General features: G+C 38.5%; 3 protein-coding genes across 11 annotated transcripts in view; all 3 read left to right on the top strand.

Moving 5' to 3' along the window:
• LOC113423011 (serine/threonine-protein kinase SBK2-like) overlaps positions 1-3,099 on the top strand; it is an 8,660-nt gene extending 5,561 nt beyond the window's left edge. Inside the window, exon 4 of the mRNA XM_026684219.2 lies at positions 568-3,099. Within this exon, the coding sequence (XP_026540004.1) occupies positions 568-1,161 (594 nt within the window). The 3' untranslated portion in view covers positions 1,162-3,099. The remainder of the gene's footprint in view (positions 1-567) is intronic.
• Positions 3,100-21,636: 18,537 nt separating this feature from the next.
• ZNF628 (zinc finger protein 628) lies at positions 21,637-35,260 on the top strand. Of its 5 annotated transcripts, none has more exons than XM_026684220.2 (4): positions 21,663-21,822; positions 32,472-32,855; positions 33,930-34,028; positions 34,622-35,260. In XM_026684220.2, exons 3-4 carry the CDS (start codon positions 33,930-33,932, stop codon positions 35,162-35,164), a joined length of 642 nt encoding a protein of 213 aa, XP_026540005.1. In that variant the 5' UTR covers positions 21,663-21,822; positions 32,472-32,855; the 3' UTR covers positions 35,165-35,260. The 5 variants fall into 5 exon arrangements, with proteins under 5 accessions (XP_026540001.1, XP_026540005.1, XP_087801433.1 ...); XM_087945307.1 differs by lacking the exon at positions 32,472-32,855 and adding an exon at positions 24,010-27,426; XM_087945306.1 differs by lacking the exon at positions 32,472-32,855.
• A 3,156-nt stretch (positions 35,261-38,416) lies between these two features.
• On the top strand, positions 38,417-70,291 carry LOC113423009 (uncharacterized). 5 transcript variants are annotated; one of them, XM_087945311.1, is made up of 10 exons: positions 38,417-39,938; positions 45,949-45,975; positions 47,786-48,100; positions 50,492-50,602; positions 51,067-51,375; positions 51,799-51,987; positions 57,778-58,092; positions 58,231-59,259; positions 61,303-61,690; positions 70,207-70,291. In XM_087945311.1, the coding sequence occupies exons 1-9, from the start codon at positions 39,881-39,883 to the stop codon at positions 61,683-61,685; spliced, it is 2,736 nt and encodes a 911-aa protein (XP_087801437.1). In that variant the 5' UTR covers positions 38,417-39,880; the 3' UTR covers positions 61,686-61,690; positions 70,207-70,291. The 5 variants fall into 5 exon arrangements, with proteins under 5 accessions (XP_087801437.1, XP_087801435.1, XP_087801436.1 ...); XM_087945309.1 differs by lacking the exon at positions 70,207-70,291 and having other exon boundaries at positions 38,417-39,031; positions 39,823-39,938; positions 61,303-63,071; XM_087945310.1 differs by lacking the exon at positions 70,207-70,291 and adding an exon at positions 62,312-63,071.
• The last annotated feature ends 1,798 nt before the right edge of the window (positions 70,292-72,089 follow it).

Below are 72,089 nucleotides of genomic sequence, written 5' to 3'. Positions count from 1 at the left end.
AAATATTTTGAGTCAAAAAGCATGTCTTTAACTGTTGCACACATTCCTGTTGTAGAGGACAGTTGCTCAGAAAAAGGTACTTCCTACTGTGAGAGAAGGGAAAGTACTTCTTTGAAGATGGCATCAACTGTTTATTAAAAAAAAGTTCTAATTATTATATTTTGAAAATATATAACTAGAAAGAGACACGAACTATCTTCTATACTAGCTTTTGGATGCCAGACACTGTTTGTATTATGTGATAAACACTGAACACAACCCAAGCTTATGCCGGTTTCCTCTTCTTGTTTATGTCTCAAGTTACTTCTTGGAAAGCTGCCTGAAATGTGAGTGCTTTTAAAAGACTTTGTGTTCCCTTTGCTGGCCTTACAGATCAAATTGGTAAATCAGCTGTAAGCTGTTAAAAAGAACCACCACATATTTAAAAAGTACCTTAAGATCATGAAGAATCCTATTTTAATTATCCTCTAAGAGTTCAAAAGGACCAAGTAATGGATCCAGATATTTCTCCTCATTTCTAGGACAACTGTGAGGCTGTGGCTTACAAATGTCATCTTATATTTCCAGGTTGGCATACCTGAGCAACGGATAAAACGCTGTGCCCTGCAGCTTGCAAGTGCCCTGGAGTACATGGAATCCAAAGGGCTAATCCATCGAGATGTCAAACCAGAAAATGTACTGCTTTGTGACCCTGAATGCCGGCGCATCAAGCTGACTGATTTTGGGCTGAGCTGCCTGAGGGGCCAAGCCATTAAGGCTTTGCCTGAAAGTTTGCCTTATACTGCACCTGAAATGTGTGTCCTGGGCCCCAAAGCTCATCTGGAAGCCCAGCCCAGCCTTGACACCTGGGCTCTTGGAGTGCTGTTATTCTGTGTGCTAACTGGCTACTTCCCCTGGCTTACAGCTGTGCCTTCTGATCAGCATTATCGCAGCTTTGTCTCCTGGCATCGTAGCCCCCGTTTTGTTTCACTTCCAGCCCATTGGGAACATTTCACTCCCCAAGCATTAGAAATGTTGCAAGGGCTCCTGACACCCAACCCAGCACTCCGTAGCCCTGCCAAGGTGATTATGAATTACATCAAAACACCTTGGTTGCTACCGGAAATAAAGAGTCGTGTCCGACCCAGCAGAGAACTTCTTGGCACTACTCGGCGATGCTAAAGACCAAGAGTATTGCAAGGAGAAACAAGAGGTTTGAAATGTCACCTTAGCTTTGAAAGGACCAAAGATACCATCACCTAATGAAGACATTTTGTTTGGTAAAAATCAGTCAATCCAGAGAAACAGACAAAAGATGACTAGGAAACAAAACAAGCTGCTTACTGAGCAAGGAAAGAGAAGCCGATTCAGGGAAAACTTATGTGAATTAATCTTGGAAGTATTGCTTTCCAATTTCCTGTCTCTGTTCTAGATCAGAGTTTCAAAAGATTTGAGTTGTCTTTCTGTAAGGACCTGCCTCAGGTAGTCCTTCAGGAAAGGAAATCTCTTGAATGCACTAAATTGAATCAAAATAACTTTTACTGAGAGAAAGTTATTGCAGGGAAGCAAGGTGAAATCTGAAAAAGTCCATGCGATGCAAACAGCATTTTTTTGTTTCCCCAAATCTAACCCCCCTGATCAATCTACCGGCAGCCAATGTGATGCCACAAGGTTGTTATGGAAACTCTGAAGTGATAGGAAGATAACAGGTCACCCTCAGAGCAGGACAGCCTTAAAGTCAGGCTGGGAGATAATCTGCTCCATCTCTGAAGACAGTCTCCCTCCCTAATTCTCAGTTACAATCAAAGCATGTGAAAATGCCAGCGAACCTCCTCCCCCCTCCTTCCAACAGAATGGCAGGACAGGATGGTGGACCTGACACTTTCCTTAATCAAGAATTATCCCTCAAATTCTTAAAGCTTCTTGAAAGGAACCAAGTGAAAAAGTCTCAAACACTCATAGCTTCCTTCATTCATTTTGGATGAGATAAAATGGAGACAGTTTATAATTATGATGATGACCTGGGACATGGCACAGAGGCGAGAGCTGACAGTTCAAACTGCCCCTTTATTGTTCAAAATGTTCCCCAAATGCTCCCACAATTGTGACAAGTCCCAGAGCAAAGTGATAACACACACACACCTCTCCAGCAGCCTTTGGCTGCAAGTCCAGCACAATGCTTTGAGCACAATGGCTGCAAAACAAGAAACCCAGCAAAGCAAGGGAATAAGTCAGTTAGTCCAGGAAGCAAAGGAACAAAGCAATTAATCCAGGAAGCAAGAAATAAAACAAGAAGTCCAGGAAACATCCAACATTGGCAATGGCACACAATACTCAGTGTTTGTTTCTGACAAATGCCCCTCCCCACAGCGTCTCCTTAAATCTCAATCCCCACATGGAGTGGGGTAGGCACTCTCCTCCAGAGTAGTTGGGTAAGCCTGCACTGTTCCCACTTTCTCTCCACTCTCCATGCTTGAGGATCAGGAGGGGGTGGTCCTTGCTCATTGCCTGAACTCTGTCTCTCATGTTCACTGCTTAGCCTCTCTTGGTCATCCTACCCCCATTCTTCCCTGCCTACAAGGTGTCCCAATCCTGAAAGGCCCTAGCCTGACTTGGCCTGCTCCTCCCCATATTCCTCTGACACCCACAAAGCTGCCCCTTTGATCTCCATCTGCTCCAGTTCTGGCTCATCTTCTTCTGCAGATTCAGGCTCTGAGGGGGCATGACACTATGAATGAATGAGGTAAAAATTAGTGACCCCCTTTCCTAAAACAGCAGTCAAATGCAAGAAATTTATTTGATATTGTTGTGAAGCATGGAGTCATTTTTTTAAATTACCCAAGAAACTTGGATATAAAGATGATAAATGAACAGTTATATAACTCTTTGTCAGCTCTGCTGAGGCTTATCTAACTAAAGGATGGCAAAGTGAGGTTTTATTGCAAGAAGTCCTGTGATTTTTATGTGGTAAAATTGTCCAGAGTTTCTGAGAGCATAAAACTGGGGTTCTGAAATTGATGCTGTTGTGATTCCAGCACTGTATGTATATAACTGATTTAATGCTATAATATTCACTGAAGTGTACAGTTGTAAATAAAGTGTATAGATTTATATTGTAAACAATATATTGGTGCTTATATTCTTTTCAGGTTCTACTGCCATATTATTTTAAAGAAAGATTATCTCGGTTTGAAGCCAAGAGATAATATTAAACTAAATCTGAGTCAAAATATAAAAGCTCAGCTTTTTCCCCAATTTCCAAGCTACAAAATGCTTTCATTCCCCTCCTCTCACATTTTTTTAGTTCTCTTTTGTTTGGCCTTGTTGCTAATTATTACAGTCCTTCCTTTTTGTCATTTTGTCAGTCTTTTCCCAAAATCTTTTTATGGCTTACCATTTTTTAAAATCCTTGGTTCTTTTCTTAGTTTTCTTAACCACACAATTGGCAGAAGGCAGTAATACAAACAGTCTTCACTTAACAACCATTTGTTTAGCAACCATCCAAGATTACAACTGATAAAAATAACTGGTTCTCCCACTTAACACTACCACAGCATCTCTATGGTCACATAATTACAATTTGGGCAATTGGCAGCCATCACACATTTACAATGGCTGCAGCATTCTGCAGTCAGGTCTCTGATTTGGCATCTTTCCAAGCAACTTCTGACAAGACAGTCAATAGGAAAGTCACAAACCACAGTTTACCAAGGATAGTTATTAAGGATGAGTTTTTCTGTCCCCATTGTAGTCTTAAGTCAAGGACTACCTGTAGAATATTATACTAAAATACGCTCTGTCATTTCAGACTGCAAATCACATTTCTTAATGTTTCCCTTCATTATCAATTCCTTATTAACATTCAGCCAGTAATCAAACATAGTCCTCTTTATTTGATATTTTTTATATTAACATTCAGATGTATGATATACTCCTTGTTAGTAATGTGAAGTAAAATTCTTATTTTATCCTCTGAGTATTCCACCACATTCCTGGGGGATGTGGGGGAGATATACTCAGGCATATCTATCTTCTTTTGGTCTCTCTTTTTATATAGCTTCACAAATATTTGCTTTCCTAAAATCAGAATTAAAGTCATTACTAGTTTTATTGATAGCCATTTTTAGAACATCATTATAGGTGGTTCTTGACTTATAACCACAATTGGGCCTAGAATTACAGTCCTACATTGTTGCAGTTATTAAGTGAGGCACTCATATGATAACCTCACTTAATGACCACAATCTTGGCTCTCCCCATTGTGATTAAGTGACCACATGAGTCGTTATGTGAAGTACAGGGTGCCTTGGGGTAGGGACAGGCTATCAAAAAAGCCCCTCATTGCAGCACCTCCCTAGCTCACATGTGGCCTGTACCTCGCCCCCCCTCCCCAGGGCTTCCCTATCCCTTGAGGCATCACTTGTACAGCTTCCTGCCCCACTGGATCCCACTTCCTTGGTCCTCTTCCCTGCATCAACGTGCCTTGCTCCACTTACCTTTTCCATAGAACACTTTTCAAAATAACACCCAGGCCATACAATGCTCTACCTTCCTGCAGACTTCATGCCATTCTGAAGGTGGGTGCCATTTGTACAATATCTCAGAAGGAAGCCCTTCTGTGAACTCACAAGAGTGGCAGCCACTTCTAGAATGGTATAAAGCAGCCTTTGTAAAAGGCCACATGTCCTCTTCGAAAATCACCTTTCTAAAAGAGAAGAATTTTTTTAAAATAAAATCTAAAAAATAAAAATAAAATCTAGTCAGCATACTAAAAAGGAGTCATCACCCTGCCAACAAAAGTGTGTATAGTCAAGGCTATTGTTTTTCCAGTTGCAATGTATGGCTGTGAAAGTTGGACCATAAGAAAGGCTGAGCACCAAAGAATTGAGGCCCTTGAACTATGGTGCTGGAGAAGACTCCTGCGAGTCCCTTGGACTGCAAGGTGATCAAACCAGTCAGTCCTAGAGGAGATCAACCTGACTGCTCTTTAGAAGGCCAGATCCTGAAGATGAAACTCCAATACTTTGGCCACCTAAGGAAAAGGACTCACTTTAGAAGAGCCTAATGCTAGGAAACATTGAGGGCAATAGAAGGGGATGACAGAGAATGAGGTGGCTGAATGGAGACACTGAAGCAGTAGGTATGACTTTAAATGGACTCCAGGGATGGTAGAGGACAGGAAGGCCTGTCATTGTTTGTGGGGTTGCGATGGGTCAGACACAACTTTGCAACTAACAACAAAAAAGAGAAGTGGTCAATGTGCCATGTGGTTTTCTTTTAGAGAAGCCACTTTATATCATTCCAGAAATGGGTGCCAATTTGGAAATGGTCATAATTCTATAGTTCAAAATGGTCCCTGCTTCCAGGATGGTACAAGGCAGTTTCTGTACAGGAAAGCTATATGGTACATGGATTCATCCTCTTTCAGAGGTGATCTTCAGAAGTATGTGGAGCAAAGCAGGGAGGAAGCCCAAGGGTGTGGGACCCAGCCTATATTGTAGCTCTAAAATGGTTGGTTGGATGGTTGGTTGGTTGGTCGGTCAGTCGGTAGGTAGGTAGGTAGGTTGGATGGATGGATGGATGGATGGATGGATAGAAAGTTGAACTGCTGAAGGGTGAGAGGAAGAGGCATTGTCTGGTACATGTGTCAGTCTCAATTAATTCTGCCCTTCGACTAAATGAAGCAACTTTGACCTTTTCCAACCAAGTCTTTTAACTCAGCCTGTAAATACAAAATGCAGTATCTCTAAAATCCTTGAAGTTTCTTGTGAAAACATATACTTGGTTGCTTTTAAGAGAGCTGGGATAAGAGCTGAGATGTGAGATATTGTGCAGAGGCTGGGAAAGAATAGGGGAGTCAGTTGATAGATTGCCTTCTAAATGGTAATTCAGCCCAAGTGGGAGATATCTGCCAAAAAATAATTTCAAAGAGATTCTACCTTAATTCACTAGTGTATTTTTCATGATTCAACATATACTCTAGAGCCACATTAAAGATATCTTACTGAAATCTGTGTCAATCTAGCTTCTTTGGTTTGATCATGCTAGTTTTCTTGAACTTTAATGATGCAGAAAAGAAAGAGCAAAAGGAGAAGGAATAATAATTCAATACTAGACAAAGTAAAGCTAAAGCTAAAGCCTAGATAATTGGAGCATATAATTTAAGGGTAAGAGCATCTGAGAAGATTCTGATGCTTGGCAATAAAAAAAGCCAAGAAAAGATGACTAAGTACAACAATTGATAATACAAGTATGAGTTTCAAGAACTTGGAAAAGCAATTTCTGCCAGGAAAGTCCTGGCCTTGTATCAAAAGTCAGTGGTGACTGAACAGTTGAAAAACAACACTGCATACACATGCTCACTTCAAAATGAAGGATGAAGGACAAATCGGAAGTCAGCCTGAATATCTTTAGAGGCAAACTCCTGTTTATTAACCAAGATGTGCAAATAAATTCTGACTACTTTGCAAGCATTTTTCTTATGGCTGATACCTCAAGGTGGCAAAGCTAAACCCTTTTTGTGATTTTCTTTTTCCACATATTTCATATGCAAATACATCTCAGATGTTCTAAAAGATATTCTTGGCTAATACTGGCTGGCAGTCTCCTAGGGAAAAAGTAACATAAAGAGTTATTCATTTGTCAGCCCCCATAATTATTAGTGTCAGCAAAGCTTGGAAATTTATGCTCAAAACAAAATCTACTACTAATACATTTATATGGCCAGGTTAGGGGATTTTGTTGTTATTACTAAGACAGTGGTAGTTTTCTCTTTTAGCTTTTGCACAGAAATTAATGTAAGTAATTTTGAATTTAAGATAACCAGATTATCTAGGGCAAAAAAGAATCTGCCCATTGTTGGTATTAAAGGGTGCCTTGATACTTGTTTTGAAGTTGGTTGGGGTAGCCAGGAAAAGAAAGTATGGGCCCATGTCTTACAATTAAGCAAAAGGTTGAACAAGTTTTGAAGTCAAGTCTTGATAATAATTTTGTTGACGAGGACTGAATGTGCTATGCTGCATGCCAATCTTGCTGAATTTTAGGCAGATGGTGAAGAAGTCTAATCCTCTGCCTGTAAACTCTTTTGAAAATTGATAGTTCAGGTGTGAAAAGCCAATGAGTGATGAAGACACGACCTCAATGTTGTCAGAAATGTTGTGGGTGGGCATGTTTCAAGATTCCTACACTATAAGAATCTTTTGGCATAGACCTACTCTTTTGATACACACTACAGAAACACTCAATATTATGTAACCTAGAAACAATACATTGATTTCTTATTTCAACTAATTTCAGCAAGGACAGAAATCTCCCCTAACACTGATAACTTATTCCAGACAAGAGAGCATGATGTGCTCTCAATAACACAATTGCCTTTGGTGCAGCAATCACCATGGGTTTGTTAAAAAACAGATCATGCCAAACCAATCTTATTTCATTTTTCAACAGTGACTAAATTAGTAAACCAGCAAAATACTGTGGACATAATATAGACTTCAGCACCCTAATCCTAACCCTTAACAGCAGTAACTGTGAGAGCGATCTTGGAGTCATAGTGGACAACCAATTAAATATGAGCCAACAGTGTGTGGCGGCAGCCAAAAAAGCCAATGCAATCCTAAATTGTATTAACAGAGAGACACAATCAAGATCAAGTGAGGTACTAATACCACTCTATAAGGCCTTAGTAAGACCACCCCTAGAGTATTGCATTGTTTTGGTCACCACACTATAAACAAGATGTTGAGACTCTAAGATTGCAGAGAAGAGCAACCAAGATAATTAGGGGACTGAAGGCTAAAACACACGATGAACGGCTGCAGAAACTGGGCATGGCTAGTCTAGTGAAGAGAAGGAAAGGGGAGATATGATAGCAGCAATATTTGAGGGCCTGCCACAGAGAGGAGGGGGGGGGGGTCAAGCTATTTCCCAAAGCACCTGAAGGCCAGATAAGGAATAATGGATGGAAGCTGAACAAGGAGAGATTCAACCTGGAAATAAAGATAAATTTTCTGACGATGAGACCAATCAACCAATGGAACAGCTTTGCCCTCAGAGGTTGTGGGAGCTTCATCACTGGAAGTTTTCAAGAAGAAACTGGACTGCCATCTGTCAAAAATGGTGTAAGGTCTGGTTGGGGGGTGGGGAATAGACTAGATGACCTACAAGGTCTCTTCCAACTCTGTTAATCTGTATCTGTAATCTGTATCTGCTACTATTATACGACCAAAGTCAAATACTCTCAGCATATCCTATGAAATCATGGCAAATGTAGTTTACAACCAATGGCAGCCTGCCATAATTATTGCATCATAGTTATCTGATAGCTTGGGCAGACTTCAGGGACTGTTGCTCTCCTGGAGTCAGGTCATGACCACACATACCCTTATGTTCTTAGGACAAGATATCCTTCCCTGCAACTCTTTCCAGAACTTTTTGATCTCTTCTCAACTTTGTTTTGTGGCCCATAATATAGGTACCATCTAAATGGATGCAGCGATGCTTAGTTCTTCAGGGGAAATCTGAAATCAAACCCCATGCTCATTTCCCCAATCTAATAAGTGTTATTAGAATGTATCCATCTTGACTGGATGTCTGAAGTCTCAATACATTTCACAACAGTCAACATTAACATTACAGTACAGAAAAAGTGTCCATAAAGTTAATCCAAGGTATAATATATCTATACTGCTTTGCTAACTGAACTTACCCTGGACTGATGCCAATGGACTAACCTTTCTAATTTGATAAAGGATTTGTCCTGAACCATAATGCATTTGTAATGATCAGAATTTGGAAGAAAAGAAGACTTTTAATCAATAACAATAAACAATAACTCAGCTGCAGCAACATGGGATGCTTGATGTGGAATAAGCAGAAAGGTCAACTATCACTATATAGCTTATTTTTAAAAAGTTGTACAAAGAAAATCAGATACTCCAGGCACTGAGGAGATAGCTTATCTTCAAATATCCAAAACTCTTATTGGTGTTCTGATTAGAAAGTCTATTGGTGACATCATAATGCAGGAGTTAGGGAAAGATTGTTGAGAATGAGATCACAATAGGGAACTAACAGATGGTATCTCAAAACTCTGCAAACGTTTGTTTTTAATCTTTCCTACAACACTTTTCAGTCAACACTATAAGCCAAAGATAAAGTTATGTCTCTGAGTACATGATATCCTGTAACCTTAGCAGTAATTATTTTATTATCAGCAAAGTTTGTAACTGATGCACACTGCTTTAAAGAGGACATGCTAGACTTCTTCTCCATGTTATAATTGGTTTCCTAGGCCAGGGTAATTTGGAACTCTATGTGAATTTGAGCACATGTGCCTTGGGATGTCTGAGTTTCTATAATAGTGTTGAAACATTTCCAGTTATTTAGTAGAGAATCATCAGAGCTCACAAAAACGTTTAGAAAAAACTGTCTGGCATGGTATACCTTGAACCTTCAATTCTGTAACAAGGGAGCATGTGCTATGCAAACATATATATCTGAAGCTCTGAAAACATATACCGTATTTGCCGGCGTATAAGACGACCCGGCGTATAAGACGACCCCCCACCACCACCGGAAACGCCCTCCAGAAATCCCCGGGGCTGCAGCGGCAGGGCAGAGTGCCAGGGGCCGTGGAAGAGCAGGAAGGCTGCAGCCTCGGGCGGAGCGAGGCGAGCGGGATGAAGCGGAAGCGACGCAGGGGATCCAGGAAGCCAGAGGCGCCTTCGCTGCGCCCAACAAGCATCCGAAAGCCGGCAGTGGATATACCGGCGTATAAGACGACACCCCCCCACTTGGAGGCATGTTTTTCGGGCAAAAAGTCATCTTATACGCCGCAAACACGGTATATCTGAAGCTCTCCCTGAATTTTTAAGAATTTAAGTTATATCATCATTGAAGGCATTGAAGAATATCTGAAATAATTACCCAAAGGTTACAGTTCAGTTAACCATTGTTAAGAACACACGGCAGGAGTGGGTGGAAATATATGACGATCTTCCAGAGCCATATCATGAGCTAAATTTAGGGGGAAAGTTTCTAGGAATTTTTGAACCAGTTGTTTTTACCCTTAGCTTTTTAAAAAACTTCTATTGCTACTTCTCTATTGTTCCATGAAAAAGTGCTTATTCTCAGCCCATTTACAAAGACTCCGACTTTGTTTTATTGACAAAAAATTAGCTATTCTCTGAAGTTGGAGAGTCAGATAAATAGACAGAATGAAGGACTAAGCAGCCACTAAAGCCTACCATTTTTAAGCAGCTGTTGAGGACCATGTTCTCTTTGGACTGAATTCCTACGTAACAGTAACATTAACAGAATTGAAAGGGACCTTGGAAATGACTACACACATGGTGACATGATCACACAAAATCCACCATTATGAATTTACTCCTCTACATTAGAAGCAAGTAGGTAAGTTGTGGCAATTATGTTATCATACATGAATCTCATTCAACACTATCCACAGGGCAATATCAAGTAGTATAAAATCTAATAGGCTTTTTCAGGGAAGCCCACAGGATGCTGTGACCTGAAATAGAGACAATAAAGAAAAGACATAGGTCAGCAATAGGGATAAAAAAAATTATATTGGAAGTTTTCTGCCAACTCATGGATGGATGTATAGTGTGTCAACTTAGTATCAGGAAAAATCCTTTTCAGATAGATTTGATAAAGTTGAATGATTAGTCAAAGATTTTGTCCAATCTCCATTCTAAACTTAATTTTCTTGCTACTATGGTGCGCTAAATGAAAACTATGTAATATTTATGTTATAAAAGACCAGCTAGTCAGGTTCAGGCAATCCACTAATAGAACTCACATTTGTCACTTAAAGATGGTACAAAGCACAATATTACTAAAAAAATTTAAATTCCTTTTCCCATTTGTTTGGGATTAAGTCCTTATAGTATTCAGAATTTTATTGAGATTCTACAAGACAAGTGATTAAAAAGTCATCATACCTATAATACAACAAGCCAACAAGCAGTTGTAAGATTTCCACCTCACATTTGAGGAGAGATGTGCAATGTTTCTTTTCTGTTTTCACCAAATTCTCTTCTGAAAGTTTTCCACTAGGCACAGAAATGTAAGTATTCAAAATACTCATTTGTGTTTTTATACAGTATTTTTCCCCTGTCCTCAATTAATGCATTTGTCAGCACATAGTCTGAAGTCATTTACTGTGCATATATTGTTAAAGTAAATCATTCATCTAATTGCCAAAAGCTTTAATTGCTCTAAACTTCTAAAAAGAAAGCAAGAAAACTGCTGCTAACAGCAAACAAAATTCAGGCAGGCAGGTGGCAATCCCATTTGTGTTCCTTTCCAACTTTGCAGTGGCTTGGCTCACTGTGCCTATGGCCACACAACACTTTTAATTCTGATCATGGCACCAATCCAGGAATGTCGTTCTCCATCTGATTTAGATTTCCAGTCCTGTTCAGAGTAGTGCAGCTGTCGTCAACAATCCTGGAACAAGCACATAGTAAATAAAATGGATCTGCCAGATTTCTTTCAATGTCTTTCAGCCTTTTGTCACTTCTCCTCTAATCCAAATAAAGGTCAATGGCCAAACTTTGTGCTCCTTATACCTTTTGAAAAGAAGGCATTAAATGTTAAGGCTTCTTCTCTGCCTTTTCTCCCCATCTCACAGCACTGCAAAACTTTTTAAATTTTTTGAAATTTGATGAATTCTGAGGCACGCTAAGCTGTCCAGAGACTAAGCATGCTTGACATCTTTTTAAAAACACCCTCTGAAAGATCACTAAGGAGCATCTACAAGTTAGTTCAACTGAACTGTGCAAATCCTTAGCTTCACATAAGCTTTGTAGTCACTAAAATGTAATTAAGAATGACAGATTGTCCTAAAGTTGGATTCCCATGCTTACACTCATGCAGGTGTTTATTGGATCACATATAAACACAGGATCACTAAATCACAGAGCTGGAAGGCACCATTCAAATATTTCCAGCTTAAACATTTTCAATTTAATTAAACCAATGTACTTTTTTACTAGGGCTATAGACTATCTCATTTGTGAAAAGTCTAAATAAAATCAGTTATTTTATGCATGCCAGTGCTAAATAAGATCAAGCTGGAAATTCCAACTTTAACATATAACTCTCTGATTCTTCTAAACAATTACTATATGTAGCAAGATGAACAGAAAAAAATCCTACAATAATTCTGTTTTCCAGGGAAAGGTGTGTGTGTACCTTTTTATTTTGTATAGATTTATTCAGAATAAAATAATCTGGGTAATTGGTTCCTCAATTCATTCTATATGTTTAAGATTAGAATTTAGAACTTTATCTAAACATGTATTGAAACAGTTTCAGAGGGCAAAAAAGTTGATTCTGGTGTGCATTATAACAACTTTCAGAACTTTTAAAATGCAATAGGCACTATCTAACTTCTGATGGATGTTCTGTAGTGAAATATAAACTCTGATTGTCTATTCACAATTGACATTCTGACTTTCTGATCACTAGTTAGGAAAACAGCCAAAAGGCTGTTGTGTAACAGCAAAAGTGTTTGTGTAATTTCTTGTCAACTATGCTTTCACACCTCAGTCCTGGAACATGCTGGATCTCTTCCAGTAGGCTAATAGTTAGGCTGGCTCCCAGGACGCCATGTAACTGCTAGCTAGGACAACTCAGCAAGTTACCTAGGTCATGCTCGCTAGGACTGAAAGAGATAGAGAAAAAAAATGTTGAAATTGTTTGTGAGCTTGCTAATGGGACTGAAAGCAATCTCCATCCAACCATACTGATTTATATCAGAGCACATTACAAATAATCATATCCCAGGACATTGACAGGGCAAGAACTTTGAAACACACCTTGGAAATAAGCTGGGATATGGGATACTCTACCTGGTCAAAGAAAAACATTGGTATATTGTTTGTCTACTGTCAAAATAACAAACAAATGGAAATTGGCTCTCCCACCCAAAGGAGGAAACCATGAAGCTCACTGCATAATTTGGACAAGAGAAAGAGTAGCAAAATTAGAAAAAAAAATTGATTTCACTACAAATAGGAATCACTTTTGATGCACAATAGTCACAAAATCTTTTGTAACGGCTTCTGAGCTTTTCTATAATATAATATTTAACTGAATATTTTTGGTTTTGTGTAATTGTTTAATTGGCTTCAGGCCAGATTTACTGTGAACAAGACAGAAAACCTGCATACACATGTACACACTAGAAATATATTTATTCTGAATTTTAATTCCACTCCTTACAACTAAATTAATACATTTCCTCCATTTAATTTTTCCCTATTGAACTATCATAGTATTCTAAGCATTTTTCCATTATTGCTATCAATCCATTAAAGGCAAAAGCCCCTCCCTCCATCAGCCATCCCTTAGTAATATTTAGTGTAAAATACAGATAGCAATGGGAATTCAGATTCACTTAACAACTGTGGAAGAAGCCTTCCGGTGGCAGGACAGGGACGTGCAGAGGTGGAGAAGCCCAGCTGCGGTTTCAGAGTACCTCTTCTTGCGTTTGGTGCGATCCCCAGAGGATACCCGAATCCCGGAGAGATTCGTGTCGGTGTAGGGGACCCTCGGGTTGCAGTGTGGGGGAAGGCAACCCCCTGGCAGCGAAGAGAAGATCCCCTAAGCCCAGCGCGAAAGAGTCAGCCGCCTGTTAATGGCGGCTCCAAAGTCCGGACTGCCTCCGATGTGACAAAGCGAGAAAGTGACAGCTTGTAAGATCGGTGGAGAAAGAGGTGCAGAAAGACTTTACCAGTGAAGAGTGAGACCGGAGAGTGATTTCTTTTCCTTTTATTGTGTGTTATATCTGTCGGAAGCCCGAGAGAAAAGCGGCTAGAAAAGCAAAAGTGTGATTAGCATGGGTGGAAAGGCTTGGCAGACGGAAGTGAAAGTGTGGATTACAGCGTTTGAAAGGAGAAGTCTGTGAGTAGAAGAAGAAACTGTTGGAAAGATTAGGAGACCTGTGGATTCAAGTTTTTGAGTGGATTGTTACATTGGACTATTCCCTAGGTTTAAAACCTGAAGAGGAGAGAGGCTACGGAAGAGAAAGAAATGCGGCGCTAAATGTGATACATTGAATCTTTGAATTTAGCGCAACAAAATAACAGACTCTATTTGACACTATTTGCTCAATTGACCTTTAACTGATTTGGAGAACATTATTTGATCCTAAACTGACTGAGGTGAAGGCAGTAAGTGAAGGAGATTAAGATATTGAACTTAAAAGTATTGGGGGGGGGGGGGGAGAGAGTAATTGAAGTTTGGGAAGAGACTGATTGCTGACAGCGATTATTCAGCACTTTTTACCTCCCTCCTTCCAGTGTGTCTGAAGAGAACTACAAAATCCCAAAAACGTTGGATTTAAACCTGACCTTAAAATTCTATTTTCTTACCACTCTACCTTATTCTTTTGCAATTTTCCCTTGGTATTACTCTGTTAAACTTCTTATCCTGTCTTCTATTTACTGACTCTTTGACATTAAGGCGAATCTCTTTTCTCTTTTCACTTTCTTTTTATAATAGCTATAAATTTATTTACTTAGAAAAGATATACTGATTGCTAGATTTAATTGCTAATTGATTTAATTGCTTTGAATAATTAGTAACAATAAGGATTGTCATACTCCGACCAGTTGGATAGGGAAAATAATAACAAGGTTAAGAATTTTATAATTAGTAAGTAGAAGATTAAATGCTAAACAGTAATTAGCAAAGGTTAAAGTACTACAATTTAGTGTGTGAATATAATTAACTTATTGGGGGAAGAGTAATATTATTTTGGACTAAAATATTGCTGATTTAGAATACTTAGAATACTTAATACTAAGATATAAGATTAGATAAAAGTTTATATAGATTTATAAAACCTATAATTTTATAAAGTTGAAATCTGGTTTGATTTGATATATTACTTGCTATACATATTTGTTATATAAATTTATCATAGAGAATATTATATAGTGTTGGATAGTGTTCTATAATATTGGAATATAGATTGTGCAAACTACATGCCTGATTGAAGACATAAGACCAAAAATAATACGTATTTATATATTTTAACTTCTAGTTGAGAGTACTGAATTTAACCACTTAATAGATAGGTAGTCCAAGCAATTAGACATTGAAATTTTATCATAAGGGTAATAACACTGAATGATAATTTGGGACAACATAATTAACATAATTCAACAGCAAAAACAAATACTAAAAGAAATGACTTCTACAACAACCACGGCCCTGAAAACGGGAAGGAAGACTACCCCGACCTTAACAACCACCCTGGCAACAGCTTCCCCTACAATTCAAAAAACTATTGAAGAATCCCTAACAGGAGAAAAACAATCCAATGTCTCGAATGCTAATATACAATCTACTCTGCTAACTTTGCAAAAATCAATGTCAAAACTGCAAGAAATAATGATCAAAAATCATAATGAAACAAGAGTGGATATCAGTGAAAGCTAAAAGCTGAGATGAAAGCGGACATACTTAAGGTAGAGGACAAGATTGGGACATTACAACAGGCTATGGAAAAAAAATGAAACAATGATAAAAGAAATAGAGACAAGGACGGAACGAACGGAAAAGAATCTAGAAAGGGTAGACGAAGAATTAAAAAATGTAAGCAAAGAAATGGAAGATTCCTTGGTCTAACTAGAAATGGACAAGGCAGCTGCATACCTGAGATTTCAGAATGTGGAGGAATCGAAGGAAGAAGAACTGGAGCAGCTAATGGCAGAAATACTGGCTGAACTGTTAGGAAAAGATAAAGACGACATACTCAAGGAATTTGATGAAGTTTATAGGGTCAGTACCAACTACGCAAGACACCATAAATGTCCGAGAGAGGTTCACATCCATTTCACAAGGAGTGTGCGAGATATAATACTCAGACTGTCGAGAGATGGAACAATAATGTACAAGGGCAAAGAGATTATGATCCTCAAGCAAATCCCAAGGAAAGTAAGGGAAATAAGACGAGATTACAAATTCCTAGCCAGTTATCTAAATCAAAAAGGAATTCCATTCAAATGGTTAATCCCGGAAGGGATGTTAGTACCATGGAAAGAAAGGAAAATCAAAATAGACTCTATGGAACGGGCACAAGATTTTTACGAACAGTTAGTAGGCACGGAAGACCAAAATACTAAAGAGGAATCAAAAAGAAATTCGCAGGAAGACCGAAATCGCCATAGAAATAAAAAAGGACCCCCCCCAAAGCCAAGGGAACGACTACCCACATCAAGAGAAAGAAGAACCAATCCCACAACAACTACAAGGAGAGAGCCGAATTATCACGAGACAAAAAGCGAAACAGACCTAGCTAAATGGAGGAAGAAAAGAAACTCCTATCTATCAATATAAATGGTTTAAATTCGACAACTAAAAGGAAAAGGATAATAGCCAAACTAATTAAACAAAACGCCGACATAATATGTTTACAAGAAACTCACATTAGGAAAATTGATGAAAGATATTTAATTTGCCCTAAACTAGGGAAGTTATTTACGGCACCAGCAGATAAACAAAAAAAGAAAGGAATTGCAATATATGTGAAAGATGACCTAAAATCAGATCTAATTTGGTCAGACCCGGAAGGAAGAACTCTGGTTTTACAAATCTCAATTAATACTACTTCATTTCTATTGGTAGCAATTTATGCACCAAATGAAGAACAAGAATTTTTTTTTAAATATTTACACTAAAAAATAATATTTGAAAAAAGGAACATCTGTATGATAGGCGATTTTAACTCTATTGCTGATTACCAAAAGGACTATAGTAATGCGAGCAAGAACAAAAAAGGGAAAAGAGAGTTTCCCAAGACTTGTAAGGAAATGATGAAAGAACTAAATTTGGTGGATTTATGGAGAAAATTAAACCCAGAAGACAAACAATTTACATATTACTCTAACTCTCATAAAATATGGACAAGAATAGATATGGCGTGGATGAATGGGGAAACTGCAAATGAAATAAAAGGAATCGAAATTTTACCAAATGAATGGGCCGATCACAACCCAATTCAAATAATTTGGAAAGGCAGGAAAAAATCAAAGAAAAGATGGACATTAAACACTCAACTAATAAGAGAAGAAGAGTATATTAATAAGCTTAAAGAGGAACTAAATTATTTCCTAAAGGAAAATGATAATGATGCAACCTCAAAACAAAATATCTGGGATACATTGAAGGCAGTTATAAGAGGAATAACAATCTCTTATAATGCCATGAGAAATAAAAGAAAATATGCTCAACAAAACAAATTACAACAACAAATTAAGGAATTAGAAATCCAATTACAAAAAACTCCTAAAAACCAAAGAGTACAAAATCAGTTAATAACAACCAAACATAAATTGAACTTAATGGAACAAGAAAAAATTGAAATAAATTTGAAAATGACTAAACAAATTTATTTTGAATATGTAAATAAACCAGGAAGATGGTTATCTTATAAACTTAAAAAGGGGAAAGAAAAGAGATTGATATACTAATTAATAGACGAGAAGGCGACTTACAACATGAGATAGAAAAGAAAAAAGACATCATTCACAAATATTTTGAAAAGTTATATAAAAAAGAAGAAGTTAATGAGGATAAAATAAGAAATTACTTAGAGGAAACGAAAGACAAAGTAATTGGAGATGAATGGATAGAATTATTAAATAAAGATATTACATGGTCCGAATTGAAATCAGCAATAGAGAATCAAAGTAATAATAAAACCCCAGGGCCAGATGGGATTCCGGCAGAACTATATAAAGTAATTGCGGAATTAATTGGACCACTTATGATGGAAGTGTTTAATGAGGTATTACTGGCAGCTAAGATGCCAGACTCGTGGAGGGGAGCATTGATTTCGCTGATCCCGAAGGAGGAAGCTGACCACAGATATATTAACAACTACAGACCAATTTCACTCCTAAACACCGATTATAAAATATTCTCCTCCATCATAGCCAATAGACTAAAACAAGTTTTAAACCCATACATACATGAAGATCAAAATGGATTCCTCCCAACTAGACAGATAAAGAATAATTTAAGAACAGTAATAGATGTCTTAGAATTTTATGAAGCCCACCTTGAGAAACAATTCGCACTTATGTTTTTAGACGCAGAAAAGGCATTCGACAACTTAAATTGGCATTTCTTAATTCAAAAAATTTATAATATGAATCTAGGCACTAAATTTGAAAATATCATAACAACAATTTACGACACACAACAGGCTAATATCTTAATAAATGGGGAACACACAGGTCCAATAAAAATAGAAAAAGGAGTTAGACAGGGCTGCCCTCTCTCACCTCTTCTCTTTATATTCGCTCTAGAAACACTCTTAACACGTATCAGGCAAAATCCCGAAATCAAAGGATTGAAGATTAAAACAGAAGAATACAAACTGCAAGCGTTTGCCGATGATATGGTTTTCTTTTTGGAGGAACCAATAGAAAAAGGATACAAATTGATAAAAGAACAAGAACAATTCAGCGCAGTAGCAGGACTTAAAATCAATAGAAAAAAAAACAAAATTAATGACCAAAAACTTAACAGAAGACCAGAAAAAAGAATTAGAGGTAAGTATCGGAATACAGGTAACAAAGAAAGTTAAATATTTAGGAATATGGCTAACACCACAATGTAAGACACTTAAAGAGAATAACAAATTGTTGCAACAAGTAAAGATTTAGAATTATGGAGCAGGTTGAAACTTTCACTATAGGGCAGGATTGCTTCTATCAAAATGAATATTTTACCAAAATTCTTATACCTATTTCAGACGATTCCAATTAAATTGCATAATTTTTTTTTGAAGAACTAAATAAGATAACACTCAAATTCATCTGGCAAGGAAAGAAAGCTAGAATTAACATAAAGGCATTACAGGATCTGAAGAGTAGAGGGTGATTAGCACTTCTAAACTGGGAACTATATTATACGGCAGCTACTTTATTATGGTTAAAAGATTGGGTGAACCTACTTAACCAAAGAACACTATTATTAGAAGGCCACGATTTGCAGAGAGGTTGGCACGCCTTCTTATGGGAAGTGGGGAAACCCAATCAGTCATATTTTCATAGACACCTAATCAGAGATCCACTATTTACCAATTGGAAAAAAGTATGGAAAAAACACTATTTAAAAGTACCGATTTGGCTATCGACAATGGAGGCAATGGTTCATCCCAACAATTTGGACATCACAAAAATGATCAAATACAAAAAGACTTATTAGATTCACAAGGAAAACTGAAAACACGACAAGAACTACAAGAGCGAGGATTTAAAATTGATCAGTGGGTATATCTCCAAATCCATAGTAGATATAAACAAGATAATAAAGATTTCGGAATTTATAACAAACTTCAGCACTTAGATAAAATTTTATTAGGATCAAACAAAAAAAATATAACTAAATTTTACAAATACTTACTGGAAGTAGAACTAGAACAAGAGATAGTCAAAGGAAATATGATAGCTTGGAGCAGGAATGTCGGACGGAGTATTACATTAACAGAATGGGAAAGGATTTGGAACAGAAACAATAAGATCACAAAATCGGCAGCTTATAAAGAAAACGCATACAAAATGTTTTACAGATGGCACCTTTCCCCCTCGAGGTTGGTGAAGATGCACCCCAACACAAGTCCAAAATGTTGGAAATGTAAAAGTATAGACGGAACCTTTTTCCACATGTGGTGGTCATGTAAAGAAACTCAGAAATACTGGCAAAGAGTTAGAAAATGGCTAGAGGAGATAACCAAAGAACAAATTGAATATAAACCAGAGTCCTTGCTATTAGGGATTTTCGACAAACAGTTACCAAAAAAAATGAAGTATATAATAATACATATCTTAACAGCAGCCAGTTTGCTCAGTGTTGGAAACTACCTCACATACCTACAGAACAGATGATCATCCAGAAAATTTCAGATTGTGCAGAAATGGACAAACTAACCCTAGCCCTAAAAAACAGAGTCTTCATTATATTATAACAACTGGAATTCCTGGTATAAATGGTTAGACCAAAGATAGATCGTGTATTATAAGGTATAAAAAAAGAATGGGATAAACTTATTTGAGTGTAATCCAAATATAGATATGGATAAGATGTGCGTATATGATACAATGTAAGAAGAAAAGATCTTACAAACTGTCGAAAAGGAAAATGTTTTTAAGTGTTCACCCTCCCTTTCTTTTTCTTTCTTTTTCCTTTCTTTTCGCGTTTCTTTCTTTCTTTCTTGCTTTTTTCTGTTTTGTTATTTGTGTATATGTTGTAGATTTGTTTTTTTAATTGTAAAATTAATAAAATTTGTTTTTTAAAAAAAAACAACTGTGGAAGAAAAGGTTGTAAAATGGAGAAAACTCACTTAATAACTGCCTCACTTAGTAACTGAAGTTTTGGGCTCAATTATTGTTGTAAGCTGAGGGCTATCTGTACTATAATATAGGAGTCCCCAAACCCCGTCCATGGACCAGAAGTGGTCCACAGCATGCCAGGAACTGGGCTGCGCAAACAAGCGAAGCCTAATCCATGGGATGCAGTCAATACACGAAACCATGCCCCCTCTGATCCACAGAAAAACCTCTTTCCACGGAACCAGTCCTTAATGCCCAAAAGGTTAGGGCCCGCTGCTGTAATACACTTATGTGTGATATGTCTGAAAAAAACTGATGATCAATTAGAGATAAACCATTGAACCCAATCTTAACAAATTTAATGAAGAATGGAATAGATCAAACAATATATTCCAAGCAAACAAATGTATGAGTTGTGGGGTACCATTGCTGTGATTCAGGGAACCAATGATGTAGCCTGTAGTTGCATGATTGGATGTGTGTGAAGGTGTGCTGTAGGTGGGAACATTAAACTTCACTCAGCAGCAGGTCTCTCTCTCTCTTTGCCAAAGAATTCCAACTCTTTTAAAACTGTATGAATAAAAATCCTAACTATCTCTGGAAAAGCCATCACTCAGAAATTTTGCTATACTAACATCCAAGCATACATACATTTTTTATGTTTAAACAATGATTCTGATACTTTGAAACTCTATGTATTGTCTAAAAAGGGAGCGTGCATGCACCAACGTGACTACCGTTCCTGTCCTATTGTTTTTTTTAATTCGTATCCATTTCATGTATTCATAACCATTCTTATATACTTATATCTGTTATCTAATACTTGCTTGACAAATACATAAATAAATAAATAATAAAATTAATGCACAATCTTTTTGAAGTTAACATTTCTTAGCATTAAAGCTTTACATTATGACGGAGTACGGCGTTACAAATACTGATGCAATTGTTCCTTCGAGGTAATTAGGGACCAGATAGAAACACTTTGTCATGGGAGTAATTAACAACTGAAACAAATGCTCGATGCTTTCAGAATCTATGCACACTTTGATGTGTTCTTAATACCCGAATTCTTATCGCACCATGCCACTTCTGCGCCCACCCAAATCTGCGCCTCAACCACGCAGCCGCCTAACATCGAACTAGCACAGAAAGCGCTTCCTGTTGCGCTTCCTGCCTCCAACATATGTACCTTGCGGTCACGTGCCCCATAGCCAAGATGGCGAAAGGCTTGTATTTAAACTACAACTCCCAAGATGTTCTGAGTAGCCAATGGCAGAAGAGCAAAGAGGTGGGGTTGGCCGGCGTCGCAGGCTGTTAGTGTGAGCAAGGTAAAGGTTGGGTGTCTCGCGCCCCTAGCCATTAGGAGGGTGGAGGGGGTGCCCCTCCCCCCATAGCCCCGGGGAGGTTCTCCCATCATCCCCTCATTGCAACGAGGTTCGCGGCAAGGAAGAAAAAGGTCCAGGTGAGGAGAAAACTTAGAGCATTAGTGGGACAGCAGGGGGGAAGGGAAAAAAGACGTCGCGAGGCCGAACGGCAGCGAAGGGGGAGGGGCGGCGGAGCTCGGTTCCTTAAAGGGAAGGCTTTAAAGGGGCATGTCACAAAAGGGGATTTTCTTACTCCGACAGAATATTCGCTTGTTCCCAAGGCGGTCGGGTGGAGAAACGGAGAAGGCAATTTTAATTACAGGGCGCTTCTTCATCTTACAATATTTGAGGCAATAGGAGGGGCTGTAATTGAGAGAATTAAGTGAATGTGGAATTCCTTCTCATCTAGCGGTTCATAAGAGATTCATCTTTGAGCCACCATTCTCCAACTTGGTGCCCTTAGGATGGACTACAACTCCTATCAGTGCCCAACCTGCATTGTGGTATCTGCTGGAGGATGCAGGCTGCAGCCCAACATCTCTAGTAGGCTCCAAATTGGAGTTGGCGTACACTAAACTGCTAAAGCTGAATTTCAGTACATTTGACAGCAGCACCTCATTCCTGGTGCCCTTAGGTTCTTCTGTGGAGGATGCCGAAACTGGGGGAGAAAAGAGTGGCTTGACCACAGCGTTATGAGGCTGGACATTGCTTAAAGTAAAGTGGAACCTATGCAAAATTTCAAAAACGACGGGAGGGAGAAATTAAACTCAAAGGAAAAAAAACCCTCTACTCACCCTGTAGCCCTTTTTCTGAGCTTCAGTTACAATTGGCTTCTAAAGTATTACATGAATGCTGGGAAATGGGACACTGGTTAAAGATTTTACATCTTCAAGAATCATATTTTATCTCTCTCTCTGTGTGTGTGGGATACCTGTGAAGGTGGTGAGTCACAAGTCCTATTATATCTCACTTTTGGCCAAACTTGGAAAGGCAACTGGGGCTGAAATGCAGATCTGGAGTCATAATTTCCCTATTATATAATAAACCATCTCTCTCCTACTCTCCCCATCTCCCTCCCCCCTCTTGCGCACACAGAGAGGGAGAGGGAGAGATAGAGACAGATTGAGATTGAAATTAATGGTTTATTATATAATTGGGAAAATGTGACTCCAGATCTGCATTTCATCCCTCAATTGCCTTTCCAAGTTTGGCCAAAAGTGAGATATAATAGGAATTGTGACTCACCACCATCACTTTGGTAGTATGAAATTCTCATCCATGAACTCTGGCTGCAAAGCATCTGGATTTGCCTCATTCCAACTCCTCTAATTTATCATGACTGCTCAGCACTAGTAGCCAGCTCTTTTGTTTCTTTTTAGTTGCCTACCAATTGCTACAGATGAACAAGAGTTCATATCTGAGTAGTAATATCCTTTCTTGTCAGTTTTCCTTCCCTCAGATCCCTCTTTCAGCTCTAGTATTCTAGTGCCAATTAAAATATTGCACCTATTATATTTGAATATATTATTTTTGTTGTTATATTAAACACAGTTCCTGTTATTTCAGCCTGGTATTTAAGTTTCAGAGATTATTTATGCAATGTACATGTGGATTAGCATTATTTTAATCCATTAATGGGCTGTTATGTTACAATGTAATATATTTAGAATAACTATTATAAGGTTGAGGATAGAAAATACCTGCTCTTCGGGCTGTTGCTGTAGCTGTCCAGGGGTTTTCAAACTTGACAGCTTTAAGATTTGTGGACTTCAACTCCCAGAATTCCTCTTCCAGTCATGTTAGCTCAGGAATTCTGGGAGTTGAAGTCCACACATCTTAAACTTACCAAGTTTGAAGACACTTGCTGTATACATTGGTGCAACTCTTAGGTTACATGGTAATTGTTTGGTACAATAATCCCAGTGTTAATATGTATCTCTGCTTCTTAACAACCAGGGCTAGGAATATATGTTATCTCCTTTTCTGGGCTTTTGGTTCTTGCCAGAAGCAGAGGGCTTCCTTGGAAGATGATGGTAGACAACATCAGTTCCCTAAACTTTGATAGTACTGCTTATTTACCTTATTTAAGTTCTGGGGCAAAATACATGGAGTGGGGGAAGATCACATAGGGAAGATTTTGTTTATATCTCAGATGTACAATCTGTTTTTTGATAGATGCATGCAACATATTGAATTGCAGGTCAATTAGTGACATATTTTTCTGAACAGGTCTTGCTAACATGTTAGTGAAATTGTGACAAACAGGTAATACTGATTCTCTCCAGCAGGTGAAATCTGTGGCAATGGTGGGAGCTCAGCAGATAGAGATGCAGGCAGCAGCAGTGCCCTCAGTGGTCCCAACAGGTGGAGGTCCTGGTGGTGGCAGTGGTGATCATCAATATGAATGCTTAGAATGCGGCAAGGTGTTCAAATGGTCATCACGGCTCATCCATCACCAGCGGACTCACACAGGCGAGCGGCCTTATAAGTGCTCAGAATGCCCCAAGGCTTTCAAAGGTTCATCAGCCTTGCTGTATCACCAGCGTGGACACACGGGTGAGCGACCATATAAGTGTAGTGAATGTGGCAAGGCCTTTAAACGGTCATCCTTGCTTCAGATCCATCAGAGTGTACATACTGGTCTGCGTGCTTTTAAATGTGCTCATTGTGGCCAAGCCTTTAAGTGGTCTTCCCATTACCAATATCACCTGCGCCAACATACTGGAGAACGCCCCTATCCCTGTCCAGCATGTGATAAGGCCTTTAAGAACTCTTCTAGCTTGCGACGGCACCGCCACACACATACAGGTGAACGTCCTTATGTCTGCCCTATGTGCGGCAAAGCTTTCACTCAATCCACAAACCTACGACAGCATCAGCGAGTGCACACTGGTGAGAGACCCTATCGATGCCAGGACTGTGGTAAAGCTTTCACGCACTCATCTAATCTAGCACTGCATTGCCGATCAGCACACACTGCCCGCTCTGTTCACACCTGTGTTATTTGTAGTAAAGCTTTTGCATCTGAAACCTATTTGCAGCAACACTTGGAGACTCATGCTGACGTTGCACCTCCAGCACAACTCTTCTTAGAGGAGCCAACCACCACGGTAGAGATGATGTTTCGATGTAGTATGTGCCATCTTACTTTTTCCTTGCAAGAGCAACTGCTAAGTCACCAAGAAACACACTTGGCTCCAATAGAGCCATTGCCTCTGCCAGAAATGCCATCACCATCAGTGCAGGAGGAGACGGCACCTGTAGTATCTCCCACGCCCTCAGTATCTTGCTCAGTGTGTGGTAAAACTTTCAAGAGTGCAGCAGGCTTAGCAAGGCATCAGAGTCAACATTCATCAGATCGCACATACACATGTGTGGTGTGTGAGCGTTCCTTCCCTGCACTGGCCAGCTTATTAGGCCACCAGCGTTCACATCCTGCAGCTGAACAGAGACTGGAGGAAGCTGAAGTGACCTGTCCAGCACAGGCTGAGCCAGTGCCTACAGCCACTGCAACACCACCTCCACCACCTGAGCGACCATATGTGTGTGGAGAATGTGGAAAATCATTCAAGGGCTCCTCGGGGCTACGTTATCACCTCCGTGATCACACAGGGGAGCGCCCCTATGCTTGTAGTGAGTGTGGGAAGGCCTTCAAGCGCTCTTCGCTGCTGCGCATTCACCAGCGGGTGCATACAGGGCTGCGTGCCTTCACCTGCCCCACCTGTGGCATGGCATTCAAATGGGCCTCTCATTACCAATACCACTTACGCCAGCATACTGGAGAGCGACCATATGCCTGTCAGGATTGTGGGAAAGCTTTTAAGAATACCTCATGCCTCCGTCGGCACCAACAGCTGCATACAGGGGAACGTCCCTTTGCCTGCCAGACTTGTGGCAAAGCTTTCACTCAGACTTCCAACCTCCGACAACATCAGCGGGTACACACTGGTGAAAGGCCCTATTGCTGCCGAGACTGTGGCAAGGCATTCACTCACTCATCCAACTTAGCACTGCACCGACGCACCCACTCCCGGGAACGTCCCTTCCAGTGTCCAGTTTGTTGCAAGGCTTTTGTCATGGCATCTTACTTACAGCGTCATTTGCGTACCCATAACAGCAGTGAGGCAGCCAATCATCCAACTGCCTTGTCTGCTGCCACCCAGGAGGTACAAATCGTGCCCAACATGCAGGCCACTCTGAATGTTGAGCTAAGTGGCAACCCATCCCCAGCTCTTTCTTCCAACAGTCAAAGTTTCTTGCTAGTGCAGACAGCTCAGGGCTTGCAGCTCATTCCCAGTGTGCAGCAGCAGCAGCAGCAACCACTTCTGCAAAGTTCACCCCCCAAATTCATTCTTTTGCCTAGTCCACAGATGGTAACAACTACACCTGTTGCTTCAACAACTTTTACCCTGGTGCCAAATACTTCCACTACTCCAAACAAACCTGTCATACTCCGTCAAAGTAAGGGAAAGAAGCCTGTGTCAGTACCTACCCCCGCACCACCAGTATCTAGCAACCAGAATATTATTTTAATGCCCAGTGCCACTGGAGCCAATATGCAGCCTATCCCTAATGTACAAATCCAGAGGTCACCAGGACTGCAGACCAACGGACAGAATGTTATGGTGCTCCAGAGTTTACCGGATCAGCAGTTGGGCACAGTGCAGATACAATATATACCACCCAATCCATTAACAAGTGCTATCCAGATTCAAACTCTGCCTCAGCAAGTCCAAAACCTTTCCACTGCTCAGCAAAGTGGCACACTGCAAATACAGACTTTGCCTACTGCCCAGCAATCTGGCACAATTCAGATCCAGGCTGTTCCTAACCCTCCACAGACTGGTCTTGTACAGATTCGTAGTCTGCCTCTATCCCAGAACACTGTGCAAATTCAGGGTCTGTCCAATTATCCACCTGCTGGCACAGTGCATTTTCAAACACTTCAGCCTTCACAAAAGATGAATACTGTGCAATTTCAGGCTGTAACATCTTCCCAGCAGGTGGGGACCCTGCAGTTCCAAAACCTCCAGTCTTCCCAACAAGTAAACTCTCTTCAGATCCAGACTTTGACATCTTGTCAGCAGGCCAACTCTCTTCAGATTCAAAATTTGCCTCAGTCAAATCAGTCTGTGAACAGTGTTGAAATCCAAGGCCTTGCTCCTTCCCAACAGTTGGATAGTGCAAATCAGATCCAGGGGCTTATATCTTCCCAGGAAGGACAGCAGCTTCAGCCTCCAGAAGAGATGGCCAGTGTCCAACTTCAGACTCTGGGCTCAGCTCAAGCAATGAATGAGATTGGAACTGCTCTGTCTAGTTCACATGAGCTCTCTGAAGTGGACCTCCACCAGGAATCCAACATGGAAGAAGAAAACCTGATTGTTGTACAGAATTCTCCAGAAGAGGAACTGCTAGGGCCTGGAGGTGAGGTTGAGAACCTCGAGGGTGTGCAAGACATGCATATTGAGACTCTGCAGACTGAAGAAGGGATTCAAAATGTATTAGTGTTGAGGAGGGCAAGTGGAGAACAAACCCGTTGGTGTGTTCAGGAAGTAGAAAACATCCAGACTTTGCAAGAGCTGCCTGGCCTCCAATTACATAGTACTGATGGTAGCTCAGGGACTGGGCAGAATCTGTTTATTATCCGCAATGCACAGGGTGAACAGACTCTCCAAGTACTAGAGAGTTTACCGACCCTGCAGGTAGGTAGTCCAGATAACAGTCAAGCTGCTGTTGAAAGCAACAGCAGTTCTCAAATGGTGCAGCTTTTACAAAACCCAGTTGCATCCCAAGGACTGCCTTCCATTCAGATTGTGCAAACAGTACCAAACATGCAACTTGTTCACACCTTCTAAAAAACAGCTTCCTCACATACCTGGACTGGAGTATTGGTCAGAAACAGTCTGATTTCTACAAAGAATAAGAATGGGGCAAAGAATAAGAATACATATACTATATTTGAGGTGGTCAACTCACCAAGTGAGTTCTGCTTGGATTCCTCCGGACAAATTTTCTTAAAAAATAACTGGGTTCAACTCCTTGCCTGCTAATCCAAAGCATGTCCTTTGTTATTCTTCTGATCCTATGTGGCCTGCCACTGCTGCTTCTATCCCTGCAGCCACAATAATCCTTGTGCCATGCCTCTCAGCATCCATATATATTGCACACGAGAAACTGCCAGCCCAGTCTTTTATTTTTACCCAAATCCATCCCTCTATTTAAAACATTTTGTTCTAGCAAAAAAAAAAAAAAGCGCCTAATTCAGGACTTCTACCCATTCTATTAGACAGGAATGTGATTAATGGGTAGCTGATCTTTCCATTTCCCTTCTGTGGACCATGGACCATGGACCATACTGCTGTGAAATAGCATAATCCTTTTGTAAAATAGGAAATTGGGGTCATTCAGGCTTGAGATTGCTTGATACTTATAGGAGACAGTTTTATGAGCTATTATAGATTGCATCATACAGCTACAATGGCTTTTATGGCTAATTCCTTCTGTTTCTATTATAGCCCTTTTATCATGTGCAGAAGTACATTTCTTCCTGAGTGGACCTTTTAGTTCCTGGTGCTAACAAACACAACAGAATCAAAGATCCTTGTGAGCTGAAATGAAAATAAAAGACTGCTTTGATGCAGATCATTTTTCAGTTGTATTTTTTTAGTGTACCATCATACATAGGCTGGATCACATTTATGATGCAATAATGTTAAATATTTCTGCAATACTTTTTTAGTAATTTTTAAATATTTTATCTGTTACTGAGCTGGGGTAAGAAAATGTAAGGTAGGTTCTTCAGGGTTTCTGCCTTTAACTTGAGAAGCAGGTTGTGCATTAAACTACTAACTTAAGGCCTTTTTAAAAAGGTGAAAACTTGAAGGGACAAGAAAGTGGTATTATTCAGACACAGTACATATTGAATATAGCTACTACTAAAGTAGCATAGATAAAAGGTAACAAAATGAAGTTTTGGTAACACTCTTGAACAATTCAACAGGTATCAAGCCTCTTGGTATTCTATAAGAAGAAAGTTGTGGAATGCCCATCTCTGGGTAGACAGTAGTAGGTTTGCAAAGCATGCCAGACTAAAATGTGTATAGCTAGTTTGTGATTCAAAATACTGACAAGCCATTGATTTAATTCTGGCTGAGTAACCAAGGAATATTGGGACATAAACAGCCAGAACTGGGCTAGATGAATAAGTACTATATCTTGGTAACTGGGCTTATAAATCAAATTAAGTCATAATATGATTTATTTACACCTTAGCTGTGAAAATCTAGTATTCAGTTGAAATTCTGCTCTTCAAACTAAACTAATACCAAAAGCAAATATCAATAAATACATACATTACAATTAGTACTAAAAGTTTTTTTAAAATCTAGAAAGAAAGCCCAATGAAGTTTTGGAGGTAGTACATTGCAGCAAGGCAGAAGATGGTCAGCTCTTTCACCAGAAAAGCAAGGCTTTAACAATCAACAATCATTTTCTACCTCTTCTGTAGAGCTTAATAGCTTCATAAAGCAAGCAGGAAATCCAGAAGCAAACATACCTTACACATAAAGAATTTTTAAGGTTTATGCTCACACTTTAAATGAGAGATTTCATCACAAGTGTCATATGAGGACTAGCTCATTCACACGAGGGCTGCAATACTGAGGTTTTTTCATGAATTGATAGTATATTAAGAATATTGTGGTTTCCTATATTTTATTATTATTGATATGATCCTGGAAAAATGCATCATTCATATTAAGGACAATAACATCCAGAAAACCCATCTCACAAAACCTGCCCTAATCCTATTTTTTGCTGAGCAAAATGATCTTCAATTTCATTTAGTCTTTTTTCATTCATTTTTCTTCTTGCCAGGTAAGATCCTTAATACCCAATTAATTAGCAAAAAGTTTTTATATTGATATCTTCTTGCTTTCAGAATTGCCAACCCTTGAAATATTTTTTTTTGTTATCAAGGTAGGGCCTACATATGAGGCAATTGTGGAGATCTAGTGCATCAGAAGTTTTCCCCCCCTTAACATAAAGGTTATTTACAGGCCTAAGCAGAACTCTATCCAACTATAAAAAGAGTATACAAAGCTGTTTGGAAGACATAACAAATGTAAGGTCTCTCTTCTCAACATTTCCCAAGGCCTAGGAGAATAAACGGTTTTCTAAACACAATGGTGGAAGCTACATGACTGGAGAACCATCATTCCAAGGAGCAGGCATTGCAATAGAGAAGGCATACTTCTTGGTACCCATAAAATAACATTGTTTAATGCAAAGAGTTAAACTCTTTTTCCCCTCAGGATCCCTTCTCACTTTTAAAAATTTCAGAGAACCCAAAAGAGCTTTTGTTTGTATTGGTTATATTTATTGAAGCTTACCATGTTAAAAATAAAAATTGATACCTTTGCTACCACTTCATACAATTCCTTGATGGGATTTTAATATTGCTTTATTTTTCAGCATAGGCTGCTAGCAATTTTAGTTTTGAGAAGACTATATTTTAAAAAAGCATTGGTTTAAGGGCCCAAAGCACACCCTCTCTGCCTGATCATCCAAGGCAAACTTTAAAGCTGATCACAAGCAAGCTGACTGGTAACTTGCAGCTTGTGAAGCAATGGGGTCATATGAGTGTGATACAACATTACCAACATTACCTGTGCTGCCAGATTCTATACCAGCTGTAGCTCCAAGATGATCTTCAACAGCAGACTTATATAAAGAGTATTACAATAAGCTCTAATGAGAGAGGGAATGACCAGGACATGAAAGATGTCCCAATCCAGGAAAAGTCACAACTGGCATATTAACATATATATGCAAAAGTTCCCCTTGACCACAGGTATTACCTGCTCTTTGAGAGAAGGTTGCAGTCTTGAGAGGGCCTGCAAGATTGCACAAGCAGCTCAAATAGGGAAGTGCAAATCCACTGAAAGTTGATGGAACATCTCTAGAACCAGGGGACCAAGTAAGCACAGCCATTTGATTTTGTCAGGATTGAACTTGTTCCTTTGCTTCAGGCAATCAGTAGAACTTTGGACATTTAACTCAGCTGGCCAAGGATCAAGATTTATGAAGGGAATGTGAGAGTGATCTGCCTGTGACATCTATCAGTGCCACCCCATTGATCATCAAGATTAATTTGGCTGATCTGGCTGGTTATACAGCTGTACTCTTTTTCATAGCTTTGTGTACATTCCTCTTGAAGTTGCACGCTTGATGGGAGAGGATGACAATCCCAGAGCAGAGTCCACTGATCTTCAGTCAAGGATTTACCATAGCTGAATTCCCCTGTTAGATTTATGAAGATATCCAGTAGTTTCATGTAGATGTTAAACAGAAGACAACTAGAAAATGTACTGTTCTAAGAACAAAAGCCCAGACCTTTGATGACCTGTAGAACCAGTCCTCTGTCCCCCTGTACTTACTCTCAAAAATCAGTTATAAGACAAAATTTCTGCCCTCATGAAGTTTGGGGCATTAAGCAGGCATTTAAATGTCCCTCCAATGTAGATTAATGTGATACAAGGGTTTCATAGGCATAAGTAAGGTTTAGTAACTTACTAACTATAAGACTTATTTATCACAGCCTTGCTGCCATAGTTGCTATTCATGTTACCATTTTGGCACAATGAATATCTGCACATAAAATCAAACCCATGATAATATACCGTTTGCCTTCATGCATTCAGTATTTCCTCTCACCACAGGAGGGTGCATTCAGACCACCTATGTACTACATATAATGGATACTGAAAATAAATTAACATTTTCAACAATATGTACATTGTATAATGAAGTGCAGACTAATTAACTATATAGTGGTTTGGTACTGGGAACCATCTTTTATTTTCAGCAACAGCTTTTAAACCACACTATTTTCAGAACAGCACTGATTTTGTTTTTAGGATCCCATTTAATATTAACATTAGCCAGCTGGATGCAAAGAAACTTATAGATCAAATACTGCCATCATGAGTACTTCAAATTGGTACACATTTTGTTTGTATTTATGCTATCTTCCAAGAATTTAAGGTGGCTTAGATGTGTAAGCCCTTCATTTTGTCCCACAGCTGAATCCTATGAGGTTGGTTGAACTCAAAATTATTGGCACAGCCACATAGTAAATTTCTGTGGGTTTGGTAGTTTTTGAAACTGGGGCTTAGTAAACTTATTATATAACTGGTCAACATATTTAAATGTGCAGCCATCTATATTCCAAGACGGGGAAGGTAAAATTTAAACTTGTATAAAATCCATTTTTAAGTCAGGTTAAACTATTAGTGACATACATGACTGAATCTAGGCACTTTGGTGGCCATGATATTGAAGTGGGCTGTCACCGCCATTCCCCAGGAAGTTTTTTTTTTTTTTTTTTAAACAGCCCTCTGTTCTAATCTGCAATTCTAAGATTTGTTGGTATGGTAGTTTCCCCCATTAGTAGTAAAAATTCTGCATTCTACATAGATCAAGGCTAGTTTTCTAGCTTATGTATGTAATTTGAAGATTTAGGCAAAAAGAAAAATCCCTATATCATTTCAATCCCAACACCCCCCTCCCTCCGCCCCATGTACAAACATAGGCTCCTCAGGGTTAACAGTATTTTTAATACTGCCATAACATCCAGATAGGCAAAGGGCTAATGTATCATTTTCTATGTATAGATTTACCTGTTGAATTTGTCTGCCAGGATTTGCACATCCAAGTTTTTTTGTTTTGTGTTTGTTATACCATACAGAAAAAGAAGGGGGATCAGTCATCCCTCCCCCCCCCCAATTTCCTAAGTTTCCCGAAAAAGACCAAGGAAGAAAAAGAGCTGGGACATCTCTGCAACTCGACTGTTTTGGCATACCCAAAAGGCCACATTAGTCCCGCTTAGCAACAGTAACTAAGGGCTGCGTAGGAAGGGATAGAGGGTCGAAGAAGAAATAACGTAGCGCATGCGCATATTCATTGAAGCCTTGAGTCTGGGATGAGATTGAATTATCGGGCCTTTGGGTCAGGACTGTTTCCTACCCACCCCTCCCGTGCTTTTGGAAGAAAAAGTGGAGAATGTAACAGTTATTGGAATATCCCATGCGCCTGTTTGCAGGGGAGAAGTCAGCCGTAGCCTGCAAACTGGGTGAGTCCATTGGGAACCGAGGGGGGACCGTAAAAGGCTTAACTGTAGTGAGTATGCTAGATAAGGTGCTTCTATTTTTTGCGGAGGGGCGTGGCTGAGGTGGCCCTCTTATGAAAGGGAGTGGGCTAGGCAAAATACAAGTGTTGAAGTTTTCCTGTTATAAATTTTACGAAGAAAACTTTATTGCTCGTTTGCATCTGATAAGCTGTTTTTGAATTCACTCTAAGGAAAAATGATATTTGCAGTAGATGCAAAGCACTAAAACCCATCATTTCCTCAACAATCCGTTTCAGAACAATCTTTTGAAGTAAGGGACCCTGTATAACAAAAGAAAAAACGGAAGCCAGAAAAGAGCAGGTGGCCCAAAGCTAACCAGTGATTGTTGTGTGGATGCTTGTGTGTTTTTAGAAGGTGGGGAATTTTGGCCAGTTTGGGGATTGTGTGTGCATGTTGAGTCTGGTCTCTGGGTGTTATGTGAATTTCATTGTATGTATACTGTGTATATATGTACAATGACAATAAAGAATCCAAAATTCAAATAATCATGCATCATACTGTAAACCACAATGTATTTCACCTTAAAGTACAGTTGGGCATCCATCTATCGTGCTGTAATCAACAATCTCTGGTTTAGTCCTGTGCAGTATCAGTCTGTGATTTTATAATGAAATAGTTTGTGATAATTGTTCTGTTTCAGGGTGATACTTATCACAGTTTTGTTCATAATTTAAAGAAGGCTGTGCATTATAGTTTAAGCATATATGAAGAATATGGGGAGGGGAATGTAAAGTAGAATGAAGATGTGATGAGACGTTCACCATTATGAAGATGTGATGAGACGTTCACCAACTGCTTATGTATATTTACCAAATTATATTTATTTTATATGGTGGAGGCACCCTTTATGGAGTAGTCAGAGTTTGCCTTCTCTTGGAGTTTTGAGGAGTATTTATTTCCCCATTTAAGTAAAAGATTCTCTCCCACTGTAGTCTGAATTATTTTTCAGTCAATGTTTGAATTTTTTTCCCTTTTGAATTATTTTTCAGTCAATGTTTGAATTTTTTTTCCTTTCAGATGTCAGTTGCTAACAATATGCCTACCTTGGACCAGGGACAGCTGTTAATCAGGGAAATGAGAGAGGATGAAGCCCCCATTGTTTTGGAACTTCTGAAGGTGAGATGGAGGAGAAACATGGATCCAGCTACATCAGTTCTCCTGCTTTTCTTTTGAGAAGTTTCTGTATGTTAATCCACGTTTAACATTTTTTCAGAAGATATCTTCAACAAGTTTGTAATACTTGTATTTGGGCTCTGAAAGTTTCATGGGTTCAACTGTTATCAAATACATAGGAGAAGTCTAATTGTATTTTCGGGTCTAGTCTTGGAGAGTCCCAAATCTGTCCAGAATATTTTCTGGAATTTTTCAGTTAAAGTTTAACAGCATAAAAATTTTCTTGCAAGATATCATTCCTTTTGCTTTTGACTTTTTCTTGTAACATGAAAGTAATAGGTAGGATTTTAATTAGTGGGAAATGATTTGTGACAATATGATTGTGTGGTTTTGCTAGGAGAGAACCAAGAATATCTGAATTCATATCATTACTGTATGATAAAGCTCACTGATCGATTTTGAACAGGTCCAGGCAAGAGTATGATAGCTCTCTGAGACAGGGTAGAAACAGTTATGTATGCCTGATAATTTATCTTTCATTTGAGTTCCTCTAAACTCTGAGGACTTTTTATGTTCTTCTATTTCTCTCCTACCAGGATGGATTCAAGGATACAGAAAACCGCTTGATACTTTATGTGCTGACACGGCCTCTAGCCTTATTACTGATGGCAGTTGTGAGCAGTGGACTACGCTTCTTCCTGAACTCCTTTGTAGTGGCCCTTGTGCTGCCAGTACTCCTCACTGTGGTGGCTCTGAAACTTCTACTATGGCGCTCACCAGACCTTAAACACTTGCATGCCTATTATAGTGCAAGCCATCGTGGGTTGTGGGTTGCTGTTTATGATGATGATGATGTGTGTGGCTGTGTGGCTTTGGAGCCTCTTAATAGAGAGCCACACACTGCTGAGCTCAAGCGCTTGGCTGTCAGCCGATGGTACAGGCGCTCTGGTGTGGGTCGGTGCCTCCTTCATTTTCTAGAGGCACAGGCTCGTGCACAGGGCTTCAAATTACTGGTGGCCCAGGTCTCTGTGGTGGCTAAAGCTGCTGTTGGTCTCTTTGAGAACACTGGCTATAGTGTGAGTGGTGGGCGCCCATGGTTGGGTTACACTGTTCAACAAGAGTTCATCAAAGAACTTTAGAACTGCATCTACTAGTTTGGTACAAAGTTGTTAGACAAGATAGCATGTTTTTGAATGTTGTTGTTCTTGAACAAATAAAACACAGAGTTTCAGAAACAGGCTCTAGTTAAAACAAAGCATTCCAGTTTCTAAGCAGTAATTACTATTAACATGGTTTCTGCTTAGAAAACAAAGTGTGGCTGCAAAGCAGATCAGGATAAAGGATTGTTTGTGCCTTCTTCCCTGTCTGGTATAGTAATCAAACTGTCATTTGGGATTTCTGTTCCACATTATTCACTGATGTTGGAAACAGGAATTGAGGCTCATTTCCTGTGTGCTCTTTTGGGGTCAGAGTAACTTCACATTTTTTACAAAGTTGAAGAGCAAATTCTAACAATTGAGAAAATTTGTGCACATGTGTGTTTGTGAATATGCATACATACACCCAGAGAATTGTGTGTGTGTGTAGACGTGCACATATTTTCTCAATGTATATACACAACAAACACATGCACAATTTTTTTCTGTGTGCGTGTGTGTATACACACATGTGCACACACACACAGAGAGAGAGAGAGAATATACCAACAGTCAGGTCCCATAGAATATTACATAAATTACATAAATTGTTCAACTTGCTTGCCTTTTTTTCAATTGTTCAACTTGCTTCCCTTTCTTACTTGAGGCATGACTTTTGAACACTCCTAAATATTGTAAAATTTTCCCTGGGAGGAATAAACTGAAACATAGAGATTGGCTTATAGGGCCTGATGTTTGCAACATCCTTTGTATATATATATATATATACAAAGTGAATTCATAGAGAAGCATATATATATATACATATATATATACACACACACACACACACACACACACACACACACATATATATATGCTTCTCTATGAATTCACTTCATATAACAGAAGGTCACCAGAAAATTATTGTTCAAGTAGCCTTTCAGAATACATAGATGAGGAATTTATATGACAAATTCATATTTCACCTGCCTGAATGCATAGGGCATGTCTGGCTTTTACTAGGTTATTGTGTATTTTCTTTGCAAATTATTGATCAGGAGAGTAAATTCCCAGCAGTTCAGTTTCTTACATGAGTTAAAGAAATATGTTAAGCATTTTGTAGTCCCTTGATGCCATACAACAATGACAAATCTAATCATTTGCATTCACTTCTTAATGTATTTTCATTCATTCCCTTTCTTCTGTCAGCTGGTAGTGAATTTATGGCCAAGTTTTCTAAATCTGTATTTGCATGCTTAGGTTGGAATATATTCTCTGACCCTAGTTCTTAGGGTCAGAGAAATTCAGTGGTACATTCTCTAGCCAATTAAAGTTTCACTTTTGTTTTATAAATTCAGTAAAATTGATTTAAGAAAAGAGAAACATTTTTAAGATGAGATTTCAGAAGTTCTTTTATACATTCTGATAAAATATATTTCAGCTATATTGGGGGAATTAAACATGATCCCTGTAGTTCAGATTAGTTTAAATTGTGCACATAAAATGGTTGAACTACTATAGGATGAGGATGTGGATAGCATTGTTGGAAATCATGAATCTAAGAGCATAGAGGTGTGCTCCTGTCATGGAAACTAGTTTAAATCGTATATGTTCATATAATTTGAGTTTTCACAGAATTTGGAGATAATAAAAACTGGCTTGAGGTCATTTTTTTAAATGATACGTGTTAAACATATGTATTTAATTCATGTTGCATATCCCTTCTTCATCTAGTGTCTTTTGAAGATAAACTGGTGAGTGGAATTTTATACGTAGAAATGTAACTGGATAAGAAACACAGTATCGGACACAAAAAGGATTAAGAGAACACACATTTGAATAGTCTTTAAAAGCTTATTTTTTCTTAGGACGAGCTAATAAATGTTCTGGCATTCATGTGCATATAACATAGTTCAGTGTCCAAATTAGCAAACAACCCAGACTCAGTTTGGTTCTACATTGTCATTTTTCTGACACTCAAGCTGGGTTGACTACCAATCTATTTAGGGCTTTATTAGCCTAGGCAGGAAGTTGATTTTAGAAATTCTTGCCTATATTCTGGTTCACAAATGTATCTTCCTCCAGATGTTTTAACCAAAAGAATTCAAAAAATGAATGAATCATTGTCTGTACCCAACTTCCATCATGCTGAACTAGATTTCCAAACTCATTAGATATACATTACAAAAGTATTCAGTGGAATGAAAATTTGGTATGATCAACCCAAATGCTTTGTATATACATTTTATTTTCTTTTTTCTTGCTAGATTTTTTCCTGCAGGTGCAGTCTGCATTTTTATGATCAATATTGATCTGTTGGTTTCAAGAAGAGTTAACTGGCTTGCCGTCTGAGCCTGACGTCATGGGCTAAGGGAGACTGACTGGTTCAAAGTCACTTAGGCCAGCTTTCATGCCTAAAGCAGAACTATAATTCAGAGTCTCCTGGTTTCTAATCAGGAGCTTTAACCATCGGCTCAAACTGATTCTGCACATACACACTCAGTGAAATATTGTGACTGGGGGTAGAGGTGATGTCTTTTAATTTGAAGTACCCCATCATTAGGAATGCAGTGTACAAAGATGTGTTACATCTGTGACAGCCAAGTTATTGGAAACTGAGTTATAGTTGTTGGGATCAACATGTCTTGCCTTTATTACAGTAGTGACTTAAGGGGTGGCAATTTATTTTTTATAATAGGAGAAAAACATCAAACCTATTCACTGTGTTAGGAAACATACAGAGACCAAGAGAAAAAGTCAGATATAAGAATACTAGACATGGATCCTCTTACTCAATATTTCTATATACATGATTTTCCCTTTATGCTCTAACCAGATGCTCTGTTCTCATTGGAATCTACTTTGTACAGATGGAAATTTTGCCTTTTAAAAATATTGATAAACTCTTAACTCTCGCTAGTCCCCAATTCTCACCCCATAAATCCACGTGGGAGTTAGCAACAACTGTGGAATCTTCTATTTTCATTATTTCTCATTCTATCTAGTCTGCTTTAATTTGATGCACTATATTTTTAATGCTAGTCCTCACTATATTTTTGAAAAGGCTTGTCTGTATTTTTGACAGATGTGAATAAAAGTCAGGTATAATGTTGCAGAAATGTGATTTATGAATTACTGAGAGTAACTTGCTTACAAATTGCTTACATGCTGATTCAGGATCAAGTCCAAACAAAAATCTTAAAGGATAAATAGAAATTGGGTTCAGAGGCAAAGGTGATTAAGATATGAGAGTCCAAAGATTTAATATCTTTCTCTTTAAGTTTTAGTACAATAGTAATATTGTTTGTGAATATTCCATACCAAATTTTGCCCTTACACACTGCATGGAGTCATCAAGCACTCTGAAATTGTCATGGAAAAAAAACCCCAGTGTTGTTCTGTTTTCTAGTACAAGGCAATCCTTGACTTATGCCTATTCATTTAATGACCATTCAAGTTTATGTCAGTGCAGAAAAAAAATTCAAACAGACCTTGTACTTATAACCACTGCAACATCCCTGAGTTCATGTGATCATGATTTGGACACTTGGCAATCATCACACCATTTATGATGATTATCTATTCCATGGTCACATGATCACTATTGGTGACCTTCCCAGTCGACTTTCAAAAAAATCAATGGAGAAGCCAGCAGGAAAGGTAATGAGTACAACCACTGTGATTTGCTTAAAAAAATGTAATAAAATCAGGTTTGGTCACATGGTGCTTTGCTTAATGATTGCATCATTTAACTTTACAGTTCCTATTGTTGCTGTAGGTTGAGAACTACTGATGGTGAATAACGCTTCCGGCTGAAAAAGGATGGTTCACTATTTGACAGAACAGAATTGAACATGCCCATCCTAGGTATGATTGTGGGAAAGTGTCTTCTTTTCTCTCAAAGAAAAGTGGGCTGAAAAGATGTAACATGGTTGTCCCAATAGAATTATGTACAAGGCAGAGCTACTTAATGTGAGTATTGCTACTGTACAAGATATGACTCTGTGTTAATGTGATAGGAATTTAGGGGCAAGTTCCCAAGTTAGGGGTGTTAAGAAAATATATTCTCCTAATGGAAGAATGGGGAATGGAAGAAAGTATGAATTTCCTTCAGCCATGAACATTTCACATCTGAAAGTCATGATCAACTAGATGGAGAAATCCTGATAATGATGGTAATTTTGCTAACTTCTTTTTAGATTCTTGTAGGTTGACACTAGAGTAGAAAATATATTTCAAAAATATGTCATATATAATAATTTATAATAATTTAATTGGAGTGACAAGCCACTTCATGGTTATCTGAAAAATCATCGAGGGCATTTTCTTAGATTTGAAAATATTAAGCCAAGGCAGTTTTGTTTATTTAGAAGAAGTTTTGTCTGGCTTGGCAGCTATTCCAAATGGTGAATGTTGTACAATTCTGGCTCTGATTGCTTAGTACTGTATAAAAGCTTTCCATTTTATCCAGAAACACTTACCTCATATGTCCTGCAGCTAAAACTTGACTTTTAAAAATAAGGTTCAAAGAGGCAAGGTAATAATTATGTTGAGAATCCATGTCTGTGTTTGCCAATAAAATGCTGAAAGAACCTAGCAACAGTACTGTTGTCTGAATTTTACTGGCCCCATTTTTCTTTAACCATCTCTTCTTTTAGTCACCAGCCACTCTTCTAAATTAGTCTGGAATGTTGAACTATGTAATGCTGTATTACCATGACTACTGACTGTTTGGCCAGAACTCTGGAATTGTTCCAATTGCTGGACATTTCAAGTATTGGTATGCTGCAAATTGGAGACAATATGGATTTTAGAGTGGACCCCGAACATTATTAACACAATTAACAGGCATTCATTATGTTTGAAGTAAAATGTTGATTTACTAAAAAATATGTAGATCTTTTAAATTAATGTGCTGAGACAGAGAGTTCATTTGTCTCTTAAGTATCAACACTCATTTCAATAATAATAAGCCAGGTGATGGACAGAGGAATTGTTTGAGGAAACTTCCCATTTGCCATAGAGGTGAAAAGTGGTACAGAGAGATGATTTAATATCCACTATTTATGTATACTTATTTTAAAGGTGAAAAGCTAAGGAAATACCTAGGTGCCCAATGGTAATAGTTATAAAATTAGATAATGAAAGCTAGTTTACATGGATATAGCAGATTGTACGTATAACTGTCCAATCTCCTCTCCCACCAATTTGTAGCAAAAAAAGGGAAATTACTTTTAATTCTTAATTGAACTCAATCTATTTCCTATAGATTGGACTGCCATTTGTCAGAAATTGTGTAGGGTCCCCCATTTGGGCAGGAGGTTGGACTAAATGACTTATAAGGTCCCTTCCAATTCTGATTATCTGTTAATCTATTTTTATCTTACAGTGACAATTAATTATTAATTATTAGGTAATTATCGTAAGTAATTTGTGTCATATACAGTTTGATGTTGGTACACTACCTTGTGAATATCTTGATCTATGTATTAAATAACCTTCCCTTCACAAAGAAGCCCTGGATGGTATTCTGTATATGCCATAATAAAAAATACAGTTAAAAAGAAGAACAACTTCATAAAATAGCAATAGTAATAGCACTTAGACTTATATATTGCTCTACAGAGTTGTACAGCACTGTATGAGCAGTTTACAATGTCAGCATATTCTGGGTCTTTATTTTACTGACCTGAGAAGAATTTGCAGGCTGAGTCAATCTTGAGCCCATCAGGATCTAACTCTAGACTGTGGAATTAGCTTGCAGTACTGCATTCTAAGCATTTGCACCACCAGGGCTCCTTAAAAGAGACAAACATTATGAAACCAATCATTAAATAAAAGAACTTGACTTAAAAATGTAAAAAAAATGGTATCAGAAAAATGTACAGGTAATCATAGGCTTATGACCACAATTGAGACTGGAAAACTCATCATTAATTAATGTAATAAAATGAGACATCATCTAACTGTAGTTTATTTCCCTGCTGGCTTTCCCATTGACTTTACTTGTTAGAAGCTGTCCCGGAAGAATGCAAATGGCAATTACATGACTCTGGAACACTGCATGGAAAAAGCATTATATCCCACTGTTAAAAACACAATGTTGTGAAAAATAATGAGTGGACATTTTGGAAAGATTGTGTCTTTCTGGCCAGGATTCACATATACAAGTGAATTGAAAGCAGTGTTTCAGGACAAATGATGGTTTTAAAAAATGTTTGAAAGGAGCAAGCTATGCACATTAGTATAATTGCTACATAATCAACATGAGTTTTAAAGTTTTCCATTGGCAGATACAGCAACCCAGCTTAGGTCTCTGTTAAGTGGCTCTCTTGAAAAGTCTTAGAGAAATGTCTCAAATGTGGCTCTCACACCAGGCTTAGTCTTGTGGGAATTTCTCCTCCTTGGTCTGGTTCTCTTCTTCCCAGGCTGCAGATTGGAAGTTACATGACCCAGGGCAAAGCAGGGGTGTTTCCTACTTTCCTTTCTGTCTGGCTGACTCACAGCCTGGGTCTTCAGTCTTTATTGCTTCTGATTTGCCTTTGCAATTAGGCAACTCACCGATCCTGCCATTCACACCATGCAGTCCTCTTTGTCCTTTCTGGGTGAGTAGTGTCTCCTTTATTATTGCTACCCTTATTTTCCTTGGGGGAGCAAACTGGCCCCTTGGGAGTGGCTTAATATTTCTACCAGCAAGCCTATGATTCCCATCAGAGTTATGGGAAAGAATGTACTAGTGGAGATGTGGTTGCATAGGTTTGATCTGCTGTAGGAGGAAATGACTTTCTGTGACAGTAACAGAGATGAATCCTCATGGATCAATGCAAAAGTGTCATCAAGATTTCAGTCAGGAAATACATATAATATTTTTATTTTAAATCAGTGCTTTCATCTATATTCTAGTCTCAAGTAAACATTGCTGAAGACTTATGCTACATTTTGCATTCATTCTACAATAGCTGCTTCAGGTTTGTGAGATTAATGAGTTATAAATTGATTTTGATTTATTTTAAACACAAATCACTTAATAGCGGCTGTACTTAATGTATTTTAAAGCTGTTTTACAACAGTTTATAAAGCAGATTACATGATGAGAGAATGGAAAAACAACATTTTTGGTCCATTTAGTTATTCATGCATAAGAATACCACCCCCACCCCCCCACAGTATTGATTCTAGAAAAGATTAAAATGTTAAGAGCTCACAGGCACCTAAGTAAATTTTAATAAAAACATTCCTGCCATCTCCTCAGCAAAAGATGGCAGAAATCCATTATGTACTTGTTCCAAAAATTGCAGGTAGTCCTTGATTTATAATCCAAATTGAGTCCAAAATTTGTGTTGCTTAGCAAAGAAAATTGTTAAATGAATTTTGTCACATTTTACAATTTTTCTTGCCACAGCTATTAAGTGAATCACTGCAGTTGTTAAGTTAGTAACGTCTGTTAAGTGAATCTGGCTTCCCCATTGACTTTGCATGTCAGAAGTTTGCAAAAAGTGGTCATATGATCCCTGGATACTGTAACCATCATAAATATATGCCAAGTATCTGAATTTTAATCAGGTGATCACAGGGATGCTACAATGGTTGTATGTGTGAAAACAGTCATAAGTCACTTTTTTCATTGCCATTGTAACTTCAAATGGTCACTAAATGAATGGTTGTAAGTAGAGAACTACCTGTACATAAAGGAGAACACACACATGTAGATAGTTGTGCTGCATTTTCTTTTTAAAATTTCCATCTTAAATCTTCTGTTTGAGAAAGGACAGCACTTGGCTTTTGCAGATATGTCTCATCTATTGAGACAGTAAAGCTTTATAGGTAGTTGTCAACTTACAGTCATAATGGAGCCTGCCCATTATGGTTATAACCATATTATGGTTATAAGTTGTGATGGTGATAAAGTAAGTTTTTGCATGTCCGTCTGATTTTACTACCTTTTTTGCAGCAGTTAAGTGAATCAGTTTGATCATTACATGTGGTTGTTAAGTGAATTTTTCCTAATGGGCGTTTTTTGCCAAAAACTGGAAGTAAACACTGAGTTTTTGAAAAATCGTAAATTATGGCCATGGGACAATGGAACATTCCAAATGGCTGTAAATGTAGGCCTATCACTGAGCACATCAAATGTGATCCTTGGTATCCTTGGGGAACAGCCATCGGAACTTCAGAACTGGTTTGTAAATACTTTTTGGAGAGTCCACTGTAACATGAAACAGTTGCTAAGAAATTAGTTGTAAGCCAAAGACCACCGTTTTTTTTCTGGTTCCACTTCGTGCTGATACTTCAGAAAGTATTCTTCATTATCAGCTGGATACTTCAAGCTCATTGCTTCAAGTTCTAAATCAGCTTATTTTACAGGATTTATGTCATAGAATGGTGATAGTGGCTAGAATTGAAATTGGTTTAACTAAGGTACCAGGTCTGCAGAGACATAACTAAGAAAACCATTGTATTGTGAGTTCACATTTGGAATAGTGACGAAGCAAATATGAAGAACATGTTGAATTGGACTCTATGGTTGTCAGAGTCTTAGAATAACTTTATTGTCACTTTGAATACACACTAATCGGCATACATTAAAATGAAATTTCATTGCATACAGCTCCCAAAGGGTCACCACCTCCAGTATGTACTACATAAACATGACAAAATAAATAAATACAAAATTTTGTCAGTGCGCACAGCTTTACTACATGAGACAAGGAGGAGCAATAACAGCAAACAGAAGTTTGTAATAAATAGTGGTTTTATCTACAAAAGAATATATACTATGCATACACATACTACAGGTAGAGGTCAAACAAGTAGCAAATTACAGCAGGAAAGAACACACAGTGAGAGAAATACCCTAACAGGGCCTCTTATTATTATATAAACTCTTAAAGAGATAACAGCTAAAAACCTTGCTGACTCATTCCCATCATTACATCATTGCATCAGCTGGTCAGCTCTTAAATCACTACCCTGACAAAATTATGCATATATCCAAATATATTATAGGGCAGGGAAAAATAATACAGTTTAGTTCAGATACATGGTGAAAGAAACAAATCTCGCAAGTTTACCAGGCGGATGGCATAGGGAACAAAGCTGTTACAGAATCTGGTAGTCCTGCTAGAAATACTTCAAAACATTCTCCCAGACAGGAACAACAGAAATAGACCATGAAGTGGGTGTGTAGGGTCTCTAATAATGCTTTGAGCTCTAAGCACATAGTGCTTAGAAGCAGTATCCTGAATAACAGGAAGTGACCTTGCTATAATCTTGGATGTCTTTACCACTCTCTGAATGGACTTTCTGAAGCACTGCAGTCACCAACCAAACAGTGACGCAGTTTGTTCAAACACGCCCAATTGTGCCTCTGTAAAAAGTGGCCAGGATAGAAGGAGAAAGATGTGTTTTGCAACTGATTCTAAGCTTGACTTTGAGTTGCCCCTGGAAGAAAACAAACCCTGGGATCTAAAATAGATCCAGGACTACCCTAGAGTAGTTCTCTCTGAAGCAAAGGGGGGATATTTTCAGTAGCTTCAAAGATTAGTTAAAACTTAATCTCAGTACTGCAACTCAATATATGGAAGGCATGGGAAAATAGCAAATGGCCTGATCCAAAATCAACCATATTACCTAGAACCAGGATGTGAACCTATGACACGTGTGCCACAGGTGGCAGAGAGAGCCATTTGTGCGGGCATGTGAGCCCCAACCAAACTTATCTGCACTACACATGCACACATCCCAGCTGCTTTTTGGCCCATTTTTCAGCTTCCCAAGGCTACAGAGGCTTCCCTCCAGCCTCGGGGAGAGTGAAACAGCTTCAAACGGGCTGAAAATCAGCTGGGAGGTACATGCATGCACAGTGCAGGTAAGAGAGGGAATCAGGGGTGTTGTATATGCATGTGCAAGGGGGTGCGGGGTGCATTGCATTGTGGGTGTTGGCATGCGTGTGCATGCACTTTCGGCACACAACAACAAAAAGATTCGCCATCACTGATCTAGAATATACCACTCTGTTAATATTCATTATCTAAGCTGGATTCTTTATCTGCATAATGGTAGACTGAGCCCTAGTTATTTCATGAGCTGACAAAATTATCAGAAGACAGTGCCATGAAATTTCTAATGTGTCTTAGTATACTGTATATTTTTATGCAGAATAGTTTCCTGGAAATCAGACTTGTTTAGTATAAAATGCCAAACACTTAAATATTGATAGAATTTATAAGGAAAAATATTATTATCAGCTAAGATAGAAAAAAATATTGTCTGAATTCATATTTGATACACAATCAAGCAAATTCAGAATTATGGCTTAGTGTTGTAAAGTCAGCCATTGTGTCTTACAGACAGACACAATAGTTTATTCAATAAGCAATTGTTAAGCAAGCTGTGCCTTAAGATCTGCAAATTAAATCAGTAGAAGAGAAGCATAAATTGCCTTAAAAGATACTGTCTTGGAAATTACAAAAGTTGTTAATATAATATTTATTGTATACCAAAGCTGTAAGCTAGGGTCACAAATTGAAAAAATGTGTAGTAACAACAGCATACAACTTCCATGCTCTTGCCAAGAATATTGCATAAATGTATCAACAATGTCACTACATGAGCTTGATTTGAAAGAATCTTTTCCTCTGATGTTATTTGAAACTGCTTCTGTATCTCAAAAATAGTTTTTTCCCCTGAATGTGTAATGCTTGAAAATGAATTGCATTCATCTAAATAAAACCCAGAATGTAAGGAGTACTGGCTTTCATTCCTGTCTTGCTTTGTTTTTGCAGTTGTCTTCTTGAAACTTCATGTCACAGGTAAATCCAATTAAAATTTGACCACCTTGATTTTTGCCCTGATCAATTTGAGATTGATGATCTATAGCAGGGGTCCCCAACCACCGGGCCGCGGACCGGTCCCGGTCCGTGGAGCACTCTGTACCGGGCCGCAAAGGAAAAAAAAAATGGCGGCTTTCTTCGCCTTCGGTGAATGCTGCTGGGATCGGGATCAAGGACACAAATGAGAGAAGGGGAGGGAGGAAGCAACCGAAGCCTGTCCTGCTCTCTGGCTCAGCGGCTTCAGCCTCCCGCCTCGTTCCTCTCTCAGTCGCTCTCTCGCTGCTCCACCAGCCCAGGAAGAAACTGCTTCAAAGAAGCCGGGGTGTGGGGGTGTGTGTGGCTTTTCCTGTCGGCGCAGCTCCTCCGAAGCGCCCGTTTCACCCCCACCCCGCCGCCAATCAATCCAGGTTCAATCCAGTGCTCCGCGTTCAGCCTGCCTGCCTGCCTTCGTTTGCTGGTAGTTCGAGCAGCTTCGGCTGAGAATAATAACTATTCACCCTTTTTCTCAGCGAAGCTGCTCCGAAACTACCAGAAACCAAGGCAGGCAGGCAGGCAGGCAGAACGGAGCACTGGATTGAACTGCGGGCGGCGGGCGGGGGCGGGGCGGGTGAACGGGTGCTTGGAGAAGCTGCGCTCCGAAACCACCAGAAACGAAGGCAGGCAGGCAGAACGGAGCACTGGATTGAACCGTGGGCGGTGTGGGGGTGAACGGGCGCTTTGGGGAAACTGCGCCCGACAGGAAAAGCCACCCTGCCGGCTTCTTTGAAGCAGTTTCTTCCTGGGCTGGTGGAGGAGTGAGAGAGCGACTGAGAGAGGAACGAGGCAGACACCTGAGGGATGAGGCTGAGGAGGGAGGGAGACACCTGAGGGATGGGGCTGATGAAGGCAGGGCCGAGAGGCGAGGCTTCTCAGCCGTCCTGCAGGGACTATCTGTCGCTCAGGGTTGCAATGAGGAGGCATTGGCGTTTCCTGAACTTGGTGGTTTGCTGGCAGACGTTTTGATTACCCGACTAGGTAACAACATCAGATGTTACCTAGTCAGATAATGAAACGTCTGCAAGCAAAACCACCAAACTCGACTCTTCCCCCCCGGTCCTTGAAAAAGTGTTTCTGAGTGAAACTGGTCCCTGGCACAAAAAAGGTTGGGGACCACTGATCTATAGTCACCACTATATTTATATTCAAGCTTTTTCCAAATATGGATGTTTATACTATTATATTGGTGCCATCCACAAGAGGGCGATATCAGCAAATTCAAGGGAACCTCAGATTTTTCAGTAATAGTTGGGAAAGCCCCAGAAAAATGGGTAGCTAAAGCACCAAATTTGCTTGTGGTGATGGAACAAGACTCTTGTTGCACTTCATTGTCTTTTATTTTACATGTAAATTAAAGTGGGTCGGACTAGTTCACTGTGTAGTACTCTATCAGAATGCTTCCAGATAAACTAATCAAATGATGGGTTGACTTGTGCAATAAAATATAGGACATGATTTGCATTTTTATACTGTGTTCTCCATGATGTTGCTCAAGAATAGCAACATCACAAATTATCATGTTATTTTTTTAAATTACCAGTTTGCAGATGATGTGTTTCTTTATCTATTGATTCTGGTTTTGAAAACATGTAAAGCAAATAACTGAATGATAAAAACTGATTTATAGAAGTTAAAGAGAAAAGATTTCAGTATATTCAGGGTATCTTGTTTAAAGTGAAGAGGGAAAACAGTGCTCTCTCTCTCTCTCTCTCTCTCCCCCCCCCCGCCTCCCTCCCTCTCCCTCTCTCCCCAGGCGCTTTCCAGATACGTTTATCTGGAGGTCCTAACCTTTGTGTGGGACGGGTGGAGGTTCTCCATAAAGATGAATGGGGGACGGTCTGTGATGATGATTGGGACCTGCGTGATGTTGCTGTTGTGTGCCGAGAACTAAATTGTGGGGAAGCCCTTTCAGCACCTCATGGAGCCTGGTTTGGTGAAGGAATTGGTTCTATCTGGCTCAATGAAGTACACTGTGCAGGTACTGAGAGGCACCTGCTTTCCTGCCATCACCGTGGCTTTCACAAACATATTTGCACCCATGAGGAAGATGCCAGTGCCATCTGCTCAGGTAGGGCTCTTGTTACTGTCAACTTTTTCACAGGATGCTTGTTTTAGAAGATTAGAAGTAATTTATTGTGGAGTTCTTGATGCTCTCTGAGCTTGGTTACTTGGTGGCAGATGTTTCATTACCCAACTAGATAACATCATTAGTATAAGTATAGGGTTTACTTTCTGCTTGTATATAGTAGTTACCCTGCCATTTTTGGTGGGGTTGTGTCTTTCTCCTTAGTAGCTCTCTGATTTGTTTGATTTATTGTATTAAATAATTACTAAATGTGAAAATCAATATCATGATTGAAATCATGAAAAGCAAGTACAAAGCACATTTATTTATTTATATTTTAAATGGAGAAGACTGTCAAAGTAATAATGACTCAACACAATTTTCACCATTACCTAAATCCCACCCTGAAAAACTGAGAGTAGAAAACTGTGCCTGAAGCAATAAGATCTTCATCATATTTCTTTAAAAGCAGCTTTTTTTCCAGGTCCAACTGTTTAGATGCAGGAAACATTTTCTATATTCTACATAAGTAACAACTGCATTATAGTTCTTGACACTACAAATATTTGTACACTTTATGTTTGCTTCTCCACAGAACTGGCTATATCAGGTGAATTGATTCTCACATAGAAATACCCTCTATGCTATCTTACTTAGAGTAGCTTCCAAATCTGTTTCAAGTACATATCAGTATTTGAGAAACAAAGACAAGAGTTTAAATTACAGTAAAAGCTTGTTGGGGATAATTGGAATTTTTCCAAAATTAGCTTCAATATAGGGACAATCCAGGCATATAATTTAATGGAGAAGTTCACCTTTTCCTCTGCCCTCACCTTAAAGCTTAACTAATAAATACTTGACCAAATCCTCTTTCAAAGTTTAGCTTTTTACTGTACTAAATGGGGCCTGATGTAAAGAGTTGAATCTAAAGTTAGCCCCTCAAACATCCATTAGCGTCCAAAAAAAGTCTGCAGGACTGCCTCTTGTTGAGGTATCTACCCATCTCGCCAGATGCTCCAAGCCATGCTCCAAGTTCCTTCCCTTAAGTACATCTACATTGTGGGTCCTCTAAAGCAGGGGTCGCCAACCTTTTGGACTTCAGGGACCACCAAACTCATAATTTTAAATCCCAGGGACCATCAGCCGGTTCTATGAGCGTAGCCTAATTTGTGGGTGTGGCTTGGTGGTCATGTAACTGGCTGGGCATGGCTTGTATAAATATTATAAATATTTATATAAATATTGATTTTTTTTTATAAAAAAAGAGCAACTTTTACCCAAAATCAGGCAAAGCAGGCAGGCAGATTGAGTTGCTCACAGAATCATTCAGTGATCTATCTATCTGCTATCGGCTAGCTCATTCTCTCAAATTTGCTTGCCGTGAGTCTCCACTGAATAATAGAATCTTCAGTCCTAAGGGAGGTTCGGCTGTGCTTAAAAGCAGAGCCTAAGATCTAAAGACTAGTTGAAAGCAAGAAATCCAACCATTTCCTGCTTCCTAGCTAATCTAAATCTCCCGGCACAGCAGAACAGATGATGGTCAGAAAAAGGAAAAATTGCAATTTAGCAGGCAAGTTTGCCGGGTAAGGAGTGAGTGGGTGGGGAGGGTTCTCGCGGGCCATGTGGGCTGAGCAGCCTTGTGTTTCTGTGCAGCCTGGATTAATTGCTTTCGGGGGTGCTCTGGGTGTGAGATTTCTCTGTGGCCCACCAAAATTTTCTTGGGGCCCACTGGTTGGTAACCACTGCTCTAAAACAGGGGTCTCCAACCGTGGCCACTTTAAAACTTGTGGACTTCAACTCCCAGAATTCCTCAGCCAGTAAAGCTCAATGCAGATTCTGGGAGTTGAAGTCCACAAGTCTTAAAGTGGCCAAGGTTGGAGACCCTAAAGCAAGCCTTTCCATTGCAACTCTTTAATTTTCAGTTTAAGACCTGGCTCTTCCCCCATGTGCTGGAATGGGAAGAGATCAAAATGGCCTTTACTGTTTTTCCTTCACACTTCCATTGTTCGTGGTTTTAGTTTTAGTTGTATATATAGCTTTTATTTTTGGGTATAAGCCATCTTAGCCAGTTTGGCACAGTGATTAAGGCATCAAAGTAGAAACCATGAATTCTAGCCCCAGCTTAGGTACAAACCCACTGGATGACCGTGGGCCAATTACTTTTTCTCAGCCCTAGGCAATGGCAAATAATTTCTGAAAACTTTGCCAAGAAAATTCCTGGGATTTCTCCAGATAGTCTCCAAGAATCAGACATGATTGAACAAGAGGGGAAAAAAGCTTTTTTTTAAAGATGAGGAAGCTGTACTAATGTTTTTAATAAATCAATACAGAGTTTTATAGCTTTCTGTGCCTTCTGGAGCAATGAAACGCTTCTTCCCACTTGTCTTTACACAGAACAGCGTTTCCCTATTTTTACTGCCATTCCTGCCCACACACCTCTCAAGAAGGGAAAAATGGAGGGAGTAACAACCACAAGGCCACTTGTGTCACCTACACCTATTGAGGGTGAGTACAATTATAAAATTCACACTTCCATTGTTTGCACAGAAACTGTCAATCTCCAGAATAGGATTAAAAGTCATTGTGAGATGGAAGAACCATCTCCACAATGACTTTTTTATACAACAGATTTTTGATCTGAGTCATTTATCTTGAAAATGATTTGTAAATTTAATATTTTGGAACAGGTAAAGAAGAGATGCATTACCAAACCTCATAATTTAAAAGAATTTTATACAGAAAACAAACAAAGCAAAAGGCCCAGATATGATTTAGAGAATATTATTTTTCCCTTTAAAAAAAGATACTCTAAGTTTATGGATGTGTAGTCTTCAAGAAGTAAGGAATATTCAAGCTTAATGAAAGGGAGATGTTATTTTTACTTTTAGAACGTATGTAGCAAACCTATTTTCATATGTACTTTGGGCTATTCCAGAATCTGCCTTAAATTCCTTCTTTTTTGTCTCCAGAAACCCTAAGACTTGTGGGTGGCAAAAATCAGTGTTCTGGCCGGTTAGAGATATTTCATGAAGGACAATGGGGGACAGTATGTGATGACATGTGGGACCTTCTGGATGTTACTGTCATATGCCGAGAGCTGGACTGTGGGGAGGCTCTGGCAGCACCAGGTGGTGCCTTCTTTGGTGAGGGAAACAGTGTCATCTGGCTGGATGATGTGCAGTGCCAAGGAGAAGAGACAAAATTGGCAGACTGCCACACCAGTTCCTGGGGGACAAACAATTGCCGACATAGTGAAGATGCTGGGGCTGTGTGTTCAGGTGAGAATGACAAGGCACATATAACAATTAGCCAACTAGGTCTTGGAGAGGAGCACTATAAGACAAAGAACTAGGAATTTCTAACATAGATGTTTATACTCTGACACCTTCCATAGCAACTCCCAAAATCCTAATAGGCATGGTTAAAGGGACTGTGATGATGTGTAATTCATAGAGTCATGTACATGTGAATGACAGGAAATGGAAAAAGATTGCTTAGCATTTCACCATTTTTTCCCCAGGATTATTTTGGAGAAAATCCATTATAACAAGCTAATAAAAATTTCTAGTTCAAGTTGCCAGCTGTATATTCAGCCCTTACAAAGACAATACATTTATGAAAAAGACTATTTTTGCTCTAAAGAATTGTGGAATTACTACTGTGGCATACATGCTGTCATTTATTGACATTTTTCTCAATAGGTGCAATGTCCCCTGCCATGATAGAAGAGCATACGGCCATGCTTACAAAGACCTTACCTCCTCAGAGATCCTGGTCTGTGACACCAATTCAAATTCCACACCCTATTCAGTTTACAAGAAACCAGGAAGAAACTTTGACTAGTCAAAAACACACAGATGATATTCCCAAAGGAGGTCTTTCAGAAAGCGGTGAGTAAGAAGGAGAAATAGGTGACTACTTCCTTCATGAAAACTCAGATCAATGTTCTCCAACGTACTGATCAGGGGTGGGATTCTACCAGTTTGCACCTATTCGCTAGAACCGGTTGTTAACATTCTAAACAGTTCAGAGAACCGGTTGTTAGAAGAAATTATTGGCCTAATCCTGTAAGGAAGGCAGGAAAGAAACATTCTGGTGTTGCTTACAGAAGCTGCCTCTCCATTAACTCTTATTACATTCTTGGCAGGACTAGACTTCCTGTCTCAGGAATGTCTCTGGAGCTTTTCCCCCCTCCTTTGCTGGTACTTTGCTTGTTTGGAGGACCATTCAAAGTTACAATGGCACTGAAAAAAGTGACTTATGACCATTTTTCACACTTACGACTGTTGCAGCATCCCCACAGTCTGAGAGGCCAGGCGAGGAGATGCGTGCCTCGATGTGAGTGATATTGAGTTGGCCATGCCCAGCCAATAACATGACCACCAAGCCATGTCCACCTAGTCACATGACCACCAAACCATGCCCACCAACTAAGTCATGCCCACAGAACTGGTTGTTAAAAAATTTGAATGTCACTCCTGGTACTGATTTGTAGAAACATATTGCGTTTGGTTATACTAGCTGGAAACTATTCCAAGTTAAAATCTCAGCCGAAGACATTAAATTAGGAAAGGATGCAATAAATAATCCAGGAGCAGTTTTTGTTATATATGTGGGAAGTATCCGTGTTAGTATCTATAAAAGCAAAAGGGGAGAGAAAGTGGCTTAAATATTGTAATACTAGCTCAATATCCGTACTTCACTACAAAACTATGTGGTCGGACTTAGTTTTGGGGGAAGAAAATAAAGGGGGAAAAATTCTGCCTCTGCCTACCAGCATCCATCAGTATTCATCTGGCTAGCATCCTGACAGTGTGTGAGAGTTGAGGGCTGTTTGGAAACTGAAACAGTATATGCTGTATGAGCAAGAAGGAGATGGCAAGGATCCTGGGTGTGGCTTAGCTCAACTATTCTGTACTAAAGCTGCTTGTGCTGTGAAACTAAAACTGAAACTCTTCTCTTCTGCTTGTGTTTTGCATTTGGAAAATATTTCTTTTCAGGTGGGGAAGGGGAGTAGAACTCCTTAGCATCACAGCATGTTAATAATAATAATATATGAAATACTAATGCTCTGATGGTCATCCTTTCTTAGTGAGCACCTAGAAGCCAAGAAGAACATATGTGCTAAATTTCAAGTTTGTAGGCTTTATGGTTCTGGAGATTCTGTGATGATGCATGAATGGTATTTCACGTTTGTATATATATAGATAATGCATTTTACATCCTTCTTCATATGCCTCAAGAGAAAGAGGAAGTATATTTAAATTCAGGCTCTCTCAGATGGGAGAGTAGAGCCATTAAACTGAGGTAAACCCCTTCCCCCATTCCCCCCTGCTGCAAATTTCTACCACACTGTCATAAAGTTTGTACAATCATGCCAAGTTTTGTTAACCACTTGTTTTAGTCAGCCAATTTAGGGTATCCCATTTACACAAAATGGTATACGAAGTAGTAAGTAGTGCTCATTGGCAGTAGTTTCGTAACATGGAGAGATGTTACTGTACTTTGTTTAGTGATCTATTAGCGTATCTGAAAAAATATTGACTTACTATTCACATTTGCAGTGAAACTCCACCAGAACTATACTGTTGACGCATTTCACCAGTTCTGCGTTGCTGTTGGTATTCTACAAGTTTTTGTAACTGAGGAAAACCAGATAAAAAGGAAACAGATTGTGGCCTCTCTATTCACCTAATAATTGAAGCCTAAATCCTTATGAATATCAGAAAGTTTGTATTGTCTTCCTAATTCTATTCACATACCTGATTAGATCTGTCTCTTGTTGGTAGGAAAAGGAATTCAATTTTCTCAGGAAATGCTGATTTTTTAAAATTATCTCATAGGAAATAGGAAACAAATCATATAAGAAAGAGTTTGTACTCTATACAGGGAAACCATTGATGGCCCTATCATATCACATTTTGTTTGGTCCTAAATACTCACAAAGTGAATATTCTCAACTGCTCCAGAAAACATGGATTAAAAAGGATTGGTACTCAGATTTCATAGAATGGTTCCAACCAAATGTGCTTGTATATCTGAAGAACAGAGACTTCTAATTAGAGATATGAAGTAAAGATGTGGATATGTGTTCTCATTATGTTTAATCCACTAGAAAACAGAACAGGGAAAATGGGTGGACCTTGGCTGCAACAATCATAAATAATTTATATCCAAAAATGGTAAATAAAGCACTATATATATTTCATTTTCTCCAAAGTTCTACCTATCCTTCCTTCCCCAACCAAGGCAGGATCTTTTCCCTATTGCTTCAAAGTCTACATATTTTTCTCTGATGTAAGTAAATACACCAATGAGAAATCATATTCCCCAGGGCAGCAATTTTTATGGAAGACATTTGTCAGAGTATGAGAGTTTATGAATTGGAATAGACATGATAACAGGTCAGGTAATGGGAACTGTTTGGTGACTAAGAAACAGCACTTGTTGTGAGCCATTGGGCATGATTTAGCTCTGTACACACACACACACACACACACACACACACACACACACACACACACACACATCTTTCTGTGTATATTATAGCTTCTGTGATGATGTCTTCTGCATTCTTTTGGTTCTGATTTCTGCTGCATGGTATTATACTGTATATTATTGTATATAAAGAAGTTTCTCCTATAAATGAATGCTACTAAATTATTTATTTGTGAGCTGATTGGATTGCTGCAAACTCTAATAGGTTATGGGCCCAGAGCACACACACAGTAAGACTGAACTGTAATTAAGCTGAAGGACAGGAATTAAGCTGTGTTAAAAGGAAAGCCTGAGAAGGCTTTCAGGATGGCTGTTGAATTCAAGGAGAGCTCTCTTCCTTGATTGGGACAGAAGAATTATATTGCTTGGGCTGCAAAATTTGAATGCTTCCTGAAGGCTAAGGAGCTCTGGGATATTGTTATTAATCTACCCCAGGCACCATTAGCAGCAGCAGATCAAAAGAAGCATGATAAGGCACTGGCCTACATCATCTTAAGTTTAGAAGATGAACAATTTTTGAATGTAGTTGATTTAAAGACTGCAAATGAGGTTTGGCTGAAATTGAGAAGTGTGCATGTGAGTGCATCAGCATGCAATATTGGTTCAATGTGCCCAATTGAGATAATTGTACAGAGCCAGATTGCAGTCACAAGTGAGTGTGGAGCAGCATTTGTTGCACATGCAGAATTGGAAAAGCGTGGAATGAAGATTCCAAAATCTCAGAAGGTGCTGTTGGTGTTAAAGAGTCTTGATGAAATGTGGGACATTGTTTCAGCTGCTTTTGAGTGCAAACCAGAACATGACTTACGAATGGAAGCCCTTAAAGGCTGTTTGCTTTCTGAAGAAAACAAATGCCATTTTAGAAAAAGCCACAAGGAAAAACACATCCTTTCTGCCACACATTTAACTATAACTTCTGTACATTAAAACATTGCACATGCCTTCAGATTTACTTCCCTAGCTTGCACATGACCATTAGACCCAGGAGATGTCATGGATTGAGTAAAATGTGGTGAAACTCACTTAACAACACTCTTGCTTAGCAACCAAAATTTTGGCTCAATTGTGGTCATAAGTGAAAGACTGGAGGGTGAGATGCAGGTTAATGGATGTGTTTTTCCAAATGCAGTGAGGTTGAATGTGTATAGTTTTAGAAGAGCTCTCTCTCTTTCTCTGTGTCTGTGTCTGTGTGCGTGTGTGTGTGTGTGTACATACATATACAGTATATATAGTAGATAATGTATCCTTTTGTGTGCCTATACACACACTATACTATGTAATATGTATGTACACATATGGCATATATACATAGGATTAAATAGTGTATTTTGGATGTTCAGTAGTAGTAAATAAATAGAGAGCAAAATTGTATCTCTTTGAGGCAAGGAGAGGCCAGGCAAGGCACCCCTTGATGTGAGTGATGTCAAGTTGGCCATGTCTCCCAATCACATGACCACCCAGCAAACCCACCCAGTCACATGACCACCAAGCCACACCCACCAAATAAGACATGCCACAGAACTGGTAGTAAAGATTTTTGAATCCCACCACTGGTTGGCACTAGTATTGGCAGTGGCATGTGACATAAAATTTGGCATTTTAATATAACCACAGCATTCCTCAGTGCAGAATTAGAGGCAGAAATTTACATGGTTCAAGGACCAAAGTATGAAAGTAAAAAGCTTAACATTGTGTATAAATTGAACAAGGCCATTTATGGGCTGAAGCAGTCAGCCAGGAATTGGAATATATGTTTAGATATGGCATTGAAGGGCCTTGGGTTCAAGAGTTGCAAGGCTGATGGTTGCATATATACTGGAAAGATACAAGGTGGGGATTGTCAATTGTTAGCATTTGTGGATGATCTTTGTTTCATTGCAAAGGATTTGTCACAGAAAAAGAAATTTGCTAATCAATTAGAGAAAAAAAATTGAAATAAAGAATTTGGGTGAAATACAAAATTATTTTGGTGTAGAGATACAAAAAACTGAGAAAGATGGTTATGTTCTCAGTCAAAGAAGAAAAATTGAACAGCTGTTGGAGAGATACAACATGAAGGATTGTAATTCTGCTCCAACACCTATGAGCACAGATTTTCATATCAGTTTGGGAGAGGACAAAAGTGAAGCTGTGATCAAGAGATATATCAGTCAGCAATAGGGAGCCTGTTATATCTGTCGCAGTGGTCCAGATCTGACATAGCTTGTGTAGTAAGCATCCTAAGTTGCTTTACTGCTGTACCAATGTAATTGCATTGGATGGGTATAAAAAGGATTCTCAGGTATTTGAAGGGAACTGTGAACTTGGGTCTTCAAATACAGGTATCTGAAGAATTGAAACTGAAATGTTATGTTGATAGTTGATTATGCTAATGATGTACAAACCAGAAAGCCCAATTCTGGGATTGTGGTATTGTTTGGAGGGGCTTTAATTGGTTAGAAGTCCAGAAAACAAACTACTGTAGGAAGAATTTTTAGCTCTATCTGAACTTTGTTCAGAGGTAAGTTGGTATGTACAGCTGTTACAGGATATAAGCGCAAAGGTAAATGATGCTGTAACAGTGTATGAGAATAATGCTGCTTGCATTAAAATAGCAACAGGCGACAGAGTAAAGAATAGAAGCAAGCATGTAGACATTAAATATTGTAATGTCAGAAAAGCCATTAAATGTAAATTAATTAGCTTGCTTCACTGTTCTTCAGAGGACAATCTGGCAGATATAATGACCAAGCCATTGGATGGAGTGCACCATGGGAACAATATTAAGTTATTCAGTTTTATGTCTATTCCAGTCATGAAGTGAGGAGTGGCAGTGTATGACAGTTCATGAATTGGAATAGAAATGGTAACAGGTCAGCCAATGGAAACTGTTTGGTGACTAAGAAACAGCACGTTGTGAGCTATGGGAGATAGCTTGGGCTTGGCTTAGTTCTGTCTATATAAGAGTTGCTTTGCTTTCTGTGTATATTATAGCTTCTGTGATGATGACTTCTGCATTCTTCTGGTTCTGACTTCTGCTGCATGGTATGTATATATGCATCATACTGTATATTATTTATATGAAGAAGTTTCTTCTATAAATGAATCCTGCGGAATTATTTACTTATGTGCTGTTTGGATTGCTGCAAACTCTCTAACAACATTTAATTCTGTTCAACCATTTTCAACTTCTTATATCTCAGGCCAGCAGCAGCTGCGGCTTGTAGATGGCCCTGAATCTTGTGCTGGACGGGTGGAGGTGTTGCACAAAGGCCAGTGGGGCACAGTGTGTGATGATGGCTGGGACTTGGTGGATGCAGCTGTTGTATGTCGTGAGTTGGACTGTGGAGCTCCACTTCTCAGTCCAGGTAATGCTCGATATGGACCAGGATCTGGACCTATCTGGTTAGATGATGTCAATTGCGCTGGGAGAGAGTTTACTATAAAGCACTGTCATTCTAAGCCTTGGGGGAAGCATAACTGCAATCATCATGAAGATGCTTCTGTCATCTGCACAGGTGAGGAATTTTTCTGTTTCTATCCAAGCATGTTTAATGAGAACATCTGCTTGGTTTCTGAGAATGGTCAGAAATAACTAGCATTATGGGAAAAGAATAGTGGTAAATCTAACACTAGTAAACATTTTCTGATTTTAGGCAGCTGGAAACGTCTGTTGTTCCAAAAACCAATTGGTAGCTCAAAGGCAACTGAACTACCAATCTCTATCACACCTGAGCCAATATCTCCAAACAATTCAGAGCTGCAAAATGTGATGGATGTAGCAGAGATTACCACAAACACTAAGGTATTTCCAGATGAGTCAAACATAAAATCTCAGTGGTATACTGAGGATCCTTTTTTAAAAATACCAAGTCTCAAAATTGAATTGGAAAATGAGACAAAGCCAATAAATCCTTCAGGTATTGTTGAATCAACACTTAGTCCAAATATATTGCAGCACATGCAGGACAAAAATTCACACAACTTACCTAAAACAAAATTGTCCACATGCAAATGGAAAAAAGAATCAATTTTTTCCACAGAAAAATTTCAGCCATCCTCCATCACACCATATACAGAATCTAAAAGGGAAATAAAGTCAACCACTCCTGCATTCGTAGATAAAATAATATATAATTCAGAGAACTCACAGAATGTTCAGGAGATGGAATCAGCTACTTCTTCAAAGATCATGTCATTATTTCAAAAAAGGAAGAAAATGCCCATTTCACAATCCATAGAATTCAAATCATTATCCACATGGGATATTGAATCAAACAGAGAAAGGCCATCAGGAGCAGGACCACTACCATTTTCACAATCCTTTAACTCTGTTCCGGAGAGAGTGCCTTCCATCTATTGGGATAGCAATGTTGAAGTGTCCCTAGCCTCAAAGAACATAGAATTCAATGATGTCTTCAATAAAAATCAGGATATCACCACTGCCACATGGATTCGGGCACCTGAGAAAGTCATAAGCACATCTGATATGAGAAATGAATTGTTTGAATTCTCAAAAAGCTTGAAAGTCGCAAAAGAGGTGGAACTGCCTATAACCACAAAGAATTTGCAACCTGAGAAGCACATTGAAACAACCACCGCGAAAGTTATAGTTTCTGAAGAGAAATCAAATCAAGAAAAACAGGAGGAATCAAATACAGATCCCCATCCTGTGGAACTCTCGGGTGAGTAACAGTCCCAAAGCAAGGCCCAAGATTGGATGTGCTAATGAATCTCTATTTGGTTCCCTTTGGTAATTATTATCTTTGTCTTTCTTGCTACCAGAAAAGAAGGGTATGTACTTAATTTGTAAAAGGGGAACAGTAGTGGTTGGAAAAGGAGAAATATAGTTTCATTTTTCTCCTGGAAAAATCAATAGCAGACATCTAGAGGGGGCAGCTCCTCCTTTCTGTTTGTCTTTTTATCTTCCTGAAGGAAAAGGCAGATTTATTTAGTATTTATTTAGTATTCATTCATTCATTCATTACATTTATATGCCACCCCTCTCACTGACAAGTGACTCAGAGTGGCTAAGGAAAAAAGAATAAAAAATATAGCAGTAGTAGCTAATCTTGTATCCATTAGTATTATTGCAACAACCCAATGATTGAGGTCACAATTCACAATAAACTGTAATACAATTTGTTTGATTTTGAGTTAGTGTTATTTAAACCTAGCCATTATGGTATAGCTCATTTATAATTCCTTCTTCCTACATACAAACATATGCACATGCATTCATATATACAGATTCAGAGGTGGTATTCAGCCGGTTTGGACCAGTTCTGGAGAACCAGTAGCGGAAATTTTGAATAGTTCCGAGAACCGGCAAATATCACCTCTGACTGGAGATTTTACAGTATCCTTCCCCTGCCATGCCCACCAAGACACGGCCACAGAACTGGTAAATTTTTTTGAACCCTACCACTGTACAGATTGTACCCAAACCCAGGGACAATAGAAATATAGACAATCTAAAGGAAACCATCACATTAGAATCTGTAAACATGAGAGAAAACGTTATTGTATTTAGAGATGTTCAAAAGTCATAAAAAGGTCATCAAATGAGTAAGGAAGAATTTAGAAAAAATGGTAGATGGAGACATACAGACAGACAGATGGATAGACAGATATGATTTAGAGTCAGTTTTGTTTTCTGGAAATTACCTGGACAGGTTCCTGCAGTTTAATTGGTAATATTTTTAAAAGTGGTTTACTTTGTCTACATGGGGCTGGAAGAGAGTAGGTAACTCAAAATCATTCAGCTGGGTACCTAAGGCAGGGCTAAAATTAATGGCTTTTCAGTTTTAGCCCAGTTTCTTTAGCACCACATCATGCTGACTCTCATAAACCCAGAAAATGGTAGCTTATTAAGAAATCATAGTTAAATGGATAAATACATGACTTAGAACCACTTATGAACCTTCCCTGGCTTTCCCCTTTCAAAATAAAAAGTACAAGACCACTATTGCAACTACTGCTAACATTTCTCCTTCCCCCTAGAACAGGGATGGAGAACTATGGCCCTTTTATGACATGTGGACTTCAACTCCGAGAATTCCGGAGGCAGTTGAAGTCCACTAGTCATAAAGGGGCCATAGTTCCCCACCTCTGCTTTAGAGAAAGAAGTTGAGCTAATGATTGCAAAGGGATTTCTAGAAAACTCCAGCTATCTACCACAAGCAAAACATTATTTGATTTTTAATGTGTTTTTTGCAAAATTCTGAAATTTAATTTTATTTCATATTCCTACAATATTTTGTTCCAACTGCGCCAGAATCTATCTTTATTTCCAATGAAGTTTCAGTTAAAGCCAACAGTACTCAAGTCCAAGAACTATGAATGGGCAATTGGGGGACAATTTATTCAATTCAGAAGGTAAATTATGAAAAAAACATGTAAGTATAGAAGATAAATCTTCACTGTTAGGTTAGGAAAAGGTTCTCTCTCTCTCTCTCTCTCTTTTAGGCCATCTCTGTATTTCTGCATAGCAGACTCCCTTATCCTGATGCCTTCAATATGTATTGGGAGATCATAGGATTCCTATCAACATTGTAGGAGTTGCAAACCCATTATAGAAAATATGCAAATATTTAGTTCTCATAATTCTCAGTCAATATATGCAATGTATAGAGAAAGTACCATGCTGGGAAGGATTGTTCTCTTAGCTACTAATGGGATATGTTGGGATATTGAAAAGTCACTGTTTCTTTTCTCTACCACACTAGGCCTGACCAAAGCATCAGATCCAAATGTCTCATCTGCCAAAGCTGTCACCTATTCTGAACACTGTGAATCATCCCCAGACTGTCTTATAAAGCAAGAACAAAGTAAAACAGATCAAATATGTTGCTGTTCACCACAAGCCCTGAGGAACTTGGTCCATACAATGAAAAGTCTCCATGGGGAACTAGATTCTGTCTCTGTTGCCATTAAGAATCAAGGTTCCCAACTGGAAGCTGTAGCTCACAATCTGGCTGAGTTGTCGGCTTCTATACGTCTTCTGGTTGGAATATTGCCCTCTCTGGTACAGCCTGTCTCCTCCCAGTCCTTCTTATCTCCATCTGGGCAAGATGAAAGTCAGCTGCAAAATCAGCTACCCCTGAAGTGAAAAATGTATGAATTTTTGTAATACAAAATATTTATCTTCATGCCACCAAAATACAGAGACAAAAAGTCTACCTAGTGAAACTGCCATAAGATGGCTAAAATCAACATGTGCAAATTTTATGTACTAAGTACTAAGCATGTCACAATCAGAAATTGTTGCAATTCCAATTCGTATGTCAGAAACACAAAATCAAATGCACTGATTATTAGAGTGCACTAAGAGAAGTTGTCAGATGAATTTTTAACCCATTTATTATATTATTCACTGATTAAAATTAAGTTTTAAATGGCAGAGTCATAGATAATTTGAAATAAAATAAAATAAAAATGTGCAAAGAAAAAGAGAACAATGAGTTGAAAGTAGAAAAGAAAGAAAAAGAATATAATAAAGAAAAAAGAAATATATAAAGTTATTTTTCCTTTCATCACAACAAATATAAACAAGTTTAGTAACTTATAACTTTCTCTTAAAATACAATGAATTATTCCCATATTCCCATTTCTTATCCATAAACAAATTCATGAAACTTCATCATTTCCATCATTATGTCAGTAAAAGTTCATTAAAGGTTACAGAGATAACATATCTATTATAACAGATTTTATACTCCTTCCTTTTACTACTAGCAATCCTAACTTAGACTTTTGGGGGGAAGAAACGGCAAAGTGAAAACAACTCTATGAAAGATTGGGTTTCATAATTCTCTCTGGACAAGGATATGGGCAAGAGACAGTTGCTCTCAGTGAGGAGATCTCAACACTCTTCTGGATTTAAAGAACTGAGAGACAGAGAATAAGCATCTTGCTCAAACCATGATTGTCACATTTAAAAGGACATTTGGTTCACATGCTTCCTTTTCTAATCATTTTTAGAAATCGATTGCTAACCGATTTTCAGCTATTAGATGCTTTTTGATCAACATGTTTTATAGTACTGGGTGAGTTTCTTCAATCCTTAGAAAAGAAGTTTTAAATACAAGTTTAAGAACTTAATTCCCCCCCACCCCGAAATAAACAGCAAAAGGCTGACTGTATTTTAGAAATTTATAAATGGACTAAGCATCTAGATAAAGTTTAAATAAGACTTTGGAAGTAATTATAAAAATCCTTCCTGTTTGAAAATGCTTTTGTTTTGAATTCTTTTAAAAATATATAAGACTTTAAAAATTGGACTTAAGAAGAAACTAGAAAGAATTAAAAATTACAATTAAAGGAGAACACCACTCAAATTTCACTTACTAAAACAGAATGAAGCAAAATATTTTAACATTGGACATATGAAGGCTATTTTTGGAGAATAGATCCAGAAGTTAATTTTAAGACTGTCTATAAATAGACTTGTGTTTAAAATATGTTACTTTACTTCAATAAAAAATGAAAAAGAAAAGGATGGAAGAAGAAAAAGTATTATTTGGCATGATGAGACTATTTTGAAAGTAGATTTTAAAATGAGAGGCTATAAGAATGATATAGAAAAATATGTTACACTGAACATGAAAAAGAACTCAGCTAATGTCTTGATTTGTTACTTGTATATTACTTTTAATTATTAAAAGAATGACCTGGATAATTTCCCCATATTAAATTTACAAAGGAGCCTTGTTAAAGCTTGTAAGAATTTTTTGAGAAGGGACAAAGAAAAAAATGAAAAGAATTAAGGATATTTTTTGAAGATTTTATTTCTAGTCTTTCATAAACTTTGTATCTAATTTATCCTCCAACTACAGAAATAGAAATGAGAATCCAAACATTTTAGTTATGCAAGCTATATATTAACAGATGTGTCAATGTTTCTGACAATGATTTTCTAATTAGCTTTAACTAGTAAATATTTTCCACAAAAGAAAAGTTACTTGAATTATTAATGAATTATTAATGAATTATTAAACCTTTTTTTCTTCTTTAAGCAAAGTGGAGCATTATTTATTTAAAGCTATAAACTGTTACATAATATCAGTAAAAATATCAGTAAAAAACAGTTTTTACCAACTTGCTTACAATTTAACTGAGACAGGTAGAAATGGCCTTTAAAAACAGTCAAATTGCCATCTAGTCTAATAGCCATTATTCTCCAAAGACTCTGAACAATTTATTCCTTCTTTTTGTGACACTTTAAAAAGCACTAGTAAAGATGTCACCTTGATTTTTCCCTATTTATATTGCCACATTGATCATGCACCCTACTCCATGAAAACTGAAAAATAACTTTCTCTGGCTATGGTGATTCTATTTCTTTTTAAATGCTAACTCCACGTGACTTCTATTTTCCATCTCTTTCGGGATGGAGAAAGCAGCCATGGGTCAGCACATACCTCCAAGCCCACCTCACTGACCCCACACTAAGGACTTAGCCAACCGCATTATATTTAGCACAGTGATTAGAGAATGGGAAGTTTGTCAGGTGCAGCTGCTGCTAAGAGATGTGGGGACAGAAGGCACTAATACACCCCAACATGAGTTGGGAGTGGCAGCCCGAGGCTGTGAAAGGCTCTGCTAAGGATAGAGCTGCCATTCAACAGGTTCAGGATCCTACTAGAGCCTTGCACCTGACCTCAGGGCTCATTAAGAACTAATCCCACCACCTGTCCCAGCCTCCAGAAGACCAAGGCACATTTTGTGGCACAAGGTTCTATGGCATGGTACACCGCAAGGGAATTCATGGCTTAGAGATTTAATGTCACAAGATCCTATTGCATCTCACCTCCCAGTGTGATTCCTTCTGGGCCTCCAATCCCAGTGAAATGGCACCACTACTTTTTTTAGAAAATATAAAGATCGTATTTATATTTCCTAAAACAATATGTCAGAATACTGCAACTGGATTAAGGGACTGGAAAGAATTAATGCTTATACGGTAATCATACCTGGAGTTTTGAAAATAACAACAGACACTCAGAGTTGATGCTGGCTTCTCATTGCTCTGGGCATTAACATCAAGCTTTATTTGTCCCTTATTTTTAAAAAAACCCTCCATGGCAACCATACACACACACACACACACACACACACACACACACACACACACACGTACATATACATATATACATATATATATATGGCATTCAGCTTTGTTCGGGTATTTTCCCACGTCATTATAGTTATGCTTTTAAAGTTGTAGCAACGTTTCGGCAGAATCTCATCTGCCATCATCAGGCTTCTGTATTGTGTTCATCTGTGAGTCAGACTTTCACAGCCGTTTCAGTTTTAAATTTGGGGCTAGTCTACTGCTGTGCCAGAATGGTTTTTTCTTCATCCTTATTGGTTGGGAGTCTTGGTCTGTGTTTATTGGTCTTGGAATTTGCTGTGTTCTGCTTGATTGGTGTTTCTAATATCTTCTGTCTGTTTTGTGGCTTTTTTTGTCTTGATAGGCTGGCAATGTTGTTTAAGGTAGGGAAAAGCAACCAGGCCTTGAAGTTTGGTCAGACTTTCTGAAAAGCGGTAAAGAGGAACAAGTTTGGGAAGCCCTACTGTATATTTACCTGCCCTCCCCTGTCTAATGATTTGCAGTGGAGAATAAAAATATTGTTTTCAGAGCAAAAAAAAATTGTCAGAAGCAGGGGATTAGAGGACCATATGAGCATATGAAAAAAATAAGAAATAAAAATGTTCTTTTTTCATACACAAATGAGGTAAAGTGAGTTTTCCCCATTTTACAACCTTTTATGCCACAGTTGTTAGCCAACTATGGCAATTGTTAAATGAATCATGTGGTCATTAAGCAAATTTGTCTTCCTCTATTGACTTTGCTTGTTGGAAGCCTGATGGGAAGGTTACAAATAGTGATCACATTCAGGGGTGGGATTCTACCAGTTCACACCTATTCGCTAGAAACGGTTGTTAACATTCTAAGCAGTTCAGAGAACCGGTTGTTAGAAGAAATTACTGGCCTAATCTTGTAAGGAAGGCAGGAAGGAAACATTCTGATGTTCCTTACAGAAACTGCCTCTTGGTTAACCCTTACTACATTCTTGGCAGGATTAGTCTTCCTGTCTCAGGAACTTCTCTGGAGTTATTTTTCCCTCCTTTGCTGGTACTTTGCTTGTGTGGAGTGACCATTCAAAGTTACAATGGCACTGAAAAAAGTGACTTATGACCATTTTTCACACTTACCACTATTGCAGCATCCTCACAGTCATGAGAGGCCAGGCAAGGAGATGCGTGCCTCAATGTGAGTGATATTGTGTTGGGCATGCTCAGCCAATAACACGACCACCAAGCCACGTCCACCCAGTCACATGACCACCAAGCCATGCCCACCAACTAAGCCATGCCCAGAGAACCGGTTGTTAAAAAATTTGAATCCCACCCCTGATCACATTACTCAAGAACAGTGCAACTGTCATAAATTCATGCCAGTTTCCAAGCGCCAAATTTTGATCACACGACCATAGGTTTACTGCAACAGCATAAGTATAAAAACTGGTCATAAGTTGCTTTTTTCAGGGCCATTGTAACTTCAGACAATCACTAAATGTATGATTGTAAGTCGAGGACTACCTGTATAACATTTTGAATTCATGGTTTATTGAGGATACTAAGTCTTTAACATGCTTGTAAATCTCCCACTTAATTAAGAACTGATTTAGTTTATCAGTTCTTTGAGGGCAGGGAACAACTTATTTTGTCTAGTAAAGGCAATTGGAAAAGTATTTGGTCATCTAGTGCCATGATGGCAAACTTATGGCATGCGTGCTACAGGTGGCATGCAGAGTCATTTGTGCCAGCACGTGAGCTGCAGGCAAACTTACCTCACTGTGCATATGCGCACATCACAGCTGATTTTCGATGGGTTTGAGGCATTTTTTGGGCTCCCAGAGGCTTGAGGAAGGTCTCTGCAGGCTTCTGCAGGTTCTGCAGGCTGACAACTAGCCCCGTTTCATCACTTCCTATTTTTCCGACAGTACCGAAAGTGATGAAACAGGGCTAGTTTTCAGCCTGCAGAACCTGCAGAAGCCTTCCTCAAGTCTCTGGGAGGCCAAAAAAGGTCTCAAGCCTGCCAAAAATCAGCTGTGAGGCGCAGTGCAGGTAAGGGAGCGGCATGGGGAGTGGGGATTGTGCATGCATGCATAGGGGGCATTGGGTTGCACATAGCTTTCTGGATGCTGGCACGCGAGCACGAGCGTGCAAACATGCGCACAATTTTTGACACAGGAGCCCAAAAGGTTAGCTACCACTGATCCAATGTATTTCACTACTCAGTAGTCATATTCCAGGCAGAAAAAAAATTAGAACATCTTTGACAGAAGGATATTCACTCTTTGCTAAAATATTCTAAGGACAATATACCAACCATTAGATATATACACAATGGTGATGCTGATGCTCATGATCTGTTTGGCATTAAACTCTAACACTTCTCATTTTAGAAATGAAATCCTGTTGAGGAGTGTATTGGGAAGTTACTAAGCAGTTATCAAGTGCTTCTTCCCCTGCAAGAGCAAAACACCTATCAGGAGCCAGTAACACGTCAGCAACGGCATGATTTCAGAAAAGACACATGCAGTCCCCTACATATTCCATCCTGCAGACCATTTTTAGGGCTAATTGTACCAGCCATGATAAAAGCACTTAAAGGCTATGTTCCAATTCTTAGATGACATGAGTTCAAAGCAGCAGTTGGTACAAAGAGTAAGAAAGAAGATGCTGATCCAATAAAACAAATACAGCTGGAAAGTATGAATGGCTTGCCCTTTGTATTCCCAGGAGTAGTCCCCAAGCAACAGCTGCTTGGGCTTACTTCTGGGGTAACGTGGAATATCCTTCTGTCATCAGACTATGGCCGCACAGGGGCTATTTACAGCATAACACATCTATTTATATAGCAACACACACACACACACGCACACACATCTTTGCTCCATGTTGCCCCTTGGCTGCTACATTCCTTGTCACAGCTCTTGAGAATATTTCTATCTTGTCCGGAGATAAGTGTCCAATGGGAATGGGACATCAACTTTGTCTTCAACAAGATAATTGTGGCCTTAGAAGGGAAAGTGTCACTATGCAGGCCCTACAGAGAATAAAAGAGCTGGATGAGTTGGCAGCATACTACTTGTCAACCAGTCATCAATATTTCTTGAACAAAAAGGAATGAATAGCTAATCTGAGCATTTAGGACCTCAATCAAGATGGGGTATGGCTATTCTCATATCAAGCAAAGTATGTACTTATGTAACATTAAAACTTTTCATGAATTAACTGTGCTAATTAAATTAAAATATATCCCTTGTTCAAATCCATGTTCATATTAGAAATCTTAGGCATTTCTTCAACAGCATTTTTTTCCCAGAGAATGATACGAATCCTGAGCATCTGCTCAAATGGGTTGACACCACATCCTACTTTCTCAGGTATTTAGACAGATTTTGGGATTGTACTTCAAAAACTGCAAGTTTCAAAGTTATTTACCCCTGTTTTAACTATGGTAGTTTAATTTTCAAGAAATTCTTGCTGTGGGTATGCATCATCATCCAAATATGAGAATCCATATGCCACTTTCCCCCCCAATTTTAGACCAATATTTGCAAAAAAGCGAGAATACTGACTTATTTTATATGGCCCATGCCTTGTATTTTCTCTGCAAGTGAATTTTATTATTATAGTAAAACTGTATAGAACAAATAAGTTATATGTCTAAAGCCTCCTGTAAAGTTGGGTAAATTATTTATTTTTCTCATTTGATATCATTAGAATCAGCAGAAAGAATAAAAGTTTTTGAATCCAATATGCTCATCTAGGTTCACATCATGGAATGGATTATGACATCTAAATGGTGGAATTTGGAGCAGATCAGACTTCATTTTCTTCTGCTTCTTGAAGTATGGTCTGTTGCATATCAAAGCAACACTTAAAGTCAGCCCTTTTCCTTTTAGAGGTCTCAAGCCTATCTGAAAGTCATGCATTAGTAACCTGCCAAAGTGTTCTAAAGATGAGTAAAGCAGTAGGTGAGGCCAAGATTAAAGCCACTGTTCTATCATAACTTTTCCATTTGAGCCCTGGCACTTAAATACATATTCTTAGGAATGTAAGCTTTTGACCTATGGTTCAATCATAGAAGTAAGTATGCAGAATGCTTTGGCTCCTGTGCCTGATTTGTTACAGAGGAATTTTCCTCCTGTTCTCCAACTATCAATCTCATAAAGAGTAAACAAATTTAACAGGCAACCAGTAGCAAGCAGCTGCTTGGAGGTCTTTGAGGGTGAGTGGCTTCATGCCTGACCTTTGCTTCTGCCAAATCCAGGTACTGCTAATGTTGTGTCATGTATTAATTACTTTCTACATGAAGCCAACAAGATCAGGTTATTTTTCTGTTGCAACTGATTCCTCATAGAATTTAAAAAAAAAACTTGAGTAAACAGGCAGAAAAGATGGCTTCAAGATGCAACACTAATAAAAAATAAAAAGTATTATTCCTATCTTGTTAAAGGATATTGCTAAACAGGAGTTAGACTTGAAATCTGTCATCACTATTAAATCTAAAGATTGTGTGTGTGTGTGTGTGTGTGTGTGTGTGTGTGTGTGTGTAAAGGTTTAGAGCATGGGCAAAATAAACTTTAGTAAAATTTGTAGAAATGTATGCAACAGCAAACTTAACCCAGGGCATCACAATCAGCCAAAATAAAACTGCAAACACGAGAGTTTTCAGAAACTCACTGGAAAGGGCTAGCAAAATAGAATGTCATTTGGTTGGGTATTTTAACATGTTGCAAGTGTGGATGCAGGACAATCCCATGTCATTTGGCTTCAAAGCTAAATATCCCTTTACTGCAGTGGCAGAAAAATACTCCATGTCTTTGGCATAAGAACTCTTTTCGGCAGCTCTCCTTCATATTAATCAGATTGGCCTTATATGTAATTATATTTTACGGAACACTGCCATTCCAAATTTACAGTAGAATATTTCAATGTAACAGTCACAAAATCCACAATAAATTTTAAAAGGTCTGGCATATTGATGCAACTGCTAAGCTATAAGGAAATCCTTATCCTCATTTGAGAGAAAGCTCTTATATATCATGGCACTTTTGAAGTTGCTCTTCTGTAAGAATATCTCATATATGGCTAGCCAATTATTTAACAATAATTTGCACACCAGAGGAAAATCTGATCCATGTTCCTTATTTATTTATATGAATAACATAAAATAATGTATTATATGGCATTGTCCTCAGTCATACCTTTGCTCTTAACTGATTTTATGTGTTGCAAGATGGGAAGAATCCAAATGAAGAAGTGGTAGAAAATACAGATGAGAATAGATAGAATCAAAAATCTGATGGAATTCTATATTTGACATTGGGTAAATCTCAACTGAAAGGTTGGTTTAAAAAAGGGACTCCTCTGCCATCACATAAATTTCTGCATATGCTCTTGTAGTGGTAAGCAGCTGGCTTACCTTCATATGGGTACATTCAGGGTTTTTTTAAATTTAAATTCTGGAGTTCATTGTTCTATGATTTACCTCAGCTTGGCTGAGCTACTGACACCCTCAGCTTTTGTTTGGTTCCCCTTTTTATCTTTAGCAGATCTGGCTGGGATGAGAATACCCCCTTCAATCCTCTCTTGGTTCCCGAGAGGGCTGGTTTGGAAGTGAGAAACTGGTTTATAGGAAAGGTATGGTGGCAACAGCTGCAAATGGACCTAATCTTCCAGTTGCTGTTTACCCAAAGATGAAGAACAAAAAGAACCCCAGAACAAAAGGACCTCAGAAGAATGGCTGGTTCAACCCTGAGGTGTTTTCTTCCCCAATACAGCTTTGATCTGGGTAATATTGGTGAACCTAGAAAGGAAAACAAAAAAGGTGTCATCGCTTTTCCCAAAGTTTTTGAAAGTTCTTCAATGTTTTTCATCTATTGGGGTTTTTTTTACAACAAGCTTTGTAATCTCAGAAGGATAGTATCATATTTGAAACAAAGCAGCAGAAACAATGGTATAATAGTAAGAATTGGAGATGTGAAGTGAAAAAGAGAAGTGGGGGAAGAGAGAATATGATATTGAAGGCCCATGGATAAATTATATTGTATTTTTGCCATAATACAAGCTTTTAAGAATATGAATTTACGGCTCACTACTTCACTCCCATTTGAATATAAATATGTTCTTATATGTGATTGGTTAATCTAGTGTTGATTATTTATGGTAGATACTTATTTGTTGATTCTTTAATTACTTTAGGACACTAAATTATATTGAAGAGGAGGCATGCCTTAGCATTAGTGGCAATGTTTTCAATGTGTTGGGCTGCCACTGAAAAAGCAGAAGTACTTAATTGCTGATATCAAATGGGGTGCCATGGGACCTTCAACATGAACTCTGCAATGGACTCAGAATATGGGGTTCTCACTATACAGGAATAGCTATTCTTGAAAGTATCCCAGATCTACTGTCCATACACTTGTTTAACCAGTTTATTCCTAATAAAATATTCATATGTAAAAGACATATACTGAACAAACTGCAACTTTTCTAACATTTCTCCAATACTATGAAAAGAATAGGGATGTTATTCTTATACTGGACACCACCGAAAATTTAACATCTTTTCTAATTATCCATGCAATCATCCTTAGGGTTCTTGCTATGCGGTTAGGGAATATTTGCTCCATAGCAAGCAGATATTTTTTTCTTTTTAACATTAGACCTTTTAATATAATTTTTTATAAATGTATATGTTGCCCATTTCCCTGATAAGGCAACTTTGGGCACATTCTCTACACATTTATTTCTTATTATACTCATTGGTTTTCCATTATATATAAAAAGATGTATATAACAGTTTTATTTGATATTTTACTCTATTTGGCATTATGGCTGTAATAAACAATTTGAATTTGTATCGAATTAACATTAGAATCCATTCAATAATATTCTTCTGCCAGGACACACTCCTTGTGTGCTGCCAAAGAACTGTTGACAGGGCACAGTCTCCAGAAATAGACCCCAGAAAATTTCCATTCCTCACAGGGCCAGATGTGAACAAGAATTGGGGGTACAGTATGGGGAATTTATTTATTTAGTTTACAATACTGGCCAGGGAGGATTCTTGCATGGATTGTAAATGAAGATTTGAAAGGACATACAGGAAGAAGAAAAACTGCATTGAAAATTTGCACTTTTCATCCATGATTTCTATATATTAGACATGTAACATGGCATGTCTGAATTGCATTGGGTAATACAATGATGATGATAATTGTGCAATAATAGAACAATAGATATGATGATGGAGACAAAACGTGTTTAGAGTTCTAGGTTCTGATTGAGAACATTCTTGATTATCAGATATATTTTATTGCTAAACTTGCCAATCAAAAATTGTAAAATCTGGATAGTAATACATCATAATTATTTCATAACTGTGAAACTTAGTATATCCTCACTTTAATTGTTTAAAATACTACATATC

Source organism: Notechis scutatus, chromosome Z (assembly GCF_049901735.1).
Source record: "Notechis scutatus isolate UNSWTSFEM ecotype Mainland chromosome Z, rNotScu1.2, whole genome shotgun sequence".
In the NCBI taxonomy this organism is placed as follows: Eukaryota; Metazoa; Chordata; class Lepidosauria; order Squamata; family Elapidae; genus Notechis; species Notechis scutatus.
This window is presented reverse-complemented; position numbering and strand designations above follow the sequence as displayed.

Excerpts from the sequence above, each read along its gene's own strand:
- LOC113423009 (XM_087945311.1), top strand. The coding sequence starts at position 39,881 with ATGACTACTGACTGTTTGGCCAGAACTCTGGAATTGTTCCAATTGCTG. Across the intron at positions 39,939-45,948 it reads CCAATTGCTGGACATTTCAA|TTGTCTTCTTGAAACTTCAT; the intron begins GTATTGGTATGC and ends TTGTTTTTGCAG. Across the intron at positions 59,260-61,302 it reads CCATCCTGTGGAACTCTCGG|GCCTGACCAAAGCATCAGAT; the intron begins GTGAGTAACAGT and ends CTACCACACTAG.
- ZNF628 (XM_087945307.1), top strand. The coding sequence starts at position 24,028 with ATGGTGGGAGCTCAGCAGATAGAGATGCAGGCAGCAGCAGTGCCCTCA. Across the intron at positions 27,427-33,929 it reads AGAGTTTACCGACCCTGCAG|ATGTCAGTTGCTAACAATAT; the intron begins GTAGGTAGTCCA and ends TTTTCCTTTCAG. Across the intron at positions 34,029-34,621 it reads TTGTTTTGGAACTTCTGAAG|GATGGATTCAAGGATACAGA; the intron begins GTGAGATGGAGG and ends CTCTCCTACCAG.